Below are 72,089 nucleotides of genomic sequence, written 5' to 3' on the forward strand. Positions count from 1 at the left end.
ACTTCACTGCGTGGCACCAAGCTCAACAGCTATTTATTACGTAAATCATAGACTTATTTTGTTTTAATGCTGTGGTGTTTTTGCGTGCTTAGGGAGCCGAGCGGGGATGAGCTTGCGTGCTGCGCCGGCTTGGCGTGCACGGACCTCGGCCACTGAACTCCGGCTACCCAGGGGAGCGGGGAGCAGGGAGTAGGGGCTTGCATGAAGGAGGGGGGGGTCGCGGCTCTGTACCGAGATTAAAATGAGACGAGGGAGAGAAAGCGAGGTGAAATGGCTTCCAGATGACCTCGAGTCTGTGAGCTCATCAGGCGGCACTTTTAGGACTCTTAGTTAGGTATCTCACCTCCTGTTTGAATCATCTGAATGGAATCACGATATGGGTAGAACTTGATCTAGTACGTAATATAAAAAATGTGAAATACTTGGACTTCTCTTGGATTTCATGTTGGTTAAAATGGAAAGTTTTGGCAAGGCAATTTCATACGAGGTCGTGGCCTTTTTAATTTCCATAGTTTTATGTCTTATTAACACGCTCCAAATGAGCTAAATTACTTCACAATCGTTTGTTAGCTGCAGAACCAGACGGTGTTTTCATGCAACACACAAAGTGTGACAAAGCACCTAATGAATTGACTAGACCTTTTTTTTTTTTTTTTTTTTAACCCAGTGCATGCTAATGTTGTTTTGCTCCTATTTGTTTGTTTGCTGCTGTTTGTTGTGATGAACTAGATTGTCGTCATTGTTATGAAACAGCACGTTGCTTTTTTTTAATCTTTTTTTTTTTCTTTACTGATTGGCATTTTTTATGAGCTCCTTTGTCTGTGTCTGTGCAAGGCTCGGCAGGTGGGGAAGCGGAGGCCAATGGCTCGGCCTCGGCGCACTGAGTGTTCCGTGCAGTATGGATACAAGCAGCAGGTTGCTCTCCTCATTGTGTAATTGGGCGGATAAAGTTCCGTGATTCCCTCTCTTTTGCACCTTCATGTGTTCTGCATGAGCAGCTCTGTGCATTTTAGGATCCTGAAAATGAAGCCGGGTCAGTGTGCGGTCACGTTACCCCCCCCCCCCCCCTTCACTGCTCCAATTTTGCTGTGGATGGAACTGCCGCAAGATTGAAACAGAACTCATTCATGGCCTTCGGTGATTCAGAGCCATGTTGTAGTCTCGCAGCTATTGTTACTTTTTTTTTTTTTTACAAATGGCCTGGAATTTGTCTGAATTCTGCCGTTTTTTCTATTTTAATCCGTTTGCTGTGTTTGAGCGAGCAAGCTGGAAAAAGTTAAGGAGGTGTGCGGCCGCTTAATGGGAATAGGATTAAAACGATGAGGAGAATAAGTCATCTTTACAGTAGGCCAGACAAGCACTTTGCGGGAGTGCTGAATGTGCACAATCTGCTGTTATATACACTTGCATGGAAAATACTCTTTAGAGCTGCTGCTACTTTCCAAATACGTGATTTAATGATTTCACATTTTTTTGTAAACAACTCATTGTAACCATCTGCTAGCATTTATCAGCAGTGGCAGTTTTTCAACTCGGTTAATAGTTCACCTTTTTTTTTCATACGGTTTCAGTGTTGTGATTATATTTGCGCTATTTGGGGAACGAGGAACCTGCTGAGGTCTTTATACAGTCTGCTGTATGTCTTCAGATAACTGACGAGCCATCACAGCAAGATGATGGATAATAACAGCGTGATCCTCGGTGATGACTCTTGTCCTCTGGTGCACTCCACCAGCACGAGGTGTCATATTTGCTTTGAGTTGACTGATGAGAGGGCCTCTAAACGTTCACGTAGAAGTTAATAGAAAAATATTTGATTTTGTTTAACAGTAAATGCCATGCATTATTATTATTTCGTGTTTTTAGACCATTATTTTATTTGAATTTGTTATGGTAGTTTACAAATAATTTTAAATTATGACCATTTATTCAAAATGAAAAAAGTTAACCTTCATTGTTTGGTTACTATGAAATTTATTGTTTCCATTATACACTTTGCCATTTTAATCTGTCACATTATGTCACCGCCACGAACGACAGTAGTCAATTTTTTTTTAATTCATTTTCCTCTGCATGTTTGACCATCATCTGCACCGTTGGCATGAAGTTACTTTCGAGCAGATCGCCACACGCACACACCATATTTGTGTCACTTAATGTCTGCTAGCATGACTGCACTTCATACTTTCCATTTCACACATAGTTAAAGTCGCTAGGTTCAGCCAGGAATTGAGAGAAGGAAAATACATTTACAGTCAATGTATCTTCGGTGTGTGCATTCTTCTCTGCATTTTCTCTCATAATATTTCCCATTATATTTTAATACTTTTCACTACTATTTTGGAATATATAAATACAAAACGGCTAGCTGGCCAATGATCCTACTAATCAATCTCAAGGTTTCGCTCTCATTCTGTTCTTGAATCTTGAGCCTTCACCCTAATTTATTAATATTGCTTGATATATTACTCTAATTTGTGACATACGGCACAGCACGAGGATGAGTATTTTGCACTGTATTTTATTACGGTCCAAATTCATGACTAGACTTGTCTGGGCCCCTGCGTGAGAAGGCCGGCTCCCTCTCGCTGGGCTTGTTTTCTTTGCGTGACCATGTCTCTCAGCTCTGTCACTCCTGGCACCTCCTGGCCTGCATGACCCCCCTTCTCCCCTGACCCTCTTCGTGCCCTCGTTAGCTGGCACGGTGCTGGTTTATTTGCTTTGGCCGCCCGCCCGTGTGAAAGGCACATTTCTATGACAATGCGCACAGAAGGGTTATCTCATAGAGTGGAGCCATGGCGGAGGTGTCGCTAGAGGTAGCCGTGTGCGGATCGGAAAGACCTTTGTGAGCGGCAGCATATTTGAGTGCGTGACCTCCATGTCTAGTCAAAAGGAAACAAGATCGGAAAGACCTTTGTGCGCCGCAGCGTATTTGAGTGTGTGACCTCCATGTCTGGTCAAAAGGAAACATCTCCTCCATCTACTTTTGACGAGTGACACGGACAAGCAGGTCATTCAGAGTTTATTGTTTCATCCATTGACGAGGGGGGAAAAAAAAGGGAACATGATGATCATTGGGGGAACTGTCACTTGTTCCCACTGAATCCACAAAATGCTCACGCTAACGTTCATGCCTCCTGCCAAGTGTCCTGAATTGTATTCTGAGCGAAGATGGCCCAGCGCAAGAGCTTCACGCAATGATTTCCTGTCAATTGAAACATTTGTGGAAAAAAAATATTGTGCATTTTTTAATATTACAACAACCCCCCAAAAATACCAATTATAATCTGTTTTTTTATCGGATATAAATGTTTTTAAGCTACTGCAGGATAACAATTTGATCACTTAGTGGTGCACAGTGATTAGCACATCTGTCTCACAGGTTTGAAGTTCACGGTTTGAATCTTGACTCAGGCCCTCCTCTGTGGAGTTGGCAAGTTCTCAACTTTCTTATGGGAGTTTCCTCTCACCCAAAGTCAGCTGGGATACGCCTCACCTCACGTGTGATCCCAAATATTAATTGATTGATGGATGGATGGATGGATAGTGTGGCAATATCATAACATTGCCAAACTTATTAAATATTACTATTGTCGTAGAACCACAATTCATCATACCGAAAGCCATTTCTAATATTTCGGTGACATTATTTATCAACATAAAAATGGCAAAACACAGAATTCCCAAAAGAGACAAATGTAGTCGCCAAGCGTTCCTCCCTTTTTATTCACGCAAAAGCTTTGTGATTGTGATTAAAGATGTTCAATGTGCACATGTGGTATTCATTCCCTGCTCCGAGACTTAAACTGGCTATGTTGATCAAACTCACCGCAGTGTTTAGTGTATAATCATTAGACTCAACACAACAACAAAATGGACCTCCTGGTAGCCAAGCTTTTTGGCTATATGATTATACCGAGGTATTGACACAAGTAGTCACACAACCTTGATATAGTACGTTGACTCCCAGAGAAGCCAAGTTTACACGCTAATCCTTTTAATCGGGGAACGCACGGAGAGGCAAGACACGGTCCCTAAATCAAGGGATATAAGTCGCAGTATGTTCCCGATTAACCTCTGCCGCAATATCAGTCAATGCCTCGGCTGGGAAGGAATTTCTTTGGCTATAAATACTCAACTGGATTTTTGCATTTCTCTCGACTACTATTGAAAATTTGTGATTGATGTTATCGTTGACTAAGTGTTGCTAAACACTTTGTTATTGCATGTTTGTGACAGAACCCCTCAAAATGAATCATTCCGATTTATTTGCTTCAAATTGGGAGCTCATCAAACGCTAACTGTGTGGTTTACCATTATTGACCTGGCCACATATTTGGATGACGCCGAAATAGAAGAGCCACAACCTTATGTGCCGACATGGTCGTAAATGACAAACAAGACATTAAGAATGAACTGCGGAGAAGATGAAAAACGTAGCTTTGTCTGATATTCCAGGAAAGCAACTTCCTGGTGGTCTCCGCACATTACACTACCACTAACGCAAACGAAAATAAACAGATACAAACAAGATTTGATTAGGACTGGCTCCAGCATCTCAGTTTGTCTTCTCTTACTTCATTTGTTTACATGTCACGCAATAATAGTTTGTCACTGTTGGATGTGCAGACGGGTGATGGAGAGCTCCCTCGAGAGGTGTGGCACGGAGCAAAATGGCTGCAGCTGAGTGACAACATACATCCTTGCACATAAATTAGACCAGTTATTCCCAATCAGGGTGTTGTAATATTAAGTGTTGCGGGAAAATAGACAATATCACTGAATTGTCCCCAAATTATTTATGAATTACGTTTATATCTTTGTACATCTATGCCAGGCTGATATTTGCTAAATTGTGCATCAAGTGGTGATGTCCCAGAATAGAAACGGAATTTACTTGTTATTTTGAGAATCTATCAAATGTGAAGTCAACCAGGTTTCATTCAAATTCAACTTGATTTAACATTTATCTTATAAACATGATTTTTTTTTTATTACTGCTCACATGTTAGATTTAAGTGAATGAAACAGACAGCCAATATCCTTTTATAGTGTTTAGTGTTGATATTACACGTCCACACAATAGTACAAAGTTTATCGGACCTAATCCAGATTTGTAAATTGGCAGCAATTTCAATTTCACTTCGAAAATTTGACTTTAAATCCCAGCCAAGTGAAAATAAATGTCATTGAGAAAAAGAAATCCAACTACTCTCTCGGCTCTCAAACCCTGTGGCTAAAGTACTGAACATTGGTCAAGAAAATCTGTCCCCAAACTTTTTAATTATGATATGGGTTGAAATATATTTCAACTTGAAAACCTTATGCAAAAAAAGGCACACTATTTTTACTGCTATAAACATCCTTCCTATACAATTGCCATTGTTGTGGTTTTATTGAGTAAGAATACCATAGCAGGAAATCGTAAATCCCGTCATCTGTTTTTTATTTATATTTATCTTCTTTGTAAGATTCCTCCAGGGATTGTATGTGACACCTCGCGTGCGGGAGAACTTCTTTGAGAACATGACTGTCACGGATGTGACAAAATTTAGAGTCTTCTGCCTTGTGAGTGATGAGGGGGCGCTCAAGAAGAGCCCGTAACGTGACATTAGATGGAAGGATCTTTTCTGCTGCTGCGCATAGCGTGCGAAGAGCAGAGAGGAAAAGTTTGAAATCCACAGGTCTAGTTTTTCATGTGGGTGTTTAAGAAAGGTCACAGCCTCGGTCAACTCACCCTCCCCTCAGTTGCTACCCTGACGTGACCCCTCGTCGCCCTCTCTTTTCACCACCACATCTCGTCACCTGTTGAAAGATGCTGATGAGCCATGAAGCTTAAAGTAATTCCCATCCCAAAGTTATTTTGGACTATAAGCCGCAGGATTCAAAGCTTGTGCAAAAAGTAGCGTCTTGTAGTCTGGAAAATACGGTAATATTTAAAATATGAACCTCCTCTTTTATCTTACTCACAAATATAACAGATAACATTTTAAATCTACTTGTAATTGTTACAACTTTTATCACAGACATTTTAAATAGTAGTAAAAATTCCCTGAACTTGTCCAATATACATGCAACCTGTTGTTGCCAAAAAGTGTGACCCAGCAGAAATTATCAACATTAAAATATCCCCTAAAAAGTGGAGCTGTTGTTTACGGTGGAGCAGGACTAATCAAATTATACGGTCACGTTTCCTTCTTGAAAACATTTTTCAACAAAAGATCTGTTTTTTAAATGCTTCCATTCTCCTCCAATTGTGGAATGACCCTCCTACTTGAATTTAAAGCAACCTTTGCCTGACACGCTGGGCCATAAATCTGCACATTACCTCCATGAGCCGTGGTGCTTTGACTCGGGGCCCTCACGATCCCGTGCGAGGATACACGTTCCTCACAGGTGCCCCGTGCCGAAACTTACTGCCGGCCTCGCCGAGCCCCCCGCCCCCGCCACTCTCCAGTCACGCAAAGACCTCGGATTGATTTTACTGCAGCCAGCAGGGAAACCAGACGCTCGAAAGTCCTCGCTCTACATCACTTTCATGCAGTAATAAATCATTTGGAGAATTTATGAAATACACAGATAATGGGCAGATTTCTTCTTTACATTCTGAATTAAAATCTTATATTAATTTTAACTTTAGGTTTACACGTGTACCATTAGGATGAATAGAACCAACGGCATTTTGCTTTTGTATGCCAAAAACAGTTTTCTACAAGATGACAAAACAAACTCTTAAGACAGTTGACATTTATATTGCAATGACAACCAGTTCAAAATTGAGCCCGGAATGTCGCTTCCAAACCAAATTTTGGATTTAGTAAATATTAGAAACTCACTTTTAAAACACACCACACTGCAGAATAATGCCTGAAAATAATATTTTAGTGATTTCTGACAATTGGCTTATTGGAAACTTCAAATTAGGCCCTTTTATACCCTGTCCTTGAGATTTAGTGAAAAAGCCAAAGACGTTTTGTCCAAATTTTCTATTTCAACCTCAAGGCCATTTGCGTTTTCAGGTTCCGGCCTATTTTTATTTGGCTAATCATATTTGGTGCGGACATGCGAGGTTCCAGGAACAAGACTTCAAGGCTTTATAGGTCGCTTGAGCGCAGCACTCTGAATTTTATAGAGCAGGACTCCATCCAGACTGCCATCCATAAAACACATTGAAGGCCAGCCTTTTTCTTTTCCTGCACCTGAAATACGCCACTCATAAAAGTGAAGCCATTCGCACTTTGGCAGCTGATTACAAACAGCAATTATTCTTAATCTCGTGCCACTAAAACTCAGCAAACAAACCCTAAAGAATCCAACGATGGAGAATAATTTACCGAGCTCGGTTAGATGACATGCAATCCAACGACACTACGAAAATTTTGGTGGCGTTTCTAAAACATTGGGAGGCGCCGTTCCATCTGGTTTAAGGCTGAGAACAATTCAAAGCGTTTTCTTCGTTCCCCTTCGCCGAAGGAAACACAACTACGCATGTTTGGCTTTTGAATCAGTCGGCCGCATTTGACACTTTTACGATATGGCTTGAAAGTTGAACGTTCTTCATTCGTCTCATAATGACATAATTTGGATTGACACCGTTATTAAAATGTTCCCAGAGGTCTTGACACAAGAGCTTCCTTTTACGCATTCCTCCCATAAGTCTGCTGCATCTATTTTTTTTCCCCCCTCTCAAAGTTTTTTAACCGCTTTTTGGAGAAGTTATAAAACGACACGTTAAATCATTTATGTCTCGCGTGAGGATCTTTACAGACTTTTAAGTGTATTAATCAGATTTGCACATAAAAATGGTTGCGGCTTTGTGAAGAAATCCCTGCAGGGCCGTTCAAATATATACTAGCTCTTTCTTTTTTTTTTTTTTTTTACATATCATATCAATGTGCTCATTTCAACAGAGCTGGGATTTGGAATTGCACTTACACATGCTTACCCGGACGCACACACGCACACTTTTAAGCACACTCACAGGTACACCATAGAAGCTCGCTGTGCTGGGCATGAAAGGCCTTTTTTGGGGGGAAACACAAATGAGATGTGTATGGCAGTAATTACGCCACTTTTTGGCTGGCAAAAGCCGCTCATTTAGAAGATTAATCAGTTGTAAAGAAATAAACACTTTGCTTGTCACAGTCTTATGTCTGTCCTCACGAGAGCAGGACCCCCCCCCCCCCTTCACCACAGAAAATTCCTCAGCAAACAGCTTCATTCACAAAAGTTGCAAGGTTGTATAGCTGGAGGACTAAAAGTTGGGTCAGTCATTTAAAATGGCACAAAAAAAAAACACAAAATTAAAAAGGTGTTCTTTTCAGTTTGTGAAGTAATTTATTGAGCATGTCCCACCTTAACCTCATCAAGTTGAAAGCAAAAATGGCATTGATGGATAATTGAGATAGTCCTGACTTAACTTATCTTACAAGTAAATATCCACACCATTGTGCTTTTTGTTGAGTTGCATTGTGTCATCATTGTTCATTTTGACTTCTGTTTTTTAAATGTACTTTTAATTAGGTTTTGAGTGAGTTTGCTCATTTTCATGATTTTTTTGGGGTGTATGCTTCATTTTAGTTGAGGTTTTGTCGAGTGTAAGTATGTTGTAGAAAAGTAAACTACAATCACCCAATGACTCACAATCATAATTCTAGTAAGGCTAAAAATAACCAACAATTGTTTTACTAATTGAATCAGATTTTTTTTTTTAATCCCCCAACCCTAAATTTCCATCTCTTCAGTTGTAAAATGCAGTTTTAGTTAGTTTTGTTTCAAAAGCGCTCTTACTTTTATTTTACTTTATTAACATAAACTTTTTTTTCACTTTTATTTTCAGTTATTTCATTTGTGTTCATTTACTAGAATAACATTGGCGGGCACACTTCGTCACCCGTGCACACCAATTTTTAACATTTTTTAAAATGCATGACTGACTGCATGACTAACTTTAATCGTAACAAATCTCAGTCACAACATTCTTTTTACCTGTTTCTCAATGAGTATGATAAGACATACTGAGTCATCATCACAAAGAACTTGCACAAAGGTTCTCTAGGGCCTCAATTGGATGTTTTCCTGTGGAATCATCTGAATTAATCATTTCCCCATCATTAAGTCACGGTTTTATTTTAAAGAAGAAACAGGAGGGCGATTCCTGTTGAACATCTGGCCGTTGTGAAGTGTGTGCAAATAAATGTCGCCCTCTTGTGGCGCGTTATCTCGTGGAATTTATTCATGAGTTTATGCCCACTTGTTATGACTTTTTGTCCTTTAAGATAACCATGCTAAATTTCCATTGTCACTGTCATAAAAGGTTTAAGATCTAAATAAGATTACCACGCTCCTTTATGGCAATAAAAAATGATTACAATTAAATACAATTAAATAAATAAAACTTAAATAAGTAATTAATCAATTAAAACGCAGTGGCAGTGTCATTGCAAGTTATTGTTATTTTAATTGTATTTTCATGTAGATAGTTTGGATATGAGTGAAACTTTGAATTTGCTGAGTGAATGAATGAATTCTTGTAATTCTCGAAAGACTCACGATGGTACTTTATATCAGATAGATTTAATAAATGGTTTGACCAATAGAGGGCAGTCTCTCCATGTAATTGTGTGCAAAGCGTTGCTATCCAGGTTTTATTTTAATCATAACTTGCTGTCACATATTGATTGCCCAAGGTCCGTATCCCATATGGATATTAGGCATGGAAATAAGTAATAAATAAAACACAGTAGTTAGAGGGAGGGACAAATGAGAATTAAAATGTTGTGTTAATGAAAGAAAAAAAAGTCTAAAGATTATACAAGAAAGTAATATAATAATAATGATAAAAAAATTAACAATACAATACATATTTACATAGTGCTTTAACAACAGGTATTGCCATCAAAACAATAACAATAATAATTAATAATAATAATTGATAATAATAATAAGAAATGTATACCTCTTATCAACATATTTAAGTTATAAATTCAAATAAAGAGTTCCACTGAAAGATCTTTTTACAAAAGACTTTGAAATCTTATCGAAACACTCATGAAGACAAATGTGACTGGAAAGCATGAGCAATTGAAACAAATCGCAGTGATAAGCAGAGTGCAAGTGAGCATACATTGATGGATGGTTGCGTCTTAAGAGATGCAAGTTGTACTTGTCTGTTAACAGGTAGCTAACATCATTACCTTTGGCCTGCTAGCCTGCAGAGGCAATTAGCGCAGTGGCAGCAGCAATGCTAAACGCGTTTAAGACTCAATCGCAGTCGTGCTCGATCTGGTTGGCCTCAATAATGCAGTTTTTATTGACAGAGCGGGTTTAACTCCAAATTGAATGGTGTGGTTGGTCGGCTGATGTCATTCTTATGTGCACGAGAGCTTATGTGGCTATACGGTTAATATATTGCTAAAGAAGCTGAGAAGTACAGTGCAGAATAATAGCAATGATACGTATAATATGTGCTCTAGTAATCTATTTAATAATTTTAATTTATCAAATTAAATTATTATAAAATAGAATTTAATTTAATTAAGGGATAGATTCAGCAACAGGTGGATTTTTTTTCTGAAACGTCATTGCTCTAAATTACATGGCAGAATCTGTATTGCGCAAGCTTTTATAAGGCAAAATAAAAAGAATATCTCGAGACATGTTGTGCTAGAAAAAAACAAATCAGAATACGTTTGGGGATGAATTTTCTTGTTGACCTGTGTTATTGTGATCTCTGCCAATCTTGAAGGCTCATTGTTTTGTTAGCAATGTAGCTGGAAAAACTACACATGATTTGGATAGAACTTTGTAGAGTTGGCACATGCTCACGTTGTGGTGCGAATCTTGATTGGAATGCAGATAGAGGATTTTATTTTCTCCGTTTCCGTCAGATTTCATATCCCATCTGGAGTTGCTGTATAATCAGTCCTCCGTCCACCTCCTTGTTTTTGGTTTCACACATGCTGCTTATTTCAAAAACTGTCATCCGCCTCAATGAGGTCAGACAAACCAATAATATGACATTCCAAAATACACCTTAGCAGAGCTCGTCCTTCTGAAGAATATTTTTATGGTTGCTTTAATTCTATATTGCTGCATTTTCATTGTCTGAACTAACAAATGCGTGCATTGTTTTGGTGATGAGTATTGATTGTAGCTTTGCCAGCTTTTGCAAATGAATAAATCAGCATTGCGGGGTGGAGGTGAACTCTCATTAAAGCTGTGTCTTGGCGCTTCACTGCAGGCGTCCTCACTTTGTTGTTGTTTTTATCATCACTTTTCTTGGTGGGGTTTTCTTTTTTAATGCCGCAGCGGGGAGAGCGCAAAGCCTCAGTGCCGTATGGCAGATGAATATTTGATGGCCCTTAATGGACCCCTCGCCCTCGTGCTGCCGCTCTGTTCTTCCCACCCCGTGCGGCACAGCGCCACGGTTTGGCATCGGTTTTTGGTGCTTTCCCCCCGGTGGATTCGGTTGCCGGTCTGCGCTGCGCGGCTCAACAGCTGCATAGATTTCATCACGGCAGTTGGCGGCCCGGCTACAAAGTTGACAGACAACTGGTATTGATGTGGAAGGCACAATGTATACCAAAGCCGCCACAAGCCACACATATCACACAGCTGGTTACTTTGCCCCGTCGATGAACTTGTCATCGCCGAGGCCACCGGATCGCCCGCCGTCTATAAAACACAGGGACCGTGACTGCGTCATCTTATAAGTCATACATCTGGACACTGTGGACACATGTCAATATTTATCTCCACTGAGTAAGAAACATTGTCCACACCATTCCGGCTACGGAGATTAAGATCTTCAGTGAGGAGAGATATGACCCAGCTTGTCTTTCCAATTAAGAAAGTGACAGTGAGACAAAGCAACTATGCATTTGCTTGGTGACCTCATCCTCGACACAACACACTCACACGCAATTATGACAAGGGGGTCACCTCCAACTAAAGTTTCTTTGTTGCATTGCTCCTCTGATGAGATTATTTTGTGTTTAGGAGGCTGAGGGTGTGAGGGAGAGGAGCTTGCTTGGCCTTGCGCTGGGTTGTGGCATATCTGTGGTTGTGTGTGCATGTGTGTGTGTGTTTGTGTGGTGTGCACCTGTTTTATACTGTCCCTGCATGTTTAAGCCTGTTTATTAGGCACAATCACAGCTGCCCCTCACATCACAGTGCTATTTTGGAGCAGCAAGTGTAGACCAAGGAATGACAAAAGAGTCACTAAGTTGCATTTTCTCTCTAAGAAACAATTAAATCAAATGGATTTTATAGTCACTGTAATACACAACAACATTGGAATGCTACCCAGTAAGTTTTGACCAATAAATGACAAAGAAGTCACTAAGTTTTATTTTCTCTCTAAAAAACAGAATTACGTAGGTCAAATGGCTTTTATAGTCACTGTAATACACAACAAAATTGGAATGCTACTCATTTAATGTGATTCAAAAAAGAAGAAAAGCATGAAAATATTTCCCATGAGCAATTTGACGAAAATAACTAAATAATAATAATAATAATTTTAATAATAATATTAATAATAATTATAATAATAATAATATAAAATGTACCCAAATCCTAACCCCTCATCTAGACCTGCTATGTGTATATATAGTAAGATGACAATAATCAAAAGTTGTTTAATTTATTGCAAGGCTGCGTTGTCCATCTTTTTACTTCTCTCTTTTTTTTAAGTGACATCATTGTGGCTTTGCATGCATAGATCATTGTGAACATATAGGAAAAACTTTTTTTTTAACGAGTGGCTTTTGTTAATGTATACTTGATTGGAAAATGGCTTTACAGAGCAGTGGAGAATAGAGGTGCAACTCCATGTTTGGAGGAGGACCACCACACTGAGGTGTGAAGGGCTCGGGAGGGGGTCTGCAGGACTGAAGATCACAAACTTTGGATCCCGTTCACAATAGAGGTGCGAATTAGCACAAGAGTGTGAAGGCATTGGGAATAAAAGGAGAGGAATGTGGACGTGCAGGTGATGGCTGGCCGATGACGGCTCATTGGGGGGAGGTCAGAACATCTCATGACCTTTTATTTAGATAATGACTGAGGTCACCAGGTGAACAGTGCTTCACATATACATGAAAATGTTGACTTCAGCTTTGAGATGTAGGTGTTAAAAACAGGTTTGGTCACATCCATTCTGGCCTTCCAAACTTCACCACAATCTGTTGTTCACTTCCACTTGGTCATTAGGGAGGTTGGATTTAAAAAAAAAAAAAGAGGGATGATCTCACTGCCGGAGACGTTTACGGACCTACTTATGTTGCAAAGCGATGATTTCATCACGCGGGTAGAGTTTCCTATGTGCGACAGACAGAATTGTCCAGGATATTTTGACTGAAATGATAGACTCGGCGTGACGCAAGGCTTCTTTACTTCCTTTATTAGCGACAGCAGTCTGCGGTTAGCCGTCGCTCCGGAAAAAAAATGAGCCCTTTTTTCAGACTCCTCCTTTGATTGGTGTAATATTGTCATGGAAGTGCCACTTGCTGCCAGGCAGCAGACAGCATGACGTCATTCTCTTTGTGCTGCACTATTGTGTTGGTGACTGTCTGTAATTTGTCTGAAGAGCTGCCAGCAACATGATTTTTCTGTCTGCCTGCTGTCTGCCAGGAATCCCTGCCTGGCACGGCGCCCAAGGGCATCATTTGTCATCAAAGGTTGAATGCAACTATATCACCTAAAATTGAAAGATGTCATATTAAAATTTATTTCCCATAAGTTATATGAACCCTGGAGATTCAGTGATACCTTAACTTAAAGTTACAGTTTTTCTCGGTTGTTTTGGCACAAAGAAATAAGAAACTGTATTTTTGATGAGCAGAAGTTACGCAATACTATGAAACCAGATCAAGAATTTTTTTTTCTGCTCTGAGAAAATACAAATACAAAAAAATCAGGATCTGTACGGCTCAATATTTGGCCAGCTAGTGTCTGATGGTCACATGGCATACTTGGAGAAGTAAAACATTCTTTGCTGTCTTTGCATGTGCGCACTGTTGCAATGGAAGCCTCGCTCGTCTGAGCCTTTGCTCACGTGATGGTCTTGTTTACGGTCTGATTTTTGCTCGTGGCCGCAGGCGTTTTTGTAAACACGAGACAGACACAACAGCTGTCCCTTTCTAAAGGTAATAGACAGTTGGATCTACTTTCCCGCCAGTCACCACTTTTCAACTCGATAGCGGAGATTTGAAAATCCATTTATTCATTGGCTTCAACATGACAACTGCCCCTTCTCTTGTTGTCTTGTATTGATTGAAAGCAATCTCTCAGCACCCCTCGCTTCTCAAAGGGAAACCTTAAGAGCTGTCCTGTGTGACCTCCAAGGCGTCCCCATTGTTGAGGACAATAGCGTGATCATTCCTCCGTTGCAGGTGGCCAGGAGTCTCCTGCTGAGCCAGGGAGAATCCCCGAGTCAGCACATTAGCTTGTCAAAAGGAGCAGATTAGGCAACCTGGGGATAGCTGGGGGGAAAGAATCCCCTGCAGAGACCCCCCAGTGACTGCTTTCCAGCTGTAAATTCTTGTAATTAACTAAATGAAATGTGTTAAATGCTGCCAATTATTCACCAATGCATTAATACCAAAGTAGGAATTATTCATATTCAATGAGTAGGCAAAACAATCATGTATGACTAAATGAAGACTATAAAAAGTCCATCAGTGTCAATTTTAGTGTCCTAGTTCACCCCAAAGGTCAACATGGGTAGACTTCAACTCATGTTCGAAATAACATTAGATGAACCCTAAAATAAAAAGTTGCATGAGCTAACAAAAGTAAGAATAAAAAGATTAATGGATGGAAATGACTAAAGATAACTTCCTCCATGTTTACAGCAGCGAAGGTAAAGTTCCTTCAGAGGCTCGAGGTGGGAGTCGAGCAAAAACTTCATAGCACATTTGTTTGGGCTGAGAAATCAATAAATCTTTCTTCGTATGAACTTCCCGGGAAAGAATGACCCAGAAAGACTCGCTCGGCTACTTTAGTGATTCTGTTGAGTTTCTTCACAGCAGGACTCAAACAGCCTGAGGTTGCCTATGGGCAAAGTGAAAGGGCAGAAAGACAAAGAATTTTTTTTTCTCCTTGCCATACGGGACAGCCTACATTAAATATAAATGTTAATCCATATGTTAAATCTTTTTCCCATGAATATTTAACATTCTCGCTATGCAGATATGTGAGCTTTACAAGGTCTCATCACCCTGCATCGCCGCTTGTGTCCCCCCCCCCCCCTCTCTTTTTCTGCAATCAATAAATGATAACACTTGACAATCAAAAGCCTGCCAGGATGAAACCAAAACATCTTTGACTGACCACCTGAATCCAAACATGAAAGAGCAACGCCACTCCAGGACGGAAATATTGATCAAGCGCCGTGGCGCGGCGTGTTGAGTTCAAGTGCAAGTGAGCGCGTCGTGCTCGTACTTTGGTGAGCCAGACGCCGGGGTTATGCGGAGGTAGGGGTTACAGGTTCAAACTCCTCGCAGCTGCGGAGTGAAGTCTGAAACTTTCACAGAGATTACATTCATCTTTTGTTGCACACTTTTCTCCACTCCAACACTGCCTACATGAAACAAAAGAAGTTGCATTGCACACCAGCATCATTTTAAAGTGTTTTTTTTTTTTTCCCTTCCAATGCCCCGAGGATGTTATTTGTGCATGGATTTTGTTTGATTTTCATTATCCAAATTCTCTCCCACATGAAAGGGGACCCTTCCCCTCTATTAATAATTGACATTTTATGACTTTCCCTCTCCCAGTGCCACGCGTGAGCTTTGATGCGAGCACTGTTCTTTTATCAGCATTGTGCCATGTATTGATCGCCTCGCAGATAAGCACAATCAAAGGGATTCCTCGTGGGGGAGTCAACACATGGTCACATCACATTCCTGGAATGTGCTGGGACTCCTTGTTTGGCTCTCATCCTGTCTGAGAGCCACTTTCTCTAGGTTAAATAGTCACACACAATAACAAAGCTCTCTAAATGACATCATTTGAAGAAGAAGGGGAGGCAATTGAGGGATTCAAAGTTTTTTTTTAAAACAAACTAGCTTAGTGGCATTTCTTTACAGGTTGTCCTTGGTTTACAAATGAGTTTCAGTCACTAATGCTGTTGCAATCACTGAAGGAGCTAAAGAAAGGCACCACTCAGATAATTGACTTTTGGGTATTTTCCGATTTTTCAAAGAATTTTTTTCAACATTTCCACATGTTCCCCGAATGGAACATATAATGAAACTTCATCAACATATTCAAAGGAATTTTTTAGATTTGTAAAATATTTCTTTGTTTGTTTTGGTATATCGTAGCCACCCCTCAAGGAAAAAATCCTAGCGCCACCAGTGTTTGCAATGCCATTACTGTAAATGTTTCTCTGAAAATTTCCAATCAAACGAAAAACAATTATGACTAACAGTACAAAGGCGGTGGGAAAAGTAATTTCTCCCACAACAGCATCCATCTGCCTAAACAAAATAAGCGTGAGGGAGTACTTAACTCCATAGCGGAGCGAGATGCGCCCTATAAATCCAGATTTACATAATCCATCTGTATTCATGTAAATATATATTTCTGTTTATGCTTTCCACAGAAATGCTTTTCATACATTTACGCCTCATGCAGATTTGAAGGCTTGAGTATCGATTGCTATTCGACACTCTGAGATCAATCGCCTTAAGCAGTTACAACAAAGCACAGCACGGTCATAATGAGCACCTCCTATTAAATGAACATACAATGGGCCGCATATGAAAAAATGCAGTCCATTGTCTGTGGTGAACACTTAGAAACCATTAGCAGTAATGTAAAAAGCTGCCCATCTTTCCATCATCAATATAAGATAAGTGGGCCGTAGTGTGTACGGCGAGAGCCCGGCCCGCTACGGTTCTCCCCGGCCGTTGTTGACGCCGCTGTCTGATTGACAGCACTTTTGTTTTCCGCGGATTAAGTAATCTGACTTCATGCCTGTCCACGAGGGGGTTCACGTAACACCGGCTGGAGGTCACTCCGCCCTCGTGACCCCTCCAGACCGAGCCCAGGCGATGGACATTCTCAGGTCCTATACTTTGCCGCACTTCATAGGTCCTCATGGCCTGAGTGTAAATTTTTAATGAAATATACATTAAGGAGCATTCACGGGCTGATATGTGATGTTTTCCTCGCAGCTAATATTTCAGGAGCCTGAATATCACATCTAGACAGAATGATTGATTTTCTATCAGGCTGCTTTTCTTAAATGAATAATTCAGTGTTATAGCTGGAGACCCAAGTTTACTCGTGACACCTTCACGGTATTCCGTTGCACTCGTCGTCCATTCACCACAACATTCTGTTTGATGTTAAAAGTTACCACCGCAAATCGTGTAATTGGACACAGACAAGACGAGAGCTCTATATCGTATAATTGTATAGATCAGAGTGTGCCATACACTCATGAGAAGTTTGTAGGTTGACTTTCTCCCCCGGCCTCCTGTCTTTGCAGAGAAACGAGAGACGGCAGCTTCTGAGGTCACACAGTGATTACTTGTCGCCACATGGGGTCGAATGACTCTTAAATGCTTTGTTTACACTTCTTCAACCACGTCCAGCCTCTGACCCAAGTCAAACGAACCATTAAGGTTGCATAAAGCTCATTAGAAAACAATGTTAAATAACAGCAGTCAAGGTGAAAATGACAGTTAAGATGCAAATGCCATTAAATATTATAAATGCTCTCATTTGTCATTTCATTAGGTACAATTGCAGAAGATAGATACAGTGTAGCTGATATTATTTTTGTGGCACTGCATTACATCATGCTGTGAGGTGATTTGAACATTTTAGTGACCTCAGGCTTTTTGAATGGACATTAATTTTCACAGACAGACCTTTTTTTTAACAATGTAGCCTACTTGTGATCTTAATGTCGTGAGTGCTGAGTGTATAATGTAATGTCTGTTTTTATCCAAACAAAGACGACACAATTTCAATAGTGCTTTCATCATAATTTAAGTTTGCTGGTATAAAGCATGTATTATCCACATCCATTTGATAAATTATATCGCTGAAAAGAATCATATCTAAATGTTTATTCATGTTGCAAGAAATTTAATAAGAAGGTGTTTCGCTTTGTTTTTTTCTTGTGAATCTTTCAGAAGCGTCTCCCCTTTCAGCTGGCTCAAGTCCTAGAAGTGGACAAACAAGCTCTGGATAATTAGCCGGACCGGTAAGTACAAATTGCACAGAACGGCTCTTAAAAGGATTTGCAAATCAGACAAACACCATCCTGCCAATTAGATTAAACCATCATGAGGATTAAAACCTGTTTTTTTTTTCCATCTCTATATTGTGTTTTATTAATGGTTATTCGTTGGGCATTACTTTGTGGTGCATTTTAAGTAGCCTCGCTAATTACAGAGGAGTGCTATTATGCTCATATGAATTGCAAGCCTGAAGATATTCAGCACAAATTATGGTCCAACCCCAAATTATGATGTTGTGCATATAAAAATCCTCATCCTCAATTAATGCCTGACATTTGTGTTTATAAAATACAGCATGCAGTTACAAAAATAACTTGAGGGCTATTTTGTTGGTAATGCATCACAGGATATCATTATCCCTAAATATACTCCCGAGTAGCTTAATGTTATTAGAGACATCCATCCATCTCTTGATATTGTTTAAACCAACTGGATGTTTGCCAATTTTCCATAAAACCTCTCAAGTTAAACATAACATTGATTGTATGAGTCATATTTGGATGCCTTTATTTTTTTTTATGGAGGCAATTTTTCAGACTACCAGTTTTAGCATTTAGCGTATTAGCTGCAGAATCACATTAGCGTGAATGATTATCACTAGTGCTGAGATTACAACCTGACACTGCTCACTGTCAAAGTGACTGAGCTGCGGGACACTTGAAGGGCATGAGTCACTATATTCAGTTTCACCTGCATGACAATAACAAAGGCAGGTGGTGGCCTGAGTCATATTTGACATCCAGCATCAGTCGAGTTACACCCGGGGCAGGTGACGTCACGATGACCCCAAACTGATGACCCAGCAGCAAACCAAGCATTTTTTTTTTGTGGGGATAAAGCTTTAGCACTTGTTTGCTTTTGGATGACCTTTGAACCTGAAACAACAGAAAAGAAAACATCTTTGCATGAAAGGCCCATCGTGTTGAAAAAGCGCAGAAGTGAGAAGCTCTCTTCAAAGGCAGTTGAGTCACTCGGAAAACACTTCCTGTTGATCCCATTTATCTTAATGAGTGACTTCATAATGATTTAGTGCATCTTTTGTCCTAATAGGTGAGACTTTCTCAGCCTCCTCCATAACAAAGTGTGATTAAATATGAATGCTAAGTGTTTGGTGCTTGCAGCCTAAAGCTGAAACCGGATCCATTGCTGGCCACGGGCAGCATAATTAGTAGCTGATGATAGATGTCATTAATGGAACTCGAAGCCGGACCTCCAATACAGCCCCTGAACCATCTAGTTAATTAAGCGGCAAATAAATCAATTGTTTAAGTGATTAAATATTAAGTTATTTATAACTTTTATTTGATCTTCACTGTAGTCTAACCTCCGGCTATATCATGTTGAAAGCGTGATGAAATCCTGCAGAAAACCATATCACCATTTCAAAGCCTTGAAGGGGCCAGTGTGATGCCTTTAATGGCGAGGAAAAGCCCTTTGTGTGTGCTCCGAAGGATTGGAAAGCTCTTTGGTTTGTCATAACCCCGGTGTGAGATTGAAGCATTCATGATGGGAGCTTTCCAAGTTTTCATCTAGCGCTTCTTTGCAAGTCCAGCTTTGGATACCGCTGTGCTTCCACACTTCAGAGGGAGAGGCAAAGTCATGTCCACAGCTGTGAGGACATGCCCGCTTTGAGGCTGTGGGGCTTTAAAGTGCCGAGCACATTAAACAGCCCGGCTTTGTTTAGGTGGTCAGCTCCCGGGCAGTTATCCAATCGCACTGACTGTTAATGCAATTCTCTGCATGTTGCTGCATGATTGTTTGTCCTGTTATGCTATGTTGATAGTGTGGATGAGTACTTCTAATGCGCCAAAGCACTGTGATTCACAATGATGCAATTGCGAGATGTTACATTGATATAAACAACGCTCTGTTGATGTCTGTGTTGCTTAACGATCAAAGGACGTTAACCTCAGAAAACTTGCTGAGCACAAATAGAAAACTTCAAGGCAATATGGAATTAAGTTTCCACTCTTTATGCCGCTATTCCTTATAAAGTATGTTTTGGAAACCCAAAAAAGCTACTTGAGAGACGGGGGGAGTCATTTGGCCATACAGGCACACACACAGACGTAGCTGCCCAGTCTTCTCGGTTACAAGGTTGAGATCAGGTGGCATTGCTTCATAACTAGCCCATGCTCCTCAACTTCAAAATGTGAAAGAGGCAAAAAGGCCTGTCTAAAAAAATCTGGATAATACCCCAAATTCAATTATCTGGCAGGGGTCCAAGAATATTTCAGTGGAGGCCAGTGCCCCGGTGGCCCCCCCCCACCTACTGCAGCTCCGCCACTGGACGGCAGCCGACTTCTCTTTTAAGCTTCAATTTACTCAGCAACCACTCCAGACTGATGCTAAATACAAGTATTAAACACAGTATGTTACACACGAGCCTTGCATGTCAAAGTCTTAAATTTGCGGCGCTTAATAGGCTTATAACAACAGATCACTTTGATGACACAATAACAAACCTAATCCCATAAGAGCTTTACCATTTCTGCTTACCGTATATGGATCTTGGAGTCAGTGGGTACAAACAATCTAACAAAGATTAAGACATGCTCGCCTCCTTTGTTGCTAATCTGACTTTGCTGATCCCGATCACGTAATATAACTGAACATGAAGGAAAAAAATGAATGCAAGGAAATAGATTACGGCAGTGTTGTTTTGTTTTGCTCATCGTGTCAAGAGGAAATGTCATGAAAAACCAGAGGCGCAAACCCCCTTTGTTGTTATCAGGTCACTCGCTACTGCACGATCGCTGCCATTGGGTCAGTGTGCCACTCGCATCTCATCTAACAGACCAGCAGTCACGATGCGCTTGCCATGGTTGCCATGGAGCTTGTCTATTCCTAGCAAATGAAATCCCCTCTTTCCAGTTTCCGGGCAGAATTCCCTGCTTTGTTTGGATGAGTAGTAAGAGTGCACGTGTATGATGCACGTGTTCGTATAGAGAAGATATCATGAGGGAGAATAGGCTTTTGAGGTTACAGGGGAAGTAGGGCGTGTGATTGTGCAGCCATGTGTGTTTGCGCATATGCATGTGTGTACGCTTGTGCAAGTGTAGCTGTTGGGAAACAACTCTCTGATGTAACATCAACTGATGCCTGCCTGGGATCTGGGGCGTCCACGTCAAGCCGTTTGCGAGATGTGGCTTTTGCCCATAATAACATATGTCAAAAAGTGCGCTGGCACGGGCACAGCTATTTATTATTAAGTAATATGTGTTAGTGGATTTCAGTGTTTTCAAAGAGCTTGCTGTCAGAGACACATCACGTTAATCTATTTTTATAACGTTAAGAGGTGGAAGGACTTCATCCACAGTATGTTCATTATTAATGGATGATGTATTGAATGCTGTCTGAGTTGCAGCGAGCGTTGCCTTCCAGCCACTTCGTTCTGGAGCAAGTGTTGAAACAAAGAGTCAAAAGGGTGAAGAATTAATCACATTTGTTTTCTTAGGTTTTGTTTGCTTTTATTATTTGATTTGGTCTCATGTCAAGATTATGTCACATAAGAATGAAGTCATTGCCAGTTTTTTGATTGTACACTAAATGTTGGAAATAAAATTCTAACATTCTTACAAGTGTAAAAATAAGTTACTGCAGAATAGTCAATTGCAAATTTTAATTTCTAATTTGCAATTCAGGCTAATTCACTCCAGTAATGACTTGTGTTTTCCTTGACAGTCAGCTGAGCTTCTTTGTGTTGCTCGAGCACAACAAAGGGAAGCTGCAACTCATGCTTGCACATCTTTCCTTGTTTACAGGGATCGCTCATGCAAGAAGTGATCAGCTTTCCAATATCTCAGTGGACGAGGAATCTAATCCGCTCTTCCCGCACGGCATCTCTTCCTTCTGGCTGGACAATGCACAAATCTCACGGTACGTCCAACACTTGTCGAAAGACAGAGGAAGCAGAGATCCATGACTTCTCACACAGCTCTGGTGGAGGGGACACCAAATAGATAAAAGGCAGAGGAGTTGGGGGAAGGGTCTGTGGGAGAATGTTGAGGGTGAGAAGACCAGCTGGCTATGGGGTTATTGATCAGTGCTCGTTCTGTGGAGACGTGAGATCAGCAACACCAGATCTGCACAATACTTGAATTGGCTCAGTGAGCGAGAGTCCTGATTAAATGTCAAAATACACTCTCTGGACACAACAGTGGGAAAGCTTACACAAACTAATGTATTTGTCCATCCATTTTTCTATAGCGCTTACAGTCTTGGAATGTTGGAGGTAGCCAGTGTCCAGAAAATAACACACACAAGCAAGGAGAGAACATGCAAACTCCAAACTATTTTATTTTAGTTTATATTCCTGGAGGAATATACTGACCAAAAAAAGTCAAATGTTTGGATTAAGGTACTTTTTTTTTCCAATCAATGCTTTTCTATTTGTAGTCATATTTGCATGACATTACTAAATCACGGGTGACACTTTTGACGTAATTCATGTTTTACGGGATTATTTTCGTCCTTTAATTAAAAAAAAATCTTGAATCTTTATATTTGTATGCCACGAATGTTTTGTAAATCTAGCCGTCATTGTTGCGCAACACTGCAGCAGTAAGGTTTTTTTTTGAATGTGTGCAAATATAAATGATCTATAAAATTCAAGGCCAAAATATCATATTGTTTGCTTAGTGGAGTTTCGATCGTAATCCCTCGCACGCACAGCGCTTGTTTGGGAGCAGATGAGATGAGGTGTGCGCAGTACAGTTAGTAGTAGAATCGTGTGAGTGGGAATTTCCCGTCCACGTGTCTGAATACGCGATGGCGGAGGCGGGATCACAACAAACTTGACGATTGGTTACGGCGAAGAACTCTTAAAGGGAAGGGCTGGCTCCGCACTCCCTTCAACAGGAGTCGACCGATATAAAAAGCGCGTCTTTAAGAGGGTTTATTTACCAAGTTGAGGAGCCACGCCCCGGTGGCGGAGTTTGGTTTTGCAGCTGACGTCGGCTGAATTAAATCGGCTTGTAGCAGTTTTGCACACAGAATGGAAGTTGTCGTGGCGGAGATACGGGCTAAACTTGCTTGATCTGGCAGGATATTAACGGTTCACCTTTTTTTTCCCCTCTCAGAGTTTGAGTCCACATTAACAAAACCTGTGTAACGGGTAAGATCATTTTTAATTCACTTTGGGGCCGATTTTTACGAACCGGCGATCGCCGGCTTTTACATAAATCAACAACAAAATCGCGTGTGTATTTTTCCAGTCTAACGTAACTTGCTCGTAACATCATGCCGAAATCGAAACTAAGATTATAATAAGATATACTGTTTTTTCTGTGTCAACAATGCATTAACAATAAGAGTCATTTTTATAAAGACGCGAATTATTTCACTAACATTTAGTATAATTGCGTTACTATTAAAAATAACCTAGCGATTTAACTCACGCGTTTACAACTTACAATAAAACATTTACGAGGCTCTTTTCTTAAAACAGTGCTTGAAATGTGAACTTTGTTTTTGGGTGGGTCCTTATAATATCGTTAAAATGTTTTTTTTTTTTAATATTTGTGTTATTGTTTTTAAATGTTATACATACCCGCACGATCGGAATGTTAAATTCTCAACCGAGTCAAGCTCATAATTCAAAATATATATGTCAACTTAATTATGCCATTTTAATTTGGTAATGATATTGGCTTGCTGTAGCGCGTTCGGAGCGCATAAATAAAGTGCACAACCCCCACCGCCTTCCCTTGACTGCATTGTGCGTTACAGCAGGGGGAGCCATGACACAAATACTGCTCGCTGCAGTGCAAAGAGCAACTCAGGTTATCTGGCAGGTTTTTTTTTTCTGGCTCATCCGAATCCTCCATGGTCCTTGCCATGTTTGTTTGACAAAGCATGGAGTGGTTTTACTCAGAGTTGATTGCGAGGGCACACCGTTTATTCTGTACTGTATATCATAAGGTTGAACACGTTCTGGATGCAATCTGCTTGTGTGGGGTGAAGAAATAAAAACTTGATGTCAGAGAGTTGGCAAGCTGACAGGCCAGAGTAGGGAGCGAGATTGAACATTTTCCACCAAGACTGTCATTACTCTTTTTCTGTGAGCCCTAATTTGGTGGTGTGGTAGTAGTCTAACCCTGTATTACAACTTCATGTTGACTGGGGGATTAGCTGGTGAAGCAACTTGTATTTCACCCGTATTTTCATAACTCTTTGACTCCTCTACTGATTTGGGGTTGAGTGCAATGAATTATTGTCACTGGAGAATAGCACCGTTAGATTTTCCCCCCGCGGTAGTTTCAAGATTTTCTAGCAGTGTATGTGTCGTTTTAAATGTACACTCATAAGTTCCTTTATTGTCTTCCGTGCAGCAGTGTTACAAATGAGGTCAGCATGGACAAAAATAAATCCATCTTTCATTTACCTCAGAAGCCAATCGTTGACCACAGTGAACTATGTGGTTTAAACAGAGAAAGGAACAAACTTATCTTCCCCAGAGGGAGGCCTCATGTCTTACCCAGCTTGTCCATTGTGGTTTTATTGATTGGAGCGCACACATTATAAACCAGACAGGTTGTCTAGTACGCTTATGAGTATATTAGAAAGACGTCTGATATAATCAGCAAATGACTGTGTGTCCTCATTGTGGTGATCCCTCTCATATTTCTCTCGCTTTCCCCCCATGTAACCTTTTAGCGTGCTCATCGTGTAGTGTCCCCGCATGGAGGATGAGGAGGATGATGTGTTTGAGCCAGACCCCCACTGCTGGCGCACCACATTCAAGGAGATAAAGTGTGAGGAGCGGGCTACGCAGACACCCGGCCCTATCCTGGCATCCAACAACGGCATGCTGCCCTGTGGAGTCGCCGAGGAGCCAAGACCACTCTTCTACGGTGAGTCGGAGCTAATCGCCGATGAGGAACTGTGTGGGGAACGTTTCCCTGTGCGTGTGAGACACTTGTTGTAAAAGCCAAGTGTGACACTTTAATGTGAGAAATCGGAAAGCGTGTTGCTGCACTGATGAGACCCGTGGCGCCTGATAGTCGTGATCACGGCCAGTTTTTATGGCACGTGTGGAGTGTACCCAGCTGCTTTGCTATTCAAAAGGCGCCAGGCTGCCATTGTGACTGAGCGGACATGACAGGGGTGACTACCTGTAAGTAGGTCGTAACTGATTATTAGTGACAGCAAAGTTTCAATGGCACCATACATGTAATCATTGCCGGGCTGCTCCATGGTGACGATAGATACCAACCTTACACCGCATTAGATGAGTGAGATTTTTAACGCCGTAAAATGACTCACCGTGATTGGCTCAGGAGATAATACAGCTACTGTGAAAGTTCAGTTGAAAGCCAAGCAGGCTGATTGTCTTGTGGAGTTCTTGGCAGCCCTTCCTGCCTGATATATCATCATCATACTTCAAGAAAAGGTATCATTGCTGCTCTATTTTCAGTATATTCTAAGACCTCGATTCTTCAACAGGTAACGCAGGTTTTCGATTGCACTTCCCGGCTCACTTTGAAATTGTTGGCGATCAAGAGGAAAGACTGCAAGAAAGCGAAAACGGAATGGAGGAGCAGCACCATCAGCAGCAGCAGCAGCAACCCGTGGCACACCACATCGAGGCCTGCATTGGTCGGAAACTCCAGCTGATCGGAGACCAGTTTCATCGGGAACACTTACAGCTGGTGAGGCGGGAACACAAACACAAATAAGACTGGCTCAACTTGTGACATTTGACAGATTGGGTGGATATTCCAAAATACAGTGCATCACTCTTGCTCTATCCCTTCACCGCTTAACGAGGAGCTTTTGAGTCAACAAAAACTTGAGCTGGAACAATCGAAACTCACTGGCTTCTATATTAGGTACTCCTGTGCACTCAAGTGAGAGACCCTTCTAAAAATATTCATACTCAATCACATTGTTAGATATTAATAGATATTGATTTCAACACTACAGTTATTATTGCATGTGGTTTGGGGTTTGTTGGGTCAAAACTTTGCTCGTCTTTATTGTGTTAGCTCCATATTTGTTTTGGAGACGCTGTATGCTCCCTCCCTCCCTCCCAAGCCAAAGACAAGCTGAACCAGGGCAGCCCTTCCCCCACCTCACCAAGCCCTCCCTCCTCTGCCTCCTCTTCCTGTTTATTACTCTCCCCTCTCCTGTTTTCTATGTGGGCTGAGATGTCGAAAAGTAGCATTGAGGATGCTTGCTTGGCCTCAGCGCACTGTACTGTGGTCAGGGTGACATTGTCCACAGAGTCACTGCGCTCGCTACACAACATCACTTTTATGCCTTTTCTTTACCGGGGTTGTAAAACAATGACAGGGCACTGCACAAATTTCTTTTTTGCAAAGCACAAAGTGTTCCTGTTGCACAACTGGTTAATCGTATTTTTTAGCACACACACAAAAAAAAGCAGAAGTGGCGGGAGTGCGTAAACATGTAACCTGAAGCCGAACGCGTGAGTCCGAGGGGAGCAGCTGCGGTTCCAGGGAGTCTCCAGTCAGCCCCTTTACTGGGCGAGGAGTGGTCAGCTGAGAAACCATAATAAGACGTCTGCACACATGCGGATTGGGCTGAAGGGGTGGGGGGGGAGTTTGTATAACAGTCAATGAGGGTGCGAGGTGGAGAAATTAACCTCAAATTACCAAGTACGGCGCTACCTTATAATTAAAATAATCCAAAGCTTGTCAATTTTGAAATCTGACCAACACTTACTTTTTGTTGCTTTCTAAAAAAAAAAAAAACAATAAGTGACTGTGTTCCAAACAAGTTCCACAGTATCAACCACTCCTCTTCCTCTTTCTTCAGCCCCCTCCCAAAAAGAAATGAGGTATGAATCAGTTTATGATCTTCTCATACGCTAATCAAGCTGCAGTTATTAACACCACTACAGTTTAGCAATAATTCACTCATGCTGACTCTGGCAACAGATCCACACAGACCTTATGCCAGAAGCAATGTGGCGTGGTGCCGGCGGGCCCGCTGACGCACGCCAAAGGCCGAGCAGAGGAAGTGGCTTGTGTCCCCCTTGCTGGTTGAATAAACAGCAGTGAGGTTGGAGCGCAGGTGAGGTCATATCCTGAAGGAGAGGAATAACGAGAGCCGTGCAGCGCTAAATGGGAATGTGAGCAGAATGGGAGAGTCGGTGTGATTAATTAGAGTAGCGTGTATGTGGTTTTGAATGCGTAAGCCTCCATAATTGGTTTTCCAACTTTGCGGCGCAGTTGAGCAATTAGTTTCATTGAGGCCGCACGTGCTCGTACACGAAGGCAAGTTGTTTATCAGGTTCTTGCCATTTCTCACTTCTCACTATCACACGCTCTTGACTGCCCGTGAAGAAAGAAAAAACAAATCTCCCTTCACTCAATAATAGTGTTAGTGTTCATCCATTTTCATTCCTGTCAGTGGGTGATTGGAGTTCTTCAGTCCAGACACTTGTCGCTGAAGCCGTCCAAGTGCTTGGACTGCCATCTGTTTGATGGATCGGGGGAGCCTTGTGGCTGCGAGGGTCCTCCGTGGGAGCTCGCGGCCCCCTCGGCAAAGGCAGGGATTAGGTAGCCGAGGAGTGCCGCTGGACGCTGACAGATAAATTGCTCTTCTGTCAGAGAGGGCTAGAGGGGACACTCAAGTCCCCAGAGGATTGCCAACATTAGCTGCTCCGCCATTTGAGACATAGCGATAATGACAGTCACAATGGCAGGAAGACGGCCCCAGCTTGCACAGGGCAAGGAGCAGGGTTGGGTTTCATCCCCCTGTTTTTTTCTTTTTTTTTTTACACACAGCGATGACTCCTGCTGCTTTCGATAGGAGGTGTTGAAAGCTGGTTTGAACATTGTGTGCAATGCACATGACTTTATCTCTGCTGTTTCAGCACTTTTCAAGAAATAAAAACACATCAAGGTGACTCAGATATCTACTTATGGCGTCCGCTAGCATCGCATCCAACGTCATGAAGTTTATTTTTCTTTGCCTCCTCATCTCCTCCCTGATGAGAGTTTACTCTTGCTCGGAGGCGGGCCTTTTGCTGCAGAGAGAGATAAGGGTGAGCTTGCAAGCAGCTGGCCTGATCGACAGCCCACACGGGACACTGATAAAGCACATCAGTGCGCCGTTGGAGTGACGACACTGAGCATCTGGCTAAACTCTGGTGTGTTGTTGCCGGCTAAATTTAGAGCCTCATTTTGACAGTTGGTGGCATGAGTTATTTCTAAGTTTTGACAGGCCTCCTCTCGCTTCTTTCGGTCTCAGTGTCACTCACTCAACTTGATGGAGTAAAGCGCAAAAGGTCACTTTCAAGGGAATACAAAGTTGAACGTCTACTCATGTGGTTTGTAGTAAACACACTTTTTATACGCTGATTGATGCAACAAGTGAATCATTAATAGTTACCATACTGAGTCATGCACGAGATGTTTGGAATTGGACGTCATAACTTACGTCTGTAAGTTAGTGCAGAAGATTTCTTCATTTTTGTTTCCTCAGCTAAATCACTGGACAGAATTGACAACAATGTTCCCTTTATTTATTTATTTTTTTATTTATTCATTCATCCATACATTTATTTATTTATTTATTCATGTATTTATTTATTTTAATTCTATTTTCATTGCATCATAATAGTCTAGTAACAGGTCACGGTTGGAAATCAGCCAATCTTATGCAGCACTTGACACTCTAAAATGAATATAAGATACAGAGAGTCTGACATTTCACCTAAATACCACTTCTCAGTCGCTCACAGGTTTCGTTTGGACGGCATCCAAGCGCTCACGTAAACAAACTCACGTTCCCAAACAATAGCCAAGCACTTTGGTGGAAAATTATTCTTTGTTCTCATGTAGTAGTTGTTTTGTCTTGTTGCTTCATTCCGTTGTAGAGGCGCACAATTAATTAATTAATAAACGTGAATCGAAAACTAATTTGATAATCGATGAATCGTTTTAAACTTAAAATTGAATTAATCCCCTAAATTTCTCAACAGTAAATATTCTCAGATTTCTCCAGTCCTCCAGGAAAGCAGAATATTTATCATTGTTTTGAATCAAAATAAGAGATTTGCCAACATCTGCTTGTACTTTGGAAAACAATGGTCAGCATTTTTTTACGATTTTCTAACATATTACGGACCAAAACAGTCACTGAATCATAATCAACTTATGTTTGTGCATTTTCCGCACCGTTAACTTAAAATAATGTCTTATTTTATTAAAAAAACAATTGACATTTAAATCGATGATTAAAATAGTTGTGTTGGCTTGTGTTTTGCACATCATCAGCTTGCTCTCATTAAATTCTGCACAGTAGAAACTCCTACGTTCAACTTCTATCTACTACGAGACGTTCTTGAATTTAACGACCTTTCATACGCAAATCCACAATTTCTGCCCTAGGACAAATGTAGCGCACCAAGAATCCCGTCTTGTTTACAATCCTTGGAGTCTGAAATGGCCTTAGCATTATCAGGCGTGGCGGCGTCTGCCTTTCGTCCAGGGATGAGCCGCCAGTCTGCTACTATACCTCTCGCGTGCTAAGACGTCTCCTTGCCTCTCATCAAAAAACTCCCTAATCCCATTTGGTGCAATTATCTTATCTCAGCTTCTCAATGGCTGAGATAGTATTATCCCGCTAATCGCGCACACAGTCCAATTGGCTCACAAAAGCTGAGAGCCTCCTCCTCCCGTGCACATTACATATCTGCACGTAGCTTTGTTTTCTGTAACCCTGTGTTCACTGATACTCGGCAAACACAAATTCACGTTTATAGCCCCCGCCTGTTTATAACCCGGCGGTTATTGATCGCGTTTCACTCGATGCCCCGCCAACGTTGGTCTCTGTTTGTTTTTGCAGTATCATCGAAACCAAAGGATCCGGGGACTGCTGTGGTGGCGTCTGGCCACAGCCGTGCTCGGTCTGCTATTTGACAGGGGCTTCTTGGCCGGACGAGGTGGAGCAAGACGGAGGTGAGACAGTCTTGCCCTCGTGTCTGTTTTAATCATCTCCACGAGGAACTGGACTCCCGATGGCACTGTCAAATCTAACACGGGTCTGTTTGCGGGGAGTGGTGGCACAGTTGAGGTGTGGAAGGGTTTCAAAAGGTCACCGCAGGACGGAGACAAGCAACTTTTATACAAGGGTTTTTCTTTTCAAGAAGATGCCATGATGCCCAGAGATTCCTCCACAGGACAATGTTCATATTTTGCTATAAGTGTGGTGTTGTAGTTTTGTACAGTACAATAAGTTCAATTTTTTTTTGCACTTCACAATGTATCCATTTTTGATGACCTCCACAGACCCTGGGAATGCCTTATTCAATGTTTTCTGCCATAAAGAGTATTGAAATAATTTTAGACGATGGTTAGAAAACAAAAAGGAAATGTGGTGTGTTTTTTTTTTTTTTTAAACCTTTGTGAAGTTTTTCCAGGTAACCACTCAAGTTGATTTCTAATTTCCAAAGAGGCAATTTCTCAGAAAAAAGCATTTTGCACCTCACTTAATGGTTACATTGCTATTCTTTAACATGTTTTTAGTTTGTCATTTCCCTCATTTGCTGTAACAACGGTAACAGACTGTTTCTGTACATGACTGCTCACCAAGACAAATATTTAGTTCAACTACATACATGTTACATGTGGTATCAGGGGCGGAGTTTGCAGACATTCATATTACTCACTCCTCAAACAAACCTCTGCAAAGGGAAACTATTCGGACCGCAAGGAATACAGATTCCTGGCTCCATTTTTGTAGCCAGCGCAAGTCTGGTGGACATTTACGCAGAGGCGGGCTAGACCATGTTTTGGTATTTTGATCCAGTGGCCAATCCAAGGGTCTCCTCTCATTCCCTTTAAAATCAGCATGCCCATCGTCCTTGACAGTAGCAGAAAATGATGAGTGCATTTGTAAGGAATTGAAAGCAGACCTCCTTGGCCAGATGATCTAAAGTTGGCTAATAATAATTGACTGCAATAGTGATTCAGAGGACTCAATGCATGCCATTGTCATATTTTAAGAGCAGCCGTGGCTCAGAGGTAGAGAAGTCATCCGCTTTTTGATTCCTGCTCTGTTGGAGTCATGTGTGCTTGCGTCCTTGTGCAAAACATTTCACCCACGTTGCCTCCAGTGCCACTCGTACTGGTGTGTGACTGGGTGCGTGTTTTGGTGGTGGACGGAGAGGCCTTAGGCACGCACTTGCAGCCACGCCCCCATCAGCCTACCACAGTGCAGCTGTGGCTACAGAATGTAGTTAAAACCACCACCAGAGTGTGAATGTGAGAGTATGAATAATGAATTCATTGTGAGTACTTTGAGTGTTGTGTTACAGCGAAAGCGACATATACATTTAGATGCAATATTATTATTATTGATCAAATTCCCCAAAATTGATAGAGACACAGATTTGGCATGCCGTCGACTTGTGTGGTGGATGTCATCTATTTCTTTCATAAATATGACAATAATGTGGGACAGTCGCTCTGAATCATTAGCAGAATCAATTCATTGAACAAATTAGAGCCATTATCCTCTTAACAGCACCGCCCTGACTGCATGACAGAACTATTTGGAGACAATACAGTCTCCAATTGCCTATTGCTGACTACATCATCCGCGAGGGCAGATCTTGCAGCTTACGTGCCAATGTCATGCACAGACCTGCGAGTCTAGTTCTGTTTTCAAAATGTCAAGCCGGCATGCAATGCGACCTCCCTGATCGTAATGCAAATGAGGGACGCCACCTGCGTATTGCAAAATAGCAAAAGAAAGAAAATGCCACCCATGCACACTAGACTTGCGCTAAGCACAAAATTAGGGTTCCGTGATTCTATCAAGAGTCTTACACTGTGAGGAGACAAGTATTGCCACAAACAGTACTGCTTTTTAATTAATGGGGCGTCTGCATAGACTTATTAGGTTACCCTGAATTTTAATTCTCCACGTTACTATGCTTCCAAAGTTTCTGAAGGCCCTTATCTGTTCCAGCAAAACTTTGCGATGAATTCAAGCACAACTCTTGTACATCGGCAACCTTTGACCTCCCAGACTCAATCTAAAAAGTCTTCCTCGAAAAGTGGCACAAGTGAAGTCACATCTTCCTCATTTGGTGCAGTCCATCTGTCCCAATACTTTTGTCAAGCCATCTGCTGTGATACTGTCCAGTGACAGACACACAATATTAGTGCTCTAACTTGTTGTAAAGAATATTTTTTAGAAAGTGCACTAAAGGACAACTTTATTCAAGCCAATTGCGTATTTAGTGAGAGCACCAAATACGCTTTCATTCTGTGTTTTTTTTTTTTTGTTTTGTTCTGTTCTATCCGTGTAATTTGCAGACCTCCATGCCCTTGAAGTGGAGCTGTGGATCCACTGTTTTTGCACTAGCACACCCTTTAAGACTTCCACTTGTTACCTAACCAACCCTCGTCTTATATGAAGGTTTTCACTTTGGCCACAACATCCCATTTTTCAATTTATATTACGACCTGGCTGGTCACAGTTTGGGATCTGAGTTGGAAAGAAAATGGCTTTGGCCTTCTCCGGCCACAGCTTTCCGTGTTGTTTTCCACACCAAACAGTCCACGGGTGAAACCGAATCCTTTCAGGCAACTCTCATGGGATTTACACCCGCTTTTTATTATGAGGAGTAACCCTTGTATTGTCTTTGGTGCTCAGATCCAGATGTGAGGCAGTTTTATCCTCCCCCCCCCCCCCCCCCCCACCACCATCATTCACTATGCGAACTAAAGACTGTAGTTACTTTCTATTCTTAACACTGTTGAAGATTTGTGTGATTTTTTTTTTTTTTATTGGTGAACACAAGCCAACTTTTGGACCCAGGGAGCATTTCCATTTCAGGGGTCTGTAATGACTTGCTCCTAACAATGTGTCAAGTTGATCACTGCGTCATTATTAGATATTTCCTCTTGTAATCAACATATCTCAGGGACAAGGCTTTGTGGGCCACTGGTGACCTTGAGAATCACTTAAAATGGTCAGAGGAAGAGCAGTGTTGCCACCCATGACGAAACCTCGTCTCGTGTCCTTTTTTTTTTTTTTTTTTTCGTCCCGATTTGTCCACACTAAGGTACATTTTGACTAAGGAGTCAGAGGCTGATTTTTGGTCAGTAGTTGGTGACGGGGGGCTACCGAGCGTGGAGTTGGGAGGCGTGTGACGTGCACTGAATGTTGTTGTAGTTTCCTGCAGATCCTCAATGCTGAGCCAGTCTATGGAGCTCCCCGTCCCACCACTGACCCTTTAAGTCCTCTTTGTACTGCTCCTTTAAGACACACCTATTGTAATTTATTTTTTCTTATTATTTATTTTCTTTGATTTTGTATATTTGCCCATTTCTACTGTATACACATATGTGTGATCACTTCTTGTGAGCCTTTGACTCATTTCAAGTTGTGATAGTTGTTGTCTGTCATGAAGAGCAGCAGTTTAAAATTAGCTTTTGTACAAAATGGATGGCAGCAAGTTTATAATCCACTCTGTCACTGCTGCACCAAAAATCAATTTCCATTAGAAGCGGAATCGATTCAAGCTGATTCGATTATACTTCTTGCCTTTCAACTTTAATATTCTCCTCATCCTTTGCCTTATTGATGATAGCAGCTACTGCTCTTCTTTGGGACAACAGCTAGAAAATTCATCCAATCGCCTTTCAATCCAGGGGAGCCCGTTTGAGCCACGAAAAAAATAGATCAAGGGTGGAGTATTAAAAGCTTGTGATTTTCTTGGGATGGGCGCCACCGGTTCAGACATTTTTCATTACCGCTCAATTCAGTCTTGAACAGATTCTCCATGTGTGGTTTAAGCAAAGCAGCATCTTCAATGCAGTTATTAATTTGTATAATAATTATAACGGCAACATGTCTTTTCCCTTCTAATTAATGAAAGGTCAAATGATACATTAGCGCGAGAAAAGCTTCAGAAGAGTTACATTCATGTCCCTTTAAGACACAGGGTGTTGGTTTATGTGTTTGATTCCCGAAATCTTGATCAATGTGTTGTAATCAACATGCACTGGAAAGTACTTTGCTTCTGTAGATCCCATGGGTCCCTTATGTGTTTGTTGTGTGTTCATATATGATGTACAGTATACTTTGGATTGTTTATGTGGCATCACATTGGCCCTAGGTGGCTCACACCTTTTGATTTATTGGAAAGGGAAACAATCTGCCATGGTGCCCCGCATGTGTTTTGTTACAATGACGTTCCCGCGCTGCACTCGTTCTGTTGTGTACACATCAAGAGTGGCGCGTCCCTCGTGTGCATTGGGGGGTGCATTGTATTTTACGGAAACCGTCAGTGTCTTTGAATTTTGTAGTCCACTTTATATAAATTTGAAGTTTTTTGATTTTTTTTTTAATGATAAGATTCCTTCTTCACGTTCTTTCTTAACTTTTTTTAAAATGTATTTTCTTAACAGAAAATGGTGTTTTTATAAAGATTTGATTTTTAAAGCGTAGGATCCTTGCGACTTTGCGATATCAAGGGCATTTTTTTTTTTCTTTTCAACATTCCTTGCACAGCTCTTTGCAGCGTGTAAAGCAAACCAAAACAATTCACTGTTGTTAATTTTGTGTGTTCCATTGCCCTTCTTTACAGACCCGATCAAGTGTACATTTATTTGTAAAACCCTGGAATATGCCTTTAACTGCTCAGTTTCAAATGAAGTCTTGATTATCACACACTCTCTGTATACCAAGAAAGGAGACCCAGCGAAAATGTAGCATTTTTGTAAACATTGACTGTGTGTTTTCGAGACTCTACTGTGCACTCATTTTGTGTTGATATGTAATTTGGGGTTGTTCATATATTATGGAAGTAAAGACAATGTGTTATGTAGTGCAATATGCTGTACATATGGAGCTTTGCTCTGCAAATCTTTTTTTTTCCTGGATTTCCTGTTGTTTATTGGTACTTTTTTTTTCAATAAAATTTTATTGAACGTGCTCAGTGGAGTTAAGTATTAATGAAATGTGTGCGCCTTTATGAAGTCATTTTCAATTTTGTAGGACAAGAAATTGGGTTGATGTACATACTGTTTGTACAGTTATCCTGAAAGTGAGCTCTTGATGGATGAAATTTTGGAGGTAACAAGGTCTGCGAGGCTGGCCGAGCATTTGGCAGAGGCCGTCCTCATCACATCCCTCCTGCTGTTATGTCGTTAATTTACCCAGCACAGCGGGGCTTCCAAACCTCTCCAATAACTGTTGCCTGCCCTCAACACATACAACAGGCAAGTGTTGCATGACAACAGAATAAGCCCGTTCATGGAGCCAATGAGCATTACCTCACACTGCATTAAAGCAGAGGCTGTTGAGCTTATACAGATTAGTTACACCACAGCATGGATGCCCTTAAGGCATGAGAGTGATTGATTACTCCTGACACAGATAAACATGAAAGTGTAGAGCCCAAAAGTGCACTCTTCTCTGGGTCTATCAATCTCTGTATCAAACAAATCTCGATAATATCGGTCGGTTTGAACTGACATTGAGGTGTGGATTGCCGTAGGGTAGAAGAACTTCAGTGCTCTTTCTGCATGACACCTACAGTTGGTTTTCATATATGTGGCTGGACACAAAAACATTTCAAATGATCACAAATTCAAATGGAGATTTGGATCTCGACTTGATCTCAGCATGAACATGCATTATTTTTGTTTTGTTCTTTTCCAGGCATGTTAGATCTTCCCTGCCCGTATCCTCGGGGCAGACACGTGGCACGTGTATCGTCATACATGCCAGGTAGTGTTTCACGCTTTGCTGATACCTGATTCACCTGTTTGGCCACTTGGGTAAAAAAAAAAAAAACCTCTTGTCTTCAGCCCTTCAGCACAAACATGAGCGCAGGATGTGGTTAGAGAAGAGAAAAACAGCTCCTTTCCTCAGTCATCCTTGGCTTAGTGTACACAACAATTCCCCTCCTAATCCCGTCTTGGGTGTTTTAAGTGAAGGAATGTAGGACACGTGTCATATCTGCTTGATTTTCCTGATATCAGAGACGAAATGTCACATTGTGCTAAGGATCTTCATGGTCTGATTGGCTGTTTACGCAGCTTCATGGCCCCAATGGTCCTCTCCTCTTGGCTTAGCTCTTTAATAGGGAGAGAATTGGTTACCCCAGGCCCAAACAATGGCTCCTCTGTTCCAGTGGACTGGCCTCCTGCTGAAAGAGACACCCATTAGAGAAGCTCTATCTCTGGGGTCAGGCCCAGGGGTCACACGCAAGTGCGGCTCTTGTTTATGTCTGCAAAGTCAATCAAAACACGGCAGCTTAACTCCTACTTGCCTGACTCTACTTGGCGGGTTTCTGTTCGGGCTAAAGAGCGACAAATCCAACCCCGGCTTCAACTTGCTTGAAGCTTAAGAGATACGAGATGTTAAGTGAATGAAGCGGCTGCGCGAGAGTGAGACAATAACAGCAAAGTGGCGTTGACATGCACCTCAGCACCTGCTTTGCACCAGCAGTCGCTGAGTTGACACCTCCCTCCCCCCATCTCGTCAACGCCCACCCCCACAATCGAGAGAACTTCTCAAGTAGCTCCTAACGCTACCGCACAGACAATTACTTGATGATCACTCGCTGGCTCACCCGAGCTACTTAACATGACAGTGATGATGACTATTGAAGACCATCTGAAAAACGGAACACATTAGAAGTTAGTTTTAATGTGTGAGGAATTACTGACTTTTAATTAAGTTCACCCTCTGTGACTGTTCTGAAATAAGATGAGTCAAAGTGGGTTTGCCCGTGTTCCAGATGGCGTAGTCTGTCATTAGGTCAGACTGTTAAGATGGCATCTTCCATCGTAGAGCTGCCAACACAAGCAAAATTAAAACCATCTTGTTTTCTATACCTTTTAATGCTGTTCAGGATCTTTCCCAAATGACCTTCAGTGAAAGGTGGAATACACCTTGGACTTAGTCAATCATAGGCCATATCGAAAGACAACATCTCATACTCAACGAGTGAGACAGAAGTGAAAGAGCTATCGTAGGCACATGAACAGATGGATGGATGAAATATGGGATAGATTTCGAAATGCAGGGAAAAAAACTAGCCTTTTTTATGCTCAGTCATTCCATCACAGCTTAAAGTTCCGGAAACGAGCACTTATTGTTTTTCCACTAGTGCAACTGTAGTAATGTGTTTTCTCCTCACTATTAAAACTTAATCTTCATCTTATGTGCTTCTTGCTTTTAATCCGCTGTGCTCCACCGGCTCTTTTGGTTACTTGCTGTGTGGAGGGGAGGTTGGGCAATCACTATCCAGCACTGTGAGTTCTCTTTGTTTACCAAGAGCAGGCCGGCTTTGCTCGGTGCTTTGTTGAGCAGCAGTCACTCGCAGCCTCACAGCTGTGACACACACACACACACACACAGAGAAATCTCTGACTCACAAACTCTTGTATCCTGTGGTCAAGGGGAGGGATTTAAGTCCTCCGAGTAGCGCTGGTGAACCTGCTGAACTTGTCTTCTCTGTCTCCTGCTGGCTATTGTTCACTCCCCTGTATTCCAGCTCTATCACTTTTCATACTCATACACAGCCATTTGGAGCCAATTAAGCGATACACGCTGTAAGCCTTCACACAGTGGGCAGCTGTCTCTCCACACTGAAAAGAAAGAAAATCATGCACTTGGCATGTAGCTGCCAAAGACACAAGCCCGGCCTAATTATCAGGGAGATGTCACTCAGTAGACACTACATAAACAAGTGGGGTCATTGTTGAGAACTAATTGGCAGGGGAGGGGGGGAAAAAAGTTGCTGTAGTGAAGATAAAAATACGGAGCCAGCGTGGTTTCCTGAGGACATATGAGAAGCCTTCAGCTCCTCCGAGGCCCGAGGTGTGCAGTAATGAGAGACGAGGAAGGCCTCTCTCCAGGCGTATTGTCCTCGCAGGGGCGGAGGCACGTACGTACGCAACCTCGGAGATACACACGAGTGGCCTGTTCCGAGGGCCCGTTTTAGCCCAGCAGGCTGGCGGGAGGCCAAAGGCACGAGGCGAGCTGTCTGTCAAGTTAGCACACCTCACCTTGATAACGGCGGAGGGGCATGGAGATGAGGAAGAAAAACAACCACTGCAACAGGGGTGGGGCACTGGGACAATTAGATTGCTGCTTGTGCGTGTGTGTGTGTGTCACGCAATGGTCCTCCTTCGAACACTAACAACTGCAAAAACATTGGGTAGAGTTTTAAACACTCGTTTTTTTTTTTTTCCGAGCTCATGTTTCACAACAGACGACCAGGTCCTCCCTCTCGCTCTCTCCCTCTCTCTCTCTCTCTCGCTCCCCTGACTTTTTATTCCATCCTCCCATCCCCCAAGTTCCAACTTTCAGCAACTCTATCTCCCCCTCCTCCTTTTTTCTCTACTTGCTCACTATCTGTATGTCAATCACGTACACAAACACACACCCAATTTTTGAAACACCCCAACATCACCACCATCATTACCCCCCTGCCGCTGCACTCCCCCCCTCCCACAGGCTGTTGTTGCCGACTGACAGTGCTGCTTTACTCCAGCTCTGGCGTGCAGCCAGCTCATCTCAAACAATTACACATGCAACGGGGCAGCCTGAGGACTCAAGTTTGCATGGCAGTAAACAAAGTCAGAGTTTGCCTCCCTTCCTTCCTCAGGCATGCCCCAACTTTTATTTTGCTCTCCCTTTTACAGTTTACTGCTACCAAATGTGTTGAAACCCCTTTATGGGATTTAATGTGTACTTCAGCCAGGTGGACAGCAGCAGTATGAAGAAAAACACATTTTCCTTCACTTCCTATTATATCCTTTGAGGCCCCCCCCCCGAAGCCTGCAAACCAGATTTTTGTACTGTTATACTCCTAAACTCCAACTCAATCCTTTAATGTCCACTATATTTTTTTATTTTTTATTAACTGTACTCAATATAAATTACCGTAATAATAGTTTTTTAAAAAAGTTACTCAAGTAACTTTTTTGATAAATGGTACTAACCCGAACCCATTTAACATATGTTTACTGTCACTTGAGTATTTATGTTAAAGAGAAGTCAAGTCAAACAATTTCTTTCCAATATGTTCTATACAGCCCCACTAGTCTAAAGATGGTTTTCCCATTAATATTGCATTTGTGGAATATGGATTAAGCAGCAAAAGCCGCCTATTTTGATCCATCTCCAGGGACGACTACTTTGCCACTTGCATTGACTGAAAATAACATCGCAGTTGCTCAGGTCCTCAGGTATCAACCAATCATGGCTCACCTTGCAAATAGCACATGACCAAACTCGGAAAATAGGTGAGTTTTACTTGAGTAAAATTTTCAACCACTACCTCTTCTATAACTTTACAAATTATTGCACAATCAAAAGTGTTGAAAATAGCATTCCCCATTATTGTTCTTTTTCGTCAACTTTTATATATTTTCCAGATGTAGCTAAACCAGTTCACAGTGATTTTTATTTATTTATCCCTACCCAGTCCAGCTATCAATATAGCTGCATAAAAAGCTACTAATGCTTCTTCCCAGAGGACTGTAAATAAACTCCTGAACCCGCTCCTCTCAACAAGAGAAGCAGACATCTGGATGCAGGCGCCACCAGGGACTAACGCTGTGATAGCTAAACACATTTCAATCGTCACATTTTTGGCTGTTCATCATTAACCTAAAGTCACCTCCATCCCACCACGGGATAGCAAAGTATCCGTCAAAAATAAACAAAACAATGGATAAACAAAGTCTCCGTAATAACTGTTGGGAAAAGGGATTAGAATGATATTTGTTAAGACGATTTAATTATATTCCTTAAGCAAAAAAAATAAATACTTTTTTGTATCTTTTGTTGTTTTGTTGCAGTGGTCCCATTAAAAGAGGATGATTCTGACAGACAGTCCCAGCAGAATGGCATCAGGGGAGCGCTGTGAACAAAACAAAACTAACCATTCCGGTGAGTAGAATTACTCATGAATAATTCTCTTCCAAGGTAGAAGAATTAATTTCAGATGCAGACAGAGGAGATAAATGTGAGCTGGAAAACAATTTAACAGGCATTTATTTACTATTGTGTGCTACAAGTGGCCGGCAGTTAAAGTCCCTTTCGTAAACAGGTAAACATACAGAAAGTGGTATACTGTTATGGCCTCAGGAGCTGACCTTAATTCCGTGACATTTCACTCTGTGTTCCATGTAGAGAGATGAACTTGTACAATGTAACTCTATGTGATTTGTTTGAGTCAACCCTTTGAACTATGTCGCCTGCTATACGATGTTAAAGGAAGATTTTCCTGTATTATTGCGCTAACTCAGAATGCAGCCATCTTACGTTGCCACTGTTACTGTCACAGGAAAACAAAACTAACATAGGAAACTGAGTACTAAAATTATGCTAAAAAACAACATATAAACAAAACACAGGTTGTGACAATGATCTGATTTATGATGTGGGAGAGCGAAAGATTACAAATCGCACTGAAAATCAGTTAGCCCAGGGGTGTCAAATTCATTATTTTCGCGGGCTGCATTGTAGTCATAGCTTCTTTCGGAGGGCCATTATGACTGTCAACGCAAATAAACGTATGAGCACCTCATATTATATATCGTAAAAGATGGTCAAATATAAAAAATTAAAAAAAAGATATTAAAAGTGAAGACAATTTGCAATTCTAGTAACACGAATTTGATGCACAATTTGTCTTCACGGGCCACATAAAATGGTGTGGCGGGCCGTATCTGGCCCCCGGGCCTTGAGTTTGACACCTGTGAGTTAGCCTGTCGATTGCTCCAAGTCCAAATGTTGTGATCCAAACAGAACTCTCTTTGCGGTTTCACAATGAATGTGTAATTTGTCTAAACTACCCTCAACCAGTTCAGCCCATCTGTGAAACTGCTCTGTTTACCAACATGATAATCACGTGTGCCAATCCAATTTGGTCTTAGCTTCACAACCTCTGCTGAAGTGGATGTGAAAACCAACTCTAGATACGCGCCGCTGTACCGAACGACACCGTGCATGCAAAGCAATGAGGATCACGTGAGTGTGGCTGCGTGCTGTCACTGTGCTGCGGTCCGGTGAAGTGCGGTGAGGTAAAGTCGCGCCCTGCCAGCGCAGCGCCTGCGACGCTGCAGCGAGACGGCGGCGAGCCTTGCGGTGCTTCGCAGACGACGCGCGGCCAGCGAAATTCACCACACGGGGCAAAAGCAGGCACGGGCCCTCAGCTGTCTGACCACTGCAGAAGCCACCATCATACTATGTTATTACAGCTCATTGAGCATTTGAACATGACTGATTATTCGGGTTTAACATGCAAGGAACTGCCAGGCTGTCGACGCTGCGTACAAACCACAAGTTCCCTCCTATCTTGCTGCAGAGTGTTTACATAAATTGTTTTGCCTCCTGATACTGTTCTCAAGGTTTTCCTGGTGAAAACACACAATGCTCATCTGTCAGAAAGTAGATAACCTGGAGCCAAATACCAGATTGTGATAGAAGGAGACGTTGCACCATTGTTTTTGGCACGCCCTGACCTAAGACACTTGTCTGTATTTGACAAGATCACAGTGCGTCTGATAAATACTCATACTTGAAAACAGCGATGGCTCTTTATCATGGTCCCTGTCTGCCGTTATCTCACCCCCAGCATGTCCCCTAATGCGTTTACTCTGGAAATCAACAAGATTAACAGCATTAGGCTTAATAAATCCACTCATGGACGTGATAAAAATTGAGGCTGGTGATTGTAAACTACAGCTAGTCTCCCTGCTGGGCTCCAGCATGGGAGCGCCGCTCTAATCTGGTTACACGTGGCGGGATTTCACACTGGGCAAAATGACATCACCCCTGCGAGTAAAAGTGAAAAACAAATGAAACGACGTGCACGGAAAGCAATGATAATAAAGCTACGTTGGACATATTTGCAATAATTATACTCATTTGTCCAACTCGATGAAATTGGATAATGTTTGCACGGACACGGCCGGTGATTGGATACCTGATGACACGACACTGATTGTCATTTAGCCTCATTGAAACATGTTGTTTTCTCTTAAACACATTGGCTGTAAAGGCGGTTCCAGCCCAGTAAATAGAGCGCGCCCAGGGATGAATGCTGACTGCTCTCATGGGCCCTCTGACAATACTGACTCTTACAATGCCTCTAGCTGGCATACAGATTTCAGTAATTAGACTGTGACTGCTGCTGGCAGGGGGCCAGGGTCACACACACACACATGCACACACATGGACACACAGTCTCCCTCCCCTCCTATCACCTCCCCCTCCTCTATTCTCCCGTGTTGTGTTTTTATGGGTCTGAGTCAGGGTGCCGGTTTTGCTGGGGTCTGTTTACCAGTGGGTACTTTTAATGGGGGCAGGGTAATTACAATAGTAGGGGCGAAAACAAACAGAGGACAGAGCAAAATGGGACTTGGCTATGGTCACATGGGTGTTATTTATTCATTCAATGGGAACCTTGCTTGCTTTGCTTTAGGATGTTTAGAATTTGGGTGGAAAAGCCAAAAAACAATTGCCAACCACTAAAAGTGCTGAGTCACTTGCGGGAAATTTACATGGGTTCTTCTTGACTCATGAAATCGCAAGCGTGAAGAATAACCACTGTGTACTTTGTGCTTGTTATTCCAATGTTCTAATAACACACCGGCGCGCAAAGCTGAATGGCACGGCTCCTTCTCATACTCAAACAACTGTACCTCGGTGAACTCCAGCTGAACCATCCCCACACTGCTGAGGTTTTATGAGCCACGTATCATGGTCAGTCACCCCAAACCAGCACTGGTTGGCAGAGTGGCGTCAAGTGGTTAGCAATAGGAGACAACCTATCCTGATACGATCTTCAACTCTTGAACTTCTATACCGTCAAAGTGTGCAATCAGTCTCTTTCCATCTCTTGAACTTCTATACCGTCAAAGTGTGCAATCAGTCTCTTTCCATCTCTTGACTCACGTCTCTTTATCGCACTTGTCCTTTCAGGATCATGGCAGCATGCAAGCACAGATAAATACCATGTATGTTGTGTGTTGGAACAAGGATGTTTCAAGGCACATAGAGTGAGCCAAGAGGTCTGGACATCGTCCTGAAGTGTAGATCCAAGTTTTCCCCAGAGGGGCAGCAAAGTGATGGGGGAAGGGAAGCTGATCTGTCCCTTTGCTCTCACGCACACTCTAGTTTAGATTGTTTGGAATCAAAAGCAGAAGAGCCATCGGTGGCTATTTATACAAAACAACAGTGACGTGCAAAAAAGCCTTTATTTTTTATTGACCTCAAGCTTGTAAAGCTAGTTCATTCATGATTAGAGTAAAAGCATAAAAACAGATTTTCAAAAAATGTCCTTAAGATACACTCTGGGAATTGTTGTTTGTCTGTATATGTGTGTATTGTGGTTGACTAGCAATCAGTCCAGGGTGTAGTCTGCCTTTCACCCAAAGTCAGCTGGGATTTGAGCCAGTTCACTGTGACCCTGAACAGGATAAGGCAGCGGCACACGGACGAAAAAAAAAAAAAAAAAGATTGTGCATCGTGTTACATGCCCTAAACAAAGTAGGGAGAAATAAAAAACTAGTTAACCCAACTATTGTATTTACCAGTTTGAGAGTAACTTATAAATGAAAAATAACTATTGTACTTTGACTTGCACTTTTGTTTGATATTTACAGTATGTTTTATGAGACTGACCCGTTGAAGCAACGGTTTAATATGGATATTAAGGTTTATGGCATATCTGGAGTTCAAAAGTTAAAAGTCATTTTGAGTGTGCTCGAGCACAAATCACAAGTTTGAGTCACTTTGGGGGAACTCGAGTGAAAATGTGGACTTTTATTATCCCACTCGGAGTAGTAACCATATAGTGAATAAGTAACCATTTTGTTGTTGGAGGTAATTAGCTGGAATCACATTATCTGCTGCTCTGATTTATCTCTCACAACAGATCGTTTCACTCGGTGGTGTAAATTAATCCGTGTTGACTTTTATTTTTTTTAAAGATGGGTGTCATGCAACCATGAAAGCTGCAGCAGCTGGCCATCTAAGAAACTTTCCCTCTTTCATTCTTCTTTTGCACTCTTTTTATCCTCTCAGCAACTTTTCTCACATGGTTCTCACATCCTGGAACCTCACGCTTTTTATCATGCATTCGCCAATTCCCTGGAGTTGGTACAATCATCTTATATTGCTCCAAAAGACAAAGCGGCTTGTGTTTTATTCAATTGGCGACCTTTTGAAAAAAAAAAGTGCATTACCAATATATTTAATGCTCGACACCCACTGTGACCATCTCAACAAGCTTTTGGACACGTACTGTAGCTAAACATGTCATGTATGGTCTAAAAAGGCCCTGAATTGTTTCCATGCTACACGTGGTTGATTTATCCACACTAGTAAGCCTGTTTATTGGAAATGCATGTGTGTTTGGGAAAGTGTTGACGCCTGAGGGATAAACTTCTCCGAGTTATCAATAAAGGGTTAATGATTTGACCTTTGGGGACTCTGTGGCTAAATCACGCTTGGAAATCCCCCGCGGAGGGTTGTGCTTCATCTGCCAGGCTTACACTTGTGCCCTTCCCCCATTAACTTTCATTCAACCTCCAGCAATCCACGGAGCACAAGTCTTTCCTCTTATCATGTGCAAGGCTACAAATAGCTCCGTACTAGCAGGTCCATAAAGTGACCTCAATCTGTCAATGCCCACAGGCCTGTGTCAATGAGCAACCCGTACTGTAGTTCAATCAGGTCCATAAGCTGAGCAAGAAACTTTATCCAAGCCATCATCAAATAGTAACTGTCATGTTTAGCTCCAATTTGCACACCTTGTCGTAATTGTGGAAAAAAAAAAATCTAATAGTATAACCAGACATATTGATCACCTATAATTGCATGTGCCCTGAGAGGTTGATGTGTAAAGTTTGTGTGCGCTCGAAGTCACCTGTGTCTGTGAATAGGATAAGATCAAGATAATTTTTCTTCAAATGAATCTGTTTAACTTTTAATAGATGACCCCGATCTGTCTTTAGAGTCTTCAATTAACCATTAACCTGGAATGTGGGAGGAAGATGGCGTACCAAGAAAAAGCCCACATAAGAATGGGGAGAACATGCAAATTGCACAAAGGACATTCGAACCCAGAACCTTGCAAGTGTGAGCCAGGTGAGCCAACAAATGCATCCTCACAAATTACTAAAGAGGCAATACATCTTTTGATGAACTGTTACTATTTGAAATGTTTTGAAATTAGCCCCTTGCATATTATACAGATATGGCAACGTCCGTCCCATCCACGGTTTATAAAGTGTGCTTTTATTATGAAAGAGCTGTTTTATTGTGATGTGCTTGTCACAATTAAATGAGAAAGGGATCAAATTCAACAACTCAAAATATTTGCTGTATTTAGTGACTTTCCAACCCTAAGGTGACCTTTTCACCTTTTCTTACAGAGTGAGAGAGAGAGAGAGAGAGAGAGAGAGAGAAGAGAGAGAAGAGAGAGAAGAGAGAGAGAGAGATCTTGGTTTTAAAGCATTCTTATTTCCTGGATAGTGGATAGAATAGGGCCAAGGGGATTTCCCATGATGCATGCCAAGAGTTCAACAGACAAGTATTAGGTGTATTATAATTCATCATGTTGTCATCATCAAATTGTCAATATCACTGCCAATCGTATCTAGGAATGGATAATATTAGTTAGTAAACTTGTAGGAAAGTATAAAAGAAATTGCACATTATAGATTTGATTTTTGCAACAGTTAAGTGAATATTTATATAATGTAAATGTGTATGGATGTAATTTTATTGACTGCTTATAATTTGGTTTAAAATTTTAGTAGGGTATACATTAAATCAATATAGAAGACAGTTAAGGTCAGCATGTAGTAATCGGCCTCAACTGCAGCCAGAAGAAATTTTAAACATATTGTTCATGATGATTATTATTCTGGAGCAATATCTAATGATCACTACAGGTGGAGAAAAATATAATCAGTTAACATTCTTAAGTCAAAAATCTCCAGGTATTGCCCACTGACCTAACATCCACTGAGCTCTGCCCAAAGCCTTATTTTCCCATCCCCTCATTTCTAAATCATTTCCTTCTGGGAATGACAATAAAACCAACTGCTCCAGCCTCTCTCTCTCTTTCTCTCTTTCACCGTTATCCTCTCGTGCATCCGAGTTAATCTAAACAAGCTGATGTCTTCCCGGCCAGGAAACTAGCTGAGGCTCCGGTCTGTGGTAATCACGCCACCAGGATAATTGCACTCTGTAAAATTCTAACTCAATGTTTATGTCCGAGCCTGGAAGGAAGTCATTAATGCAGTCTTAATTAAAGGTAATAAAGTTTTTTTTTGTTGCTTTTTGGGATGGGGCAACCTTAAGCTGATCTCTGACAGGTCAATGAAGAAACTCTATCTCTCACTGGAGTTGTTTTTACTGCTACACACAAGATTGAGTTGCAGGCTCACTTCTAGGTCTTGATCCTGGCAGTACAGGAAATAAGATGATGGTTTAAGGTGGCTTTATGAGTGTACGACATGTTTTGCTTTGCTCGTCTTGCTTAATTCTTTCGGTGCTAATTTTCGTGATGTCATTTTCACATCATCAACAAACGACAAAGCAGAGATCAAATAAGTCATTTACTGTAATTTCCTTCTTCCCAAAACAAAAAGGGATTATTGAAAAAGTTATTGAGCGAGCTGATCAAACCAGACAAGCATTTTCAAATGAGTTGCTTTAAGCGCCGTGGCAGGAAAAACAAGCTGGCAGGCTTAGGCCAACAGTCATACAGCGAGCGGAGCTCCAGTGGCTCGCAAAGAATAACACTGGGTCAGAGAGTGAGAAGGAGAGCATGCTGATATGAGTAATGGCAAACAGCTGCTCCGTTTGTCAGCTAAAAATACATGCGTGCACACACACACACACACACACACACACACGCATGTGCGCATACACATACATGTGCATGCACACACACGTATGACAGGTGTGTGTGTGTGTGTGTGTGCATGCGTCTGGTAAACTACAGTACAGAGTAGATCAGTTTAATAGATGGAAACCTAGATTCTATTAAATAAGGCATTTGCCAATAACTGTGTTAAAGTTATGTTTTCCAGACAATAACCTTGTTAAGATAGGAGCACTTGTTCTTTATGTTTCTAAATAAAATTTTCAAGAACAGGAGCCTTTTCACATGGACCTGCAAAAATGCTGTGATATTCATTTCGGGACAGTATTTGGCGTAAAAGTAAACATTTTTAAAAATGAAAGGTTGTATTTTTGTGCTGCATAACACTACGTTCTACATTAACTGAAAAATATTATTATTAATATTATTATTATTATTATTATCCATCCATCCATCCATCCATCCATCCATCCATCCATCCATCCATCCATCCATCCATCCATCCATCCATCCATCCATCCATTTTCTGTACCACTTGGTCCCCACGGGGGTCGCGGGCATGCTGGAGCCTATTATTATTATTATTATTATTATTATTATTATTATTATTATTATTATTATTATTATTATTATTATTATTATTATCAGTTCAAATTTGTGCAATAAGAACAGCCCAGTACCCAGGAAACTTCGAGTATTATGTTCTTTTACCCTTTAAAATCCCAAAGTCAAAAATGGAAAATTTCTTCAATGGTGATTTGCATGCTTAATTTAGTTGATCAGTTGCTATTAGTCCATTTTACATCTTGCAGCAGTAAGTGTAGGTTTTCTCAATGTCATTTGCAGAAGTGCTGATGTAGCAGAATGTAAACACAAAAGGAGAGGCTATTTAGATTTATGTAGATTATGAAAATCTTAGAATTTAGGATGTACGATCGAGCCAGTCCTTGGAAACGTCCCCAGTCCCGGTAAGAGGATCTGGTGAGTGTGAGGCTGGACGTAAGACAGCAAAAACAATCATCTGGTTTTTACTGGGAGTTAGGAGCGGGCTCTCTGCCAACCATAACAAGCTTCTCATCAGGCAAGAGAGCAAGTGAGAGCAGCGAGAGGAGTCAATGTGTTTATTTCTCGTGCCTTGTGTAGGTGGCTACGTGCATTCTCAACAACGTCTCAGTCATGGAACCGAAACGGCGGAGAGACCGCAACTCTGCCTCGTGACCTTTTGTTCTGTCACGCGCAGAAACGCAAGCGCAAACTGTCAAACAATAAAAGCAGCGACAGGAGGTACTGCTCACTGCTACCACAACTCTCCCCCAGCACATGCACACACCCACACCATAACATCCCAGCGATAGCAATTATTTAGCGCCTTCTTTTTTGGGGGGTGTTAAACATTGACTATGTGTGTGCAGTCACAATGACACGCTTATGGCGTCTCTGAAAGGATAGGTCAACAAATCACTTAGCAACCAAAAGCTACTCAATCGGTATTTCACTTAAGCATGTCAGACATGCAAGCGTGTGTAGATACTGTTTGGTGGAACCATTAAATACGCTGACATTTAACTATTGAGAACTCAGGAGAAAAAATCGTAAAACCCATCAGGAATAATTACAATTGGCAGAAATCACAGCAAGATGTGCTGAATAATTTTTTTCCAATTTATTTTATTATTTATTTATTATTTATAATTTATTATTCATGTAAAACCTTTATGAATTGTTAATGTAGCCAGTTTATGACAAATTGAGATGTAACGTACTAAAAATAAAAAAAATGATGTGCAGTGAGTTGTGGTTAATGTTATTTTCACCTGCAACTTTTTCAGATCAAAGCTAAGGAAATCATATTCATATTTGTATTCATTGTTGCCATATGTTTTATTTTAGCCACCATGCAGAGTAGCATCTACAAGAGGATCATCATTTCCTCATAAAATTTGTCTGATTCTCCATCTGAAAATATAGCTATACCCCTAGGCATGAGCCTTATCTTGATCAATTTTTAAAATGTGAGAAAGACCCCACACATGACAAAGAGGGAAAAAAATTGTCATGTGTGTATTGACTGCTCTTATTGTCAGAAAAACCGCAACATGGTAGCCTAACCAATCGATTGCCCAGGCCTCAAGCTGAAGGGGGCACCCTGAGAAATGCCTGACATTTGGATATATCAATACAAAAGTTCTTTAGACACTGCAACCACAGTGTATCGGGTATTTCCTGCTCTATCTGTTTCTGGCTGGGGCTAGTACGGAGCCCAGAGAGATGGCTAATACTGATCTATGGCTACAACTGGAAATCCCTGAAGATAATATATCAGAATTCTGGATTCTCCTTAATGGGCCCCCCTACCAGCAGGCTGTCAAACACACCGACATTGAGGAAATTATCTGTCGAGTGTACCCCAATGTAGAGGTTCCACTGCGCCGTAGATTGTAATAGTGTCCAAAAGATATGTAGGCCTACTACATAAGGAAAAACAGATGCAAGCAAGCAAACATTGTTTTTCTGAAATCCTGTTGTGAATCCCCACCCTAAATATAGCCTGTGTGTGTGAGCCTGTGTGCGATTTGAGCAACTAAAGGGATTAGGGAGGCCTATCTTAAATGTTCTGTCTGCTCTCCCTTGAGGCCCTGTGGTGAGGACAGATCCCTGCAGGAGACCATCACCCCATCTATGAATCACAGGGTGTGCAGTGTGTGTGTGTGTGTGCGCGCAGTCATGCGTCTAAGCTATGTATCGCACTTTGTTATGTCGCCTATTCCTGTTGAGCAGATGTTGCTCTCACTTAAATGACTGCACTCACCAAGCAGATGTCTGAAGACTCATAGACACACTGCGTGTCATTTGAAATGTCATTTATGCCCTTTTGGATTTTTTTGTTTTTATTTGCGACTGGCTGACTCACATTTGTGAATCTTACACCTGTGAGCATTCACGACCCGCCCACAATGGCGTACTTACGTGTCATTTAGTGTTCAAGTGAGGGTGAATAGTCACGGCCATTTGGCACTGCTAATGCCACAAGTGGCATGTGGTGATTTTGCACAAGTACTTACAGGAGGCAGCTGCTTGAAAAGTACCCCAAAAATCAGTTAAGTCAACACATCTTGTGCAAAATACTTGTCAGTGAACAGCTGACTGGCTTGGAAAACGTGTGAAGAGAAAAGACCTTTCAAAGGCATTGTCGATATGTTGCCTTCAGGAAAACATGAGTTCCCTGAAGCCACCTTTATAAATCTTTTGTTGACAGCCAAGTGTAATGTTAGCATTTGTAAGTAAGTAATATGATTTTATGGCTGGAAGGTGTAGTAGTTGATGAAAAACATCAAAAAGGGCTTATTTTGAAAAGCAGCATAGTTGAGGATGTGCTTTTTGTGCAGATGTAAAATGTCAGACAGATTGAGGTGAACTTTGTGGTTGTGTGAAAGATCTTTGCGGCCAAGCAGTCTTGTCTTATGTACTAACTTGCCGGTATGTTCTTTGCAATGGCAACAGTGACCCAATTAACTTGACAGCAAACAAAGCAAAACAAAAACAATCAAAAGTATCATTCGTGTCTCATGATGATGATGATCATGACATCATCATGATCAAGTGTCATGGCAGCACCGATCCACTGGCCTCACTTCTAAGACAGTCTTGATGTTGAAGCTAGCTCACTTGCTTGTAATGGCACTTTGCCCTCTGAATCTTTACAGCCTGGGAGCGACTGTTGTTCTCTAATCAGCACCATTTGTCTCCGTTCTACCAAATGATATAGTACGTTGGCTCATTTTTGAACATAAAACTCTTATGTTTATTACACTACAGGAACAGAATAAGCCACATCTGCATTTTATCAACTGCATATAAATACAGGGATAACGATTATCACAATAGTATGCAATGTTTTGGTAAATCATTAAGAGCAGGGATTTGAAACAAGTACAAGGAAACTATGAGTGTATTAGCACTATCACGGACTAACAGTAATATTAAATCAAGAGTTTTTCAGTCAGGATTGATCTTGGAATTTTGGAATTATGTATACTAGACTGCTTAATCAATAAATCAGGACATTTAACCAAGTGAAAGATGAATTATCAGCTGTTTGAAAAGTTCTCTTCCACTGCTTGGACAGTTGTCATTACCACGCATGACAACTCTTCTGTCCTTTTCTTCTTTTTTTCTTTTGCACCTCAGCAACATTTGGTGGCGTCTGCCGAGGCTGTTGTGATTTTGCAACGGGTGATTGGCAGCCGTGACCCTAGCTGACCTCCAGTGCGGCTGTTGCTGATGTCAGCATCTTGAGGCAGATTGAAGCGTGCAATTTTTAAACAAGGTCCTCATCTTGGGCCCCACGATGGGGGGAAGGGGGTTCATCCACTTTACTTTTTAAAGGAACCGTATGCCTAATGAACCAGTGCCACTCAAGGTCTTGAAAGGTATTCACTTCTGCTTTATTGTTACCACACTGACTCTGTTTTTCCACCGTATGTTTATTATGTGTTTTTTTTTTCCATGTAGGACTACACTGCATGTTGTCTTTAAAATAATTTGGTGACCTCAGTTAGTACAGTAAACCACGTGAGTACGATGCAGTTGCAGTGCTAACACTTGAATCAGATCCGTGCCGGTGTACCTAATATTGTGGCTGGTCACTACTTATTGCTCAAGCAAAGCTCTAGCGAGGCACTACAAGTGAAGACAGTGTTGCCGTGGAGTTCAGTGCAGTGTCTGGTCAGGATATCCTGCCATGCCCTCTTCTTGTCTCAATGAACTCTCTATGGAGGAGGAAGAGACATTATGAAACCCACTCATTATTTTCCATCTTATCATACTGTCTGTCTTCCTTGACATTTTAGACACACTTGCCCACACTTATAATGTGTTAGATTTATTAGCTTTATACACCCCAAAGCAATAATCTGGGTCGTATAAATTCTAAATGCATGACTTAAAATCAAATCAGACCTAGTCGTAGAGAAGTAACCACATTATGTCTCATTTGCCAGCTGCTATGCTTTAATTTCAAAATGTCTGCAACACTTGTTTACCACCCTTTTCCTGCGCATGACTAAAATTATAATTTTTTCCTTAAACATCTCATGATGATGGCTACCCATGCCTGAAATTCAAAGTCAAAGTCAAAGTCTTTATTGTCAATTTCTTCACATGTCAAGACACACAAGGAGATCGAAATTGCGTTTCCTACTATCCCACGGTAACAAGACATATTACATATTATATATATATATATATATTATATTATATTGGTCCACGGACAAACAAAACATTCAAGTAAACAATGCAAAAAGTAAAAACAAGAAGGCACACACAATGAATAAATAAGAGCAATGAATAAATAATAAATAAATAAATAAATACAATTAAATAAGTAAAATTAGATACATAATTGGTAAAAAAAAAAAAAATAATAATAATAATAATAATACATTGAAGGGGGAATAAGGCTTAGGCCATTATGGCGCCGATATGACATGTTGAAATAAACTCCAAGAAGTTCATTAGGTATTCTGCGCCGAGGATGAGCTGGATCGGGTCAATGTCAACACGGAATACACAAATCCCCACATTCAAATACTGGCAGTGGCATGTTGCCTGCACCTGAGCCAACTTTATTGGCCCTGCGTGCCCTCCTCTGTGGCTCAGTGTCTTGTCTGTGGAGGTTTTGTGTGAACAGCTGGCTTGAAGGCTCCAGGCTTCGCCGTCCAGTCATCTAATATCTTCTGGTGGGCCCCGAGGCCTCCAGTGGTGGGGAAACACCATCCATAAAGAGCCTCTTATCTGGACAGGGCCTCTTTACATTGCTAATAAAACACCACAGTGACTCTGACTGTATTTGAAATCTTTTTAGATAATAGCTTTGGATCAAAAGAAGGAGCCAAGAAGGGGTTTGCCATCCTCAGCTTTTTAAGTATTTAGTTCAGTCACATTCTCAGATGGCTGAATAAATTACACAGGATGAATCAGTTGATTTACTGACCGTCCCTCTTAAATCTCCTAGCAGGCAAGCTTAACACAGAGCATGAATATTTTTGATGTATTTGTACAGATGCACTAATCAAATGAACCTCCTCATTCTTGGCACATGAATAGATTCAATCAGTTACACAGTATGGTTGTGTTAATACGGTCATGGTAATGTTCCAAAGATGTTGGTGAGTCCCACACAGAATTTGAATCTAACAGCGGCACGACTGTCTTGTGATGCCTAACGACATTCTCATCATGAGATACCCATTTGAATTTGATCTCACTCTTCTCTTGGCTGAGTGCGCATGTATAATGACAATAGCAATAGTGCTTTAAAAAAACGTCAAAAACGACTGAATATTTCTTTATGCAAAAGTCGTTTGCATAACATGGTCATTTTTTTTCAGAAAAAAAGCCTTACTATACATCAGGGGTGTCAAACTCATTTTTTTCACCGGCCGCATTGTAGTCATAGCTTCTTTCGGAGGGCCTTTATGACTGTCAACCCAAATAAATGTATGAGCACCTCATATTATATGCCGTAAAAGCTACAAAACAAACTGACAAATAACTCGTTTTCAAATCAGACGAGTAAAAACTGGTCAAATATTTAAAAAAAAGAGATTATTAAAAGTGGGACACATAAAATGATGTGGCGGGCCGTATCTGGCCCCTGGGCCTTGAGTTTGACACCTGTGCTATATATGGTCATTGTTTTAAAGAAAAAAACCTGCACGGTCATTTAAAAAAAACAAAAACCTTACTATACTTGATCATTTATTTCTAGGGGTTAATAAATTCAGAAACACTATAATTTGACTATTGGTAATTTCAGATCATTTGAGTTGATTGGTTAATAAGATACGGGTGCTTTAGAATTAAAGACGCCCAGAAAGTGCACGGGGCGGCAGTGAGAGCCTAAAGAATTTCGACCTTGTCCGTATCCGGTGCCTTATGAGATTGACAGTGTTTGATCAAGTGACGCTCAGAAAGTAAACTTATGCGAACGATCATGAAATGCAAGAACCATAAAGTCGAACTTTGGTCGGAAACGTACGCAAACCACGACGCGCACTTGGTGGGTACGCGCGCACCGAGCAGTGCAAGGCGATCGTGGACAGGAATTAACCAGGCAGGCGTTCAAGAGTGAAAGAAAACAAAAGGAAGCTCAACTGGTCCGTGAGTACACCGAAGAAATGACGGGAATGCATTGGATGAGGATATGAGTCAGAAACCCATAAGCCGCCTGCGCAAAGAAATGGTTTAGTTAATGAAACATTTAAAATAAAAAAGCCTCACTATGCATAGTAATAAAAAAAAAAAAAAAAAACGTATATCAAGTCACACATTTTTGGAGGACGAAAATGAGCCAATGTACAACAACCGGGACAGAGGACAAAAATTTGTTAACCAAAATATTTGCAAAATGGCCCATAAACACTTTCGAAATAATTGATTTTCCACATACTTAAATGACCAAAAAAACCCGAGGATCCACTTGGGATCTTAATGAGCTCTCGAAAAAGAGGCAAAATTCCCATTACTAATACTTGACCTTGTCATCTTTTAACTTGTTTTTCTAGCCTCCAGGCCACTGCTGCCTTGTACACAATGTGTAGCTTTTCTCCAGTCCGCCTTTTTCCCTCCTGGCATTGGTCCAATGCCTCAAGCCATGGCAATAGTCACACGATGATTCTGTCAAGCAGACGTCTCTCAGACTCTAGCCAGTGGAATTGTTTTAGGGTCTGATGAGTTGTTTGTAAAAGCAACCCCATAGGGAGTGCAAGAATAAATCCACCTAACAAAAAGCAGGAATTTTGTTTGCCTCACAAACCACTTCACTACCAGAAGTAAGGGTCCGGCTCCCCCCCCCCCCCCCCCCCACGGTACAACATCTCCACTTAACTGTCCCATAGGGCTAAACATTGGACTTCAAAGAGAGTACAAACAACTTTTGCGGTCGCCAATGCTGAGACAGGCCATCCACAGTAAATCTAATAAAAGGTCAAGTGTACCTTCTGAAATACTGTGTAATTTTCTGCCAAGTTTTGTTCCTTCATGTAAAGGCCTCAAGAAAGTAAAAGGCAGATGATGAAACTAAACAAGATCTGGCTGCAGTGTTTTTGAAATAAAGCAAATTTATCACATGAGCAATGCACATCAAAATATGTTCAGCTCCTGTTGAACGTACCGTATTTTCCGGACTATAAGGCGCATCGGACTACAAGGTGCACCTTCAATGAATGGCCCATTTTAAAACTTTGTCCTTATATAAAGCGCACCATTAATGCATCATGTCATATTTTTAATGCTAATCAAATCATTCTCCATTTTATCTTTTTTATGTCAACTTCAGAGGCAACAAATGACTTTATAATCACAAAATAATGATCCATAGTCTTTTTGATTCATGATTCATAGTCTTCAGCGGGCCGCTTATGATTGATTTCATGACACAATGCTTCGGGCCAGTTTAAATTTAGGAATTTGGTCCATACATAAGGCGCACCGGACTATAAGGCGCACTGTCAGCTTTTGAGAAAATTTTAGGTTTCTAGGTGTGCCTTATGGTCCGGAAAATACGGTAATCGTAATGATATTAAAGCCATATTTCTTTGGTATTAGTAGCTGTCATCCTAACTCTAAACACAATTAACATAATAAGCAGCTAATACTAAGCGTCATGGCGGGTGGGATTAAATGGCAGTGGTGGTAACCACAATGTGACTCATCACACACACAGAGAACAGCAACTCAATATCATGGCAGTATCGTGAACAGTCTTCTGGCTGGCTCCGTGTCCTGACATGTACCCGGACCTGAATGGGGCTGGAAGGAGCCCAAGGCAAGAATCGGTACTTTAATAAGATGTTACTCTGACATGCAGCATGGTCTATCAACTGCTGCTGCAGGCTGTCATGTGAGCGGTGGGGAAACAAAAACACTCGAAAAGCCCACATTTTCAAAGATAGCTACCTTTAATGAAGTTCCAAATAGACACAACAACTCATGGAGGAGGAGGAGGTGGTGACTGACACAAAGCGCTTTTGAAATAAGTTTGTATTTTGGACTTGTGTTGCCTCTGCAGCAGCTCCAGCACAATGTGCAACATAAAAGCAAGCCACTTCACAGAGCTTGTTGAGCTTTCAACTTTCGGCATGTCCCTCCTGAGACCTCCACTCACTGTCAGAGCGCTCACAACAAAGCACCACCCCTTCCTCCTTGCGGCGGCCGGTGGAAACATTAAGCGTGAGGGATAGTGACGAGAGCCTGCTGCATTAATGCAAAAAAAACTTTTTTTTTTCATAATGTTACTGTTTGTACTTGTTTAGTTTCTAGTAAGTTGACAGGCGCACATTTCGCATGCGATATGACGAGCATCTGACATGGTGCTTGTGAAACACTTAGGGAAAAAAAATATATTTATATATTGTACAAAGATTCAATGTTGCTGATTTTGTTCCTTGAATGCTTGACCTTTAAAAGTTGGGAAGATACTTGCACAACTAATTACACAGGAGTGTGCAATCGTCACTATGGAATAGCTTACCTTTATAGATTGTCTATAGGAGTACTGAAATATGAAATATTGCAGGGGTGCTCAAGTCCGGTCCTCAAGAGCCTGTTATAGATGTTTTTCTATTTCCAACGCACATAATTCAAATGCAGTATCCTTATCAGGCTTCCTCTAAGTTTGCCGATAAGCTGATCATTTGAATCCGATGTGTGATACAACTCGGCTGGATAGATTCAGTGGATGTATTTCATATTTAATGTGGAGCATTTTAGTGATTTTGGTGAGTGCCAATGGTGTATCTTGTTAAATGCACAAATAAACCCCTGACAATGTTGTTATTGGAACAATTTTTGATCGGCCAGAAGTTGGTCAATCAGAAATACACCAATTCCATTTTGGCTTGGGGCTATTAACGATTGTGCCAGATAAATCGTGCCCAGCCACAAAAGGTTGTTAAACGTGTGACCTGACAAAGAAAAATAATTTCGTTTCTTTTCTTATAGTCTGTTAGAAAATCTCAAAACACTAAACTCTTAATTATAAACCCACTTAATTATAGCCACTGAAATATTATTAAAGTTTGAACATTCTTTCTTTCTTTCTTTCTTTCTTTCTTTCTTTCTTTCTTTCTTTCTTTTTTTCTTTCTTTCTTTCTTTCTTTCTTTCTTTCTTTTGTTTATTTATTTATTTATTTATTTATTTATTTATTTATTTATTTATTTATTTATTTTCTTGTTTGTTTGTTTGTTTACCACGCTTAAAGGATAAAAAAAACTCAACCCTGAAACTCCAACCATAGTTCTGATGCTCAAACCATCATTGTAACGCGAATCGTAAAAGAAATCGGTACATTATAAAACTTACCAAGATAATGAGAGAGAGTAGTACAGTAGTAGTTTTGGTGTCACACCAATGACTTTAATTACATTTATGAGGACTGAAAAACAGATGTGAACAGAAGCATCAATACCACCGCATAAAGAGATGTAACCTAAAAAACAAACTTGTTTCCATCTTTTCATGTAGAAAAGATTTATGGTTTTGGTCAAAATGAATCAGAGAGATATAAGGAATGTTTGCAGACAATATACCAAAGATACCAACTGTGCAAGCTTGAACTATGGTTGGAAATGCCCTCCACATCATAGAAATGGACAGATGGCTCTAAACCGGTGAATTCATGGACTTTCTCAAGATCTTTCAAAGAAGCAAATTAGAACAAGATGACTATAAGCGCATCTAACTGGACTGTATTTTATGTTTATTTGTCCCAATTTGTCTTTTCCTTTCATGTTGTCCTTGGCTTGGGTGCAAACAGGTCTTCAAAGGGAGCATTTGACCCGAGTTCTGCCTCCCTCCATCCAACATTGCCGAGCCACCCACACACACTAACGCACAAACGGTGCCCCTAGCCAGCACATTTTGGTTTGCAGACAGGCTCATCAAAGACATCGTTTGACCACCATGACTAGAACCCAGATTCTTTACACAAGCAGCACGCTTGGTCACTTGACCATGTTTGTAATCATGGTGGCTTGTGACATAGCAAAAAATGCAAATGTAGCAGGGTGTAGTCAAAATAAAAATGAATTTGCTATTATGCTGTATTGTAAATAGTACCGTATTTTACGGACTATAAGGTGCACCTAAAAACCTAACATTTTCTCAAAAGCTGACAGTGCGCCTTATAGTCCGGTGCGCTTTATCTATGGACCAAATTCCTAAATTTAAACTGGCCCGAAGCATTGTGTCATGAAATCAATCATAAGTGGCCCGCTGAAGACTATGAATCATGAATCAAAAAGACTATGGATCATTATTTTGTGATTACAAAGTAATTTGTTGCGTCTGAAGTTGAAATAAAAAAGATAAAATGGAGAATGATTTGATTTGGATTAAAAATCTGACATGATGCATTAATGGTGCGCCTTATATAAGGACAAAGTTTTAAAATGGGCCATTCATTGAAGGTGCGCCTTATAGTCCGGTGCGCCTTATAGTCCGGAAAATACTGTATTATTACTATACAGTGCTGTGCAAAAGTCTTGGACCACCATTGCAGTGCTATGATAAATACGAGTCACTCAGTCGAGCGCAGACCTCCAAGGCTGTACTGTTTGCAAAAGTGGAAACAAATGTTTGTCACGCAATCTTTTTTTGGTTAAAAACATCAAAATGGTTGCTGTAGCCACAGTTATCAATAAATGCCGCTACAATAATGCAAAAAATATCACACATGGTGGAGTCGCAACAAGGAAATATTCTTTTTGTTTACTATTTAAAAAAGTTAAAATAATATATAAATATTAAACACAACACAATTAGGATCTTTGTTTTTGAAAGGCCACAGGTCAAGTTAAATATCATGTCATTTATGTATTACCGTACTAAACTGAAGAAGACTTGAGCAAGTAGTTAGGTCCACCCCGATGGAGCATAACACACCTGCAGCTGTGTCATTTCCTTCACACTCATCATGTTCCTGTCTCTTTTACACATGTAGCCTTCCTCTCACCTCTTCTACTCCTCCCATCCGTGCCTCATCTGGACAACATTAAGAGGGCAGCTGACATGGTAAACTCCAAAAGTGTGCCAGTGGAAAATTCTACCCGCAATTTAAAAACTGCACGATGAAGGCCCGGCCTCCAACAACAGTAGCACCTGGCTCGAGTTGGGCAGGGGAAGCACTCGTCCCACAAGGTATCAAGAAGATATGAGACTTTCTCAGAAACCTGATGCAGTGAGCGGTCGAGTGGAAAAGAAGGAGGGGGGGGTCGACCTGTCACTTAGCTTGACGCATTAATCTGTTGACAAGCTCAGCTGCTCCCACAGCTCCAACCTTCCCTCAGCTTGGAGCAAATTGGCCATCCTTTCCAGTCCAAAGTGCTTGACTCAGATCTGCAGGCTTAGCTGTTACCTGAGGCAAGTCAGACCAAAACCTGCCTTCCAGCCTGCCTTTTCTAAATTACAGCCTTCTACTGTCGCTGCTGCCTGGGGCCATCTGTGTGCGCACACACATCTGTGTGTGGAAATGCATTGCTTTACTCAGAAAAACACGTTTACTCACCACCGCCGTATGCAAGAATCTTTTTTTTTGCAGTGTTATCATTGAACAGAGTGTTCAAGATAAACAGCTCCTGTAGCCGGTTTGATCCCTCACTAAATAAACGTGTGCTGTCATTTTCCCATAAAATGACTGAAAGCAGAAACATTCTGGGCTCTTTTCTAAATGAGAAATTCCCATAATGTAACAATGCCGTGCACTTTTACTTGCAGGATGTCAATCAATATATGTAGCAAAGCTAATGTTACATTGTGCAGCGCTGTTAGCTCATTGTAAAGGAAAATATTGTTTGTAAATATAGTTGTATTTTTGCAAGGAGTCTGCAATTTGCAATTCCAGTATAGTAATTGTATAGTATTTTTACATGGAGCCTTTATTTTTAATGTTGAGACAGCTGTCAGACAATTTAATAACAATTTTTTTCTTGTACAGATTCTAATGTACTATGTCCGACTTTATCCTCAGTATTGCACCACAAAACGCGTTGAAAGATTCTGTGGTGGATGTTGACAACCAGTAAATCTGTTTTTATGCTTAAGCTAACAATTTATTTGCCATTTATATTCACTTGATTCAGTGTCAACAATTTTCCTACTTGACCAGCTCATCATGAATCTTACCAATAATAAATATTGGTCAATGTGATCAAACGTTTCACTTCATTTCATATGCATTGAGCCAGTATGTCCTTCATGGAAGGACACCAAAGTTGGGTTTTTAGACATATTTCTTTCTGGCTAGTGAGAGGACTGTCATTAAGCTGTCCCACATAACACATCAAAATGTCACCATTGGGTTTTTTTCTCGCTTTTGATAGCGTCGTTGCTGGCAACAGTTATGTTATTTAAAGCCTTATGTAGGTCAGTTTGGAAACTGCACCAATGATAGATAATTTTGTATAGTTTGGAGCTTGTTCACAAGGCAAGAAGGGAAAATCTCATTTAAACACTGTGAGTTCAGTCCATAGTGACCACAGTGACACATTTGTCCTGATCATGTCAGTTACGGGAATTACGGTATCTACCTATGTGGACTAAGTGGCAAAATAAAATCGCAATGGAAGCAAGTGAACAGGGAGAGTATGAGGAAGCAAAACTTTTGTTTAAAGAACCATTTTAGTCCAATAATATTCCACTTTTAAAGCAGTTTAATGTTAACCACTTAGCAGGCACCCATCCGTCTATCCATCCATCCATTTTCTACCGCTAATCCAGTTTAGGGTCACTGGGGAGCTAGAGGCAGGGCACACTCTGGACTGGTGGCCAGTCAATCACAAACATCCTTCAGCAGGCATAAAACCATATTTGGTCACTTGAAAAAAGACCCACTTATCTATGACAATGGAAGTTGTTGATTTCACCAGACCAATTAGAAAAAGGGATAACGGATCACTGCACCTTTTACAATTTAAAATATCAGGATACATTATGTACTGTACAAAATTACAGAATTTAGCAAAAATTAAAGTATCCATATTAGGGCCAACCTGAAAAGTATAAGTATAGTCACAGCATAGTATGAAATCATTAAATAATGAGAATGATGCTGTAATTATGAGAAATTTTTATTTAATTTTAATTTTTATCTTATTTTATTTTTATTTTTTTTATCAAAGGAGTCCAGTGTATCCTAAATTAATTACTAAAATAATGTGTACTGATTTAAGGGAGAAACGGGAAGTGAAAACAGGAGAGACTGTTTGGGAGGAAGAAAGAAGGCAAAAAGAGATGTCAAACACAAAAGGCTTGAGCGTGCCGTCACTTCTCCTCCAGGTCTACTGTGTTTGATGTCGAGTGAGCAGTGCCCACATGGTCAGCCGCTCTCTGCCAGGAAATTACGACTTCGTCCCACCGGAGCCCCTCAGACTGCTGGGAGAAACGAAATTCTTTTGATGTTCTAAAGAAGGCTCTCCAATACATGTTGGCTTTTTATCCACTCTTTTTGTCTGTGATTCAGCCAAATGCTGGCAAAAGTTAGCAACATTTTTATATTTCCAATGTGGATGACTTATCCATCACGCAATCAATTTTGTAGGGCAAAGGTTAGAATAAGACACCGAAATAAACATCTTGTGAGTAGTAATGTAAAGTATAATCCAACTAAAGTATGTCTCTCCGGGTATACCAAGTTATGTGAAAATATTTGGTCCATTAAATGCAAAAAAATGGCAGTTTTTAATTTAAAAGAGGTTTTTTGCTCACTCACAGCAGCGACTGATGATTATCTTACAGCAGTTGTGATCTGGTATTACTTTGATGAGCATGGTTTCCTTTTCCAGTAGAAATGACTCTTTTAGATTTGTCATTCATAAAACAGAATAAATCTTGAGATGCATTAGATTGAGCCAGATGAAGATAAGAAAGTTACAGCCGTAAAATCAATTATTGCAGCGTTTAGGTGGAAGGGCGAGGGGAGAAGAACATTTGTATGGCCAGAAACTCCATCGGATGAGATGGATAAGGAGATTTTAAACTTGATTACTTGTCAAAGAGGCGTTGAAGGATGGAATCGTTTTTTGAGGGAATTGGTTTCTCAGTGTGGAACTGATGACTGGAACCAAGCTAGCAATATTACTAACTCACCGTGTTGACCTTGAAGTAGCCAATAAGTCAAAATATGAAACGCTCTCATTCTCATTCCCTCTTTGACAAGTGTTTCTTCCCACCAACATTAACCCTGAATCTCTGCTCGGAGCACAGCTCAGCTGATCTGACAGCATACATAGTCAAGGACCAACATCTGTCTTATTTTGATCACGGAACGAGTTTGGCACCAGTGCATTTTGGACAGCGTCCAGTTTCACATTTTAAACTCAACCAGGAAAAAAAAGATTTTAGCTTCTCGGGATTCATAAAGCATGCGTCCATGCAGGCACAAACAGCTGTTTTGTGTTGCCCTCCATTTGCACTTTGTCGTATTAATCAGCTCATGGTTCACACTGGTGATTTATGTAACCATCCTGCATGGGATTGAAGGAGAAGAGAACCCAAATAGATTGCAGACGCCAGCTGGGGTGTGAGTAATGTCCCAACAGGCGGTGGTTTGCCAACACGTGTCGCCACCACACCTCCATTTTATATCAACACCTTATCCAGGTTGACATCCAGGTGAAGCGACATGACACGAGTCTCTCAATTTAATTCATTTTCCATCATGTTCAGGGTCACAGGTGAGCTGGAGCCAGGTCAATATAATAATAAATAACAAGCCAACAAACTATTTTACCGTATTTTCCGCACTATAAGGCGCACCGGATTATAAGGCACATAGAATAAATAACTCAACGTAGTGAAAACAATAACAATATATCAATAACTCAACGTTGCTCAAACGTTAATATCACACAACACACAAAATAAACACGTAAAGCTTACTTTAATAAGTTAGTCCTTATCCACAAATCCATATTGGTCCATATATAAGGCGCACTGGATTATGAGCTTTTGAGAAAATTGGAGGTTTTTAGGTGCGCCTTATAGTGCGGAATATACGGCACTTCATTGATCCCATGAGGTCTAAATCCAGCCTGGCTCTGGTTTATAGTGACACCTCAAAGAGCTTTGCCTCTGTCTTAACCCCCATATATGGATAACTATACCATAATAGTGGTAAACATTTATTCCTCTGGAGAAAGAAGTCAGCGGGCCTGGGAACAGAGACAAAATAACCCAATGTGCAAGACTGATGATGTGAATATGAATATTTGACAGTGTACATAACCTTTGCGTAATAATACCAATTTTCTCTGTATGTAAGACAACCCTCTAATTAAGCAGGATGAGATTGTGCAGGATTTGTTTTGTATTTTTTTTTGCTCAACCTGAAACATATGGAGCTCTATAATTTCTTGGCAGGTTTATGTGGCAAAAGGCCTGACCTCTTCCTGTGGTTCTTTTGTTCTAAGAGGGGCCAGGAGGTATCAAGGGATTATGCTTATCATTGACACAGGATGCCAGCAGGAGTTCATGGTGCGAGAGGGGAAGTGACAGTGTGGCACTTGCTTGTTTTCATAAAGAATGAGGCACTATTGTGACACACGGTGAAAACAGGAACACTAATGATGTCCCAGAAGATTATCGAGAGGGTTCTTCACCGTAGCTGCATAACATCAGGCTGTTATTTTCTCTCTCTCTTTTTTTTTTTTTTTTTTTACCTCGCTGCTATCAATAGCTGGTCAGGATTTGACTGTCACAGTGTCGTCAAGCTCAGTGAGGAAGACATCTAGTCATATATTGGTGCTCGCTAAAGGGATGTGGTTCACGGGTCGGAGAAGTGATAATATCACTGTGTCACAGGTGCATTTCCCCTTGAGTAAATGCGGTTTTGCAGTGGCGTCACGCAGCTTGAATGTGTTTCAAGTGTCTGTGGAACAAACACATGACAGCTGCAAGCTACAAAGAAGATGGCAATGATAATGACACAACTCATGTTCCAGTATCTGTGCAAGTGTAAATACTGCAAAGCCCCAACCACCGTAGCTTAATTATATTAAGCCTGTCCAAAGCGGAGAGCACTTCTCACCATCGCTTAGTGAAAGCTTCAGTTTGTGCAGTCTGTCATTTGAGGCACCAAATCCACCAATGCCCTTGAGGCACTTAATCATGTGCAGAACTCCCCCCCCCCCCCCCCCCTAATATCCATCCCCACCCCAAGCGATGCTGGTGTGTGTCAAAATGTTGGATGTTTCCATTATTCAACAGTTTTGAAGAAAGTTGTTTACACTCAAGGTGAGAAAAGTAATGATGTGGGAATGCTCATTACTGCCGTTGCTGTCAAAATACTTGCTTGGCAGCGATCCGAGCAGCATTTACACTTGTTAAGGAAACTGTCCAACAATGTTTATCACAGAACTGTGGTTGCAGTTTGCAACCGCAGGAATTAAAAGGGGCGGCACCGTTGAAGTCGCGCTTTGCATATTTGCTTCACATTTCAAGACTGTTCTGCATGTTCTCCCCATCCTAGCATGATTTTTATTTATTTTTTTAACTCCGGCTCCCTATAACATTTTAAAAACATTGTTCTTGGGTTAAAAAGGTGTGCTCCAAGTTCCCTGCTAAACGAAAAGTGGACAAGATGTGAAGTTAGAAACACTGGACAGATGTTTTTTCTTCAAAGAACACTGTAGACTGAGAACTTTTATCTTAAAATATTTGATATGGATTTATGACCTGGGTCATATTTTTTTTTTCAATTCAACTATTTATTGAATTTATGTCAAAATTTTCATTGATATGTTTTGTAGTTTTAAATAAAAAGGAGATGTTGATGTGGGCCCATGGAAAATAATGCATGGTCTTTTTTCAAAAGGCAAATAAGGTAACCAAAATATTAAGCAAACACTCAGTTCAGGTTCTGCCAAGAATAAACATTGTGTGAGAATGTGGTTAATATACATGGCTAATATTGGTCCAGATTCAAGTTTTTAGTACCTGTATTCAATTTGGTTTACAAAAGCATCTGCACCACTTGACTCCCACTGCACACACAACTGTGAAAGTCGCTTTGTCTTCTTTATTTAGCTTCGGACAGAGTACGCGAGCCTCACGAGGTTTACAAGTTTGAGACGCAAAGGTTAAAGTCGTAAACGTCCAGCAGCTAGAAAGTTGCCTGTGAACAAAAATGTTACATCACACAAAAAAAAGTCCATTAGCTCATAAATCATAGTTGATTATGTTTGTCTTATGACTTGTCTCCACAAAATGGGGACCAGAGGTCGGCGCTGGTCAAACGTCTCCACCCCTATCACCTTTTGAACTTTGATCCGGCTTCCCCTCCCCCTCTCACCCACTCAATGCTCAGTCACAGGGGTCAGGGGTTTGACCTCACCCACTCTGGCTCGGCAAGCTAATGGCCCGCCACTGTCACTGCCTGCCACAATGACAGCTTGGTGAAGCCTTATTACAGCTTGTGGTTGCCGCAAATGCGACTGCATTGCTGTGACACTGATTTGTCTTATGTTGGAAACACAGACGACGTAGTGATACGACGTGGACACAGAGGGAGCGTCTGTGTGTCTCTAATCATTGCAAGTATGTGAACCACAGAATATCAAAACAAGGCCAATGCTGCTGCTGCTTACCCTTCTATTGCAGAAGGAGAATTGTGTGCATCTGTGTTAAAAAGGTCCTGTGATACTGAACAATGGTTCCTCTTCATCTGGTCATGTGGTGTGTTTGTGTGCGCGTGCGCCCGTGTGATTTTGTATCCAACTGTTTAGACGTCTGTGTGTTTGTGTGTGTGCAAACTGATCACATGAAAACAGTGCTAATGAGGGACTGCTATTCACAAACATTTGTTGATCTCTGCTGTAAGTGCACTAATACAACATGTGTGAGGTTGAATCATGTGACTGAGGTCACACTGCAGTGGGGTGCATTTCTTCAATACAGTTACACATGACCATGAGCTGAATTGTGTATACACTATTGAAAGTGAGGAAAGTTACTCAGCCTCACCCCTTGGCTCATTTGTTCCTTGTATTACCGTATTTTCCAGACTATAAGGCGCACCAGACTATAAGGTGCACCTTCAATGAATGGCCCATTTTAAAACTTTGTCCTTATATAAGGCGCACCATTAATGCATCATGTCAGATTTTTAATCCAAATCAAATCATTCTCCATTTTATCTTTTTTATTTCAACTTCAGACGCAACAAATTACTTTATAATCACAAAATAATGATCCATAGTCTTTTTGATTCATAATTCATAGTCTTCAGTGGGCCACTTATGATTGATTTCATGACACAATGCTTCGGGCCAGTTTAAATTTAGGAATTTGGTCCATATATAAGGCGCACCGAACTATAAGGCGCACTGTCGGCTTTTGAGAAAATGTTAGGTTTTTAGGTGCGCATTATAGTCTGGAAAATACGGTATTAGATTAGATAATATTTCATAGCTAGTGCTTTTTTTCTAATCAGGTTTATATGGTTTAAATTTGATGTATTTAGGGCTCTATTCTTGTAGAAAATTCCTTTCCACACGTGTCTCCATGCTGTCATTGTGCCTCAATAAGAGGAGTCACATTGATCAAAGCAGTTGTGTTCTCACCCACAACAGCGCAAACCACCATTTAAAAATAAATCCACCTTGCTTCCTTCTGCAAAATTACCAGCACCCTGTCTAACCGGTCTCCTAGTAATCACTGTCCCATTAGGAGGTTTTTGCCAATAGAGCTTATTTAAAAAGGCTTAATCCTCTCTCCCAGTGGGGCGCTATTGTTGACTACTGCCCAGCGTCCAGGTGAATCATTACAGGAAGTGAAGTGGATGTTATTGGTGTGTCTGGCTCACAGTCTCTTATTGGAAAGTGGCCAGCTGACAGCATTTGGCAGCGCCTGTGGAGCCTTTGTGTGAAAACTTTCTTTAGCCAGAGAACCAAACACACAAGTGTAGTTTTGTGTGGTCAGTGTTTAATGTGCATTTACAGCAAGCAGATGAAGACAGATGCCTGCATTTGAGTCATTTTGGGAAAACAAAGCCTCTTGGCTTTTTTGTCTTGTTTGCTCCTCTGGTGCCTAATTAGAGAGTTCTATTAAAGCCACCAGCATGACTCAAGAGTAACCGTCTTGTCCCTGACGCCTTTTGATGGAGCGACTTAAATTGCTCGGCCTCGGCCATTGATGTTTCATTCGAAATGCTCTGTGGTCACATGATGAGGATTAACGACGACCGAAGGTCATAGTTGTTTGAAGATCGCACAGGTTATGACGCAAAGATAATGCAAAAAAAAAAAAAAAAAAAATGGGTTTGAGCTTATTGAAACAAAAAATGTTTGTAGGATTATCAGAAATTTGATTTTAGGATGATTTTTTTAAGATCATATTCGTTGCAAGTAAGGAGGTAACATGGTTTCTTACTCAGCTTTTTTTTTTGTGGTTTGTGGTGTCCATCCATATCAATCATGGTACACAGCATCAATGCAGTGGCGTCACTCAACATCCCATTATTTACTTTCATAAGACTGGCTATGATCTACCTCGCCTAAATTTGATATCTGTCGTAGTACCAAAACTGACCCATGAGAGGCAGCAAAGTGCCAGAGCACATCTTGTCTGCCACAAAATAGAGCATGAAAAATTCAACCACAACCAGGTGTTGATTTATTTACTTCCCAAGCTCTAGGTCAATCTGCTATCGTTGCGTAGAATGTCACAATACATCAGTGTTGATCACAGACATAAGGAACGATGATCTACCGAACATGTTTGACGTTTACAAGAGTGGGTCTTCATTTTAGAGCAGATTGAGAAGGTCTATGAAAAATTGAGTGGGACATCCATCCTGACAGACAGTGGCTATAGGATGACTGTAAGTCAACTGTGAAAATATTTTTTTCTATAGCACTGATGCTAATGGAAAGTACTGCCTGATCTCCGAGCCAAGATGATTCTAAGACTCCCAGTTCTTTATTCCCACCTCACTCGGCTAACGGAAAAATGCATTTGGTGTCACATATAGTAAGCAAAGAGTACGGACAACATTTGAATCACATCTGTGTGACAGAGCAAAAAAGTCTTGATACGAAAGTTAGTGCGTGTGAAATGTGCACTCCAAAACACAAAACAAGTGGATTAAATCAGGAGGGTGACTATCAAAGCCATGTGTTTGGGAGAGCGCCATGCTAGTGGGTGCCAGAAAGGAGCCTTGCAAGCTTTCATGTTGGTGAAAGCTTTTAATCAGAGTGAGAAGTGACAAAGAATTAAACAAAATCCATTGGTGGAGCTTATAGTGGGGGCAGTGAAGTCTTGGCGAGCTTCAACTAATGGTGATGTGGTAATAAACTTTCATACCCCCAACTGTTTTATAGTGCTATCAGAGCAGGTGCACAACTATTAAAACCTCTTTCTACTTCTAAAATCTCATAAGAATGAGGAGCACAGCTACGGCGTCAATAAAAGAGTTAAATAAACAAGTACAGCACTGCAGTAGCAAGTCAAGATTTGAAAATGAAAGAAATATTGAGGAGTTGGTTGAGATTTGTTCATAAATTCACCGGTGCATATTTGGTTATTAAACTTGTGTTGTTGCAGCACCGATGTTGTCACCTCCCTGTCTGCAGTTGCTTATTTTGTTTTTCAGTAAATGTAAACACAGTCAGATATAGAAACAAATCATCCCAGAAAATGTAAAATTTTGCCCAAAAATAAGTTGTTTTTGAGTGGACATCATATTAATCGGAATTTTACAAGGGTGCTTAAGGCACAGTCTGTCAAGAAATGAGCTCCTTCACACATGCAAACGGAGGGGGGGGGGGGGGGGGGGGTGCGGCGGGGGAGAGGGGCCCACAGGTGCCGAGCCTTAAGCCTGGGGGAGGAGTGTTTGAGGAGGGGGAGTGAAGGGGGGGTGAGTAGATTCATTAGAAAAGGAAAAGAAGGCTGCAGTACATATGCCTGTGTTGTGATTTTGTGCTGAGGACGCTCAAGGCGCGCTAAAATCTATTTCCTGAAGGTATGTTAGCAAAAAAATGCTCACTTTCATTATGATGGATGCTTTCTGCAAGTTTACAGAATGTGAGCATAACAATTCTGCATCAAAAGTTTTCAAACTGTCAAACTCCACTTAAAGATGTATTCACAGACTCTTTTAAAAAATCAAGAGGGCAGAGGGAGAGAAAGAGAGGGAGGGGAAAAAAAACACATCAGCATATTGTATTTGCTCAGCAGAATTTAATATGTGCGGGCTGGAGGTGCTTTTCTTCTGGGGCCAATTCCCTGGAGACACATCCATCTCTGGGAGATGGTTGGGAGGACAAAAAGAGACGGGGGTGGAGATGTGGCGGGGGAGTGTTTTGCCCTCGAGGCCCAGTCCGGGCTCGCTTAAACACACACACAAGCATGATGGCGCAAAGCAGATATCAACAGTTGCAAACACACACAAGACATACACACAGATGCACGTATTCACACATGCACGGTCCTCAGACAGAGACCGCCTTGTCTCACAACAAATACAGACTTGGTCAAACAGGGAGAAGGGGAGGGTGAAAAGGATTTGAAGGGGGCACAGAGGGAAAAAGACATATACTCCAAAGTAAATGGTCTCGGAGAGAGAGGGGCTCTTTTATTAAAAGAAACACGCTCGATAAAGGAGCTCCAGAGAGAGTGGAGGTGTGCGCTGGTAAGAGCGTGGAAAAAATGAGAGGAGCGCTAATGTCCACTGACAGCCTTGTCAGAGTCAGGAAACAACATGAGCACTTGTTTATTTGAGGCTGCTTTGTGCTACAGCTTGTGCCCCCGTTACTCGACCAGTTTGTTGTCTGTCACTAGCGTCTGAGTCATTTCTGCTAACAGGTGACCGTGCCTTGTCAAGCTCTGAAAATGTCACATCTGATAAGACATTGCAAATTAGGCCTGAAATAGCAACTCTTGCCTCCTTCTTTTTCGCCACTGTGTAATATCCGGCTTTTCTATCTAGTTTCCTATTGGATTCTCAAAAGCAAACAAAAATGTCTTCATAAAAGTGTAACTACGGAAAACTGTGTTTTGCTTAGCTGCTATAAGAGGACATGTCATCACTGGTGGAACAATCCCGCAGAGAGTTGATGCAGTTCAACGGCCCTGCTTAGTTCATTTCCGGTTCTGAGCACAGGCAATGAGGGATGACAAGTTCCAAGTTGCTCTTTATGGTGTGGTCACACAACCCCTCTAATTGGGCAATCAGAGAGAGACGCATGCTTTTAGACGAGGGGAACTGTTCTATTTATTGCAAAAGCTGCAGTTATTAACACATCTGCCTCAGAGTTCTGAGGTTGGAGTTTCAAATCTCAGCTCCAGACTCCCCTAGTGGAGTTTGCATGTCCTCTGCATGCGTGATTATTTCCATTTTTCCAGAACGATGCATGATGGTCTTTGGATGAATTGTCCGTAAGGGTGGATGTGACTGATAATTATTGTTGTAGTCTTTGTGCCCTGAGCTCATCCGTGACATAATGAGGTCAAATGGACGGAAGGAAATGTGACCACAGAGAAGCGTTCTGGCCACATTTTACTTTTACTTTATTCATTATTCTTATTTAATTACATTATGTGACTCATTATTTATTAATTCACTATTTGATTCATTTGATACTGTGCACAGCCCATGACTGAGACTGAGTGAAAAAAATGTTCTTATGATTAATTAATTCAAAATATTTATTTTAAAATTAATTCATCAAAATGATAATTTATTTAAATTGTGTTTATAGTTCATATTTAATTTAATATTTAAGTAATCATTTTTTATTATTTTATTATTTATTATTATTTAATTTTATGACTTTTTTTGCTACTTTTGATACTTAATACTATATATTATTTTACACACTAATCATAAACAATCCATTTGGTGGTGTAAGTTATGTTAGAACCAAACTCCAAAAATGACTTCTCACGTTGTCCTTCCCCCACAGCGCTGGCCCAAATCGTAAACACAATCCTCAGTTCTTTTGCAAATTGCTGCCTGGATCACATTTGAAACCCATGCTGCATGGGTGCAGATACCCATGACCAACCTTATTATACACTTACCCAATTACCCAGCGTAGTAAGTCGGAGGGCAAAGGAACACTCGCACACATTCGAGCATGCACGCTCGCGCTGTCCGGTTCATCGTGAGGCAAGAGGGGTCGTCAAGTGCATGGGGAGTGTGAAAGGATATTGACAAAGTGCATCAAGTTTGCATCCAGGCTTGGCTTATACCCAGCTGGCTTTGGACCATGATGCAGGTGCCACATGAGATCACTGGCCAAATTCGTACAGCCCCCAGCGAACCCATATCGCTGTCCGGCTACTGTGAGGCTCCACAACAGGTGCGGTAAGGTTAGGCTGCAGGCATCAACACGCAAGGAAACAGACTGTTATTGTGGACCTTCCTTCCATCATCTCCTCTTTTTTCACCCCACTCCACCCCAACCCCCTCCATCCCATCCCATCCCTCTCGTCCCCTCCCGCCTTCCAACCGCTTCTCTTCCCGACAGCCCCAGGGAGCAATCGAGAGGTCCAACCTGGACGTGTAACCTGAGTGCAACTCTTGTGTATCGTGCAAGGATGTTGAAAAGAGGAGGGGAAAGTGGAGGATATGTTGCACACGGGCAACTTGGCAGTGTGCATGTGTGTGTGTGTGTGTGTGCGTGGGTGAGCGTGCGAGTGAGCTCCTGCAGCTTGAGTATTATAAATTCTGTCGATAAATTTTAAGACTGACAAGACAGATGATTGCAACACTGTTGAATGCAGACTGCTTCCATTTTTTTTTTTGCACTGTAGACAAAATTTTATACACATACTCAGTAGTTACATATAATATGACAAAACTGACACTGATGAATGCAAATAATTATATAATTTCATTAATAACAATGCATGGGCATGTTGAATATGGGCGTGCGTACCTTACTAGTACTTACTTAGCAGCCATGCTAGTGAT

At 41.2% G+C, this 72,089-nt stretch overlaps 1 protein-coding gene and 1 long non-coding RNA gene across 3 annotated transcripts; both read left to right on the plus strand.

Annotated features, from left to right (window-relative positions):
* The first annotated feature begins 18,061 nt into the window (after positions 1–18,061).
* LOC125981340 (bcl-2-modifying factor) lies at positions 18,062–35,186 on the plus strand. 2 transcript variants are annotated; one of them, XM_049741333.2, is made up of 5 exons: positions 18,062–18,226; positions 22,028–22,142; positions 24,921–25,117; positions 25,710–25,915; positions 30,084–35,186. In XM_049741333.2, exons 3-5 carry the CDS (start codon positions 24,946–24,948, stop codon positions 30,198–30,200), a joined length of 495 nt encoding a protein of 164 aa, XP_049597290.1. In that variant the 5' UTR covers positions 18,062–18,226; positions 22,028–22,142; positions 24,921–24,945; the 3' UTR covers positions 30,201–35,186. The 2 variants fall into 2 exon arrangements, with proteins under 2 accessions (XP_049597290.1, XP_049597289.1); XM_049741332.2 differs by lacking the exons at positions 18,062–18,226; positions 22,028–22,142 and adding an exon at positions 23,194–23,379.
* A 17,084-nt stretch (positions 35,187–52,270) lies between these two features.
* LOC125981343 (uncharacterized) lies at positions 52,271–60,331 on the plus strand. Its single transcript, XR_007485909.2, has 2 exons — positions 52,271–54,275; positions 59,121–60,331. It is a non-coding gene; the product is annotated as an uncharacterized lncRNA (long non-coding RNA).
* The last annotated feature ends 11,758 nt before the right edge of the window (positions 60,332–72,089 follow it).

This window comes from Syngnathus scovelli, chromosome 14 (genome assembly GCF_024217435.2).
Source record: "Syngnathus scovelli strain Florida chromosome 14, RoL_Ssco_1.2, whole genome shotgun sequence".
NCBI classification, from domain to species: Eukaryota; Metazoa; Chordata; class Actinopteri; order Syngnathiformes; family Syngnathidae; genus Syngnathus; species Syngnathus scovelli.

Excerpts from the sequence above, each read along its gene's own strand:
- LOC125981340 (XM_049741333.2), top strand. The coding sequence starts at position 24,946 with ATGGAGGATGAGGAGGATGATGTGTTTGAGCCAGACCCCCACTGCTGG. Across the intron at positions 25,118-25,709 it reads GCCAAGACCACTCTTCTACG|GTAACGCAGGTTTTCGATTG; the intron begins GTGAGTCGGAGC and ends ATTCTTCAACAG. Across the intron at positions 25,916-30,083 it reads ATCGGGAACACTTACAGCTG|TATCATCGAAACCAAAGGAT; the intron begins GTGAGGCGGGAA and ends TTGTTTTTGCAG.